Source organism: Orcinus orca, chromosome 20 (genome assembly GCF_937001465.1).
Source record: "Orcinus orca chromosome 20, mOrcOrc1.1, whole genome shotgun sequence".
NCBI lineage: Eukaryota > Metazoa > Chordata > Mammalia > Artiodactyla > Delphinidae > Orcinus > Orcinus orca.
In genome coordinates this window covers 14,895,917-14,968,005 of record NC_064578.1, presented here as the reverse complement: position 1 = coordinate 14,968,005, position 72,089 = coordinate 14,895,917, and the positions used below count along the sequence as shown (strand labels likewise).

Below are 72,089 nucleotides of genomic sequence, written 5' to 3'. Positions count from 1 at the left end.
TATCATCCCTGCTGAGGAAAGCAAACAGCAGGTAACTGTAGAACACACCTGTCTATAGCAGCTGTTTGATGTTAGCAGGCTTTGATTGTCAACTGAGCAATTTGCTTAGGATTTGGAAACAAAGGAAGGCAGTTGTGGAGAGCCGGAGGAGCAGGCGACATGCAGCATGCCTACGGGCTCCCAGCAGTCAGGAGCAGAGCACAGGAGTGAGAGATTGACACCAGAGGTGGTGCACTTTGGGGGAGCGACAGCCTCCTACGGGGAAGTAATGGGATCGCTGCAACAAAGTGCCAACTCCCTATTCCAATAAAGCCTCAATGTCACTAAAGACCATGCTACCAGTGAACAATTCTAATGAGTGTCAGGGTGGGACCTAGGGGAGGAAACATGCATAGTTAGAGAAAAACATCAGTAAGGGCTCCAGAAGGATGCTAGCCAAAATGGTTTATAGTGACAGATTTATTACTTAAAAAAATGTCTAAACCTGCCTGTCTGTCCTTCAAGATCCAGCTCAAATCCCAAATCAGTTCATTCACTCACTCACTCATTCATTCATTCATTCATTCATTCATTCAAGGGTATCTATTCAACTTACAACACACCATGCTAATCAGGGTGTCCATAGGGAGATAAGTGAAAGAGACAATCTTCTTTAAAGCAACTTCTCTCTAATAGGGAGATAAGACATGAATAAATAACTCCAGTACAGGGCAACAGGTAAAATGAAGTGATGTGAACATTTGAGGATGAGACAGTTAACTTCACTTTGGTGAAGGGAAATGGGGAGAACGATCTGGGAGACCTTCCTGGAAGAAGCGGCCTCTGTGAAAGCCTTCATGAGCACCCCATCCTTGGGTGTTCAGTCCCTCCAAATAACCAGAGTACTTTGCCGCTTAGCCAGCACCTACCTTATAAAGTTAGTGGTCTGTCAGTATATCTAGTCTTCTAAGTTATAGCTGACCTAAATAATGAACTTTGAAAGTATTTTTTAATGAATTGAGATAATATATATAAAGAAGGGTGTTTATCCATATAGTTGATAATTAATAAATATTAGTCCTTTTCTGGGATGGAAATGGGCCCAGAGGGAAAGGTAAATGTTGTAGTTGAATATAAGCTGGAAACGCAGGACAAGCCCTAGACCAAGTGCAATGTTAAGGATTGGTATTGGCAGCTTTGGTTGAATTCTTTATTATTCCTTGTTTTAGAGCCAGTCCCTTCTGTATTCTGGAAAAGTGTTCACTATCATGTTAGGAAGAATTACTCTGAAAATCGCTGTTTGTTTCTAACTATGATATACAGAGGAGGCATACATGATTCTAACTGAATTAAAAACCAGATGTAATGTGGGAAGTGCTGAAGATCTTTCTAACAACTGCTGGGAATGAGGAGTATCTATAATGAAAATGTGGACATATTTCTTTTGACTTTTACACCTCTCAAACTCCAATTTAAATTTAAATCCAAATGCCTTGTTCTAAGAGTAATTGTTCAGCATAAAATTATGAACTCAGGGCTTCCCTGGTGGTGCAGTGGTTGAGAGTCTGCCTGCCGATGCAGGGGACACAGGTTCGTGCCCCGGTCCAGGAAGATCCCACATGCCGCGGAGCAGCTGGGCCTGTGAGCCATGGCCGCTGAGCCTGCGTGTCCGGAGCCTGTGCTCCGCAAGTGGAGAGGCCACAGCAGTGAGAGGCCCGCATACCGCAAAAAAAAAAAATTCATTACAACGCTTCTCTTCATTTCCTCTCTGGCTTCTTTTCTCTCGCAGCCTCCATGGATACATCTCGTCACCAAGCCCTCTGTGTAGAGTCAGCAACGACTACCGGCAGCTCATCCTAATTCCAAACTGCCATTGTCTCTCTTCTCAGTTTCTCTCCATGTTTCCTATCCCAGCGCAGCGTTAGAACAATGGCTTCGTACAAGCTGAGTAAGTGATTTGTGACTACGTTTCTGCCCTTATTAGAGGGACCTACCCTCTAAAGGGAGCTACTGCAGAAACTACCTTTTTTATCCCTCGAAAGACCTTTCCAATAATCTCCCTATATTTTTAAGTTTCCTGTTGCTTGACCTTTGATGTGGACTCTCTCAGAGCTGGGCTCTGCCTTGTCTTCATTTGGTTATTAAAGCAGGCTTTCTGTCTTTTTAAAAGAGACATTCCCAGGCTTCCCTGGTGGCGCAGTGGTTAAGAATCCACCTGCCAACGCAGGGGACACGGGTTCGAGCCCTGGTCCAGGAAGATCCCACGTACCGCTGAGCAACTAAGCCTGTACGCTACAACTACTGAGCCTGCGCTCTAGAGCCCTCAAGCCACAACTACTGAACCCACATGCCACAACTACTGAAGCCCGTGTGCCACAACTACTAAAGCCCACGTGCTTAGTGCTTCTCTGCAACAAGAGAAGCCACCGCAATGAGAAACCCAGACACCGCAATGAAGAGTAGCCCCCACTCGCCGCAACCAGAGAAAGCCTGTGCGCGGCAACGAAGACCCAACGCAGCCAAAAATAAAATAAATTTAAAAAATAAATTTATTTAAAAAAATAAATTAAATAAAAGAGACATTCCTAAAGAGGGAAGGTCATCAGAGGGCTAGGGCCACACGAAGACTGTCAGCCTGCAGAATGCTGCCTCCTGCCTCGGAACACAGGCAGGCTGCTGACAACACCTCAACGCAGGGAGAGGTGACCCTGGGTTGGAAAGCAAGGGCTAGGCCCTGGAAGCAGGCTCCTTAGCCCCTACAACAAGATAGCCACTCACCCTGGGAAGAGCAAAGATACAGAAAACAAAGGCTCATTTGGCATCTCTGATATATTTGGAAGTGAATAAGACAAATAACTTAAAAGGGGCAGGGGAGATGGATGATGCTGCTAACTTGAGACTGTCCATATGAGTCTCTGATTTATCAGCCTTCATAAGAGCGGATAAGCTCTCGAAACGAGTGCTCTGTGATCGGTGGCTGTACCTCCTGCTAATCTGTGTGGCTTTCCTGGCTGGGGGTGCATGTGTGGAGGCTGCAGGTGACTGTCACAGGGACTGAAAATACACACTTTGATTCCATTATTCACTGATCCACTGGTTTGCCTTCTTATGCTGGGGCTGTTCGTTGTGGCATTCCAAGGTACAACCCAAAGCTGGCAGGAATTGTGTTTCAGAACAGGTTTGGGGCGGGGAAAAAAGAAAACTATTGCTGAGAGTGGAGCACTGTCATTTTTTTTACCCCTATTATTATGAAAGCTGTGTTCCTTGTTTTAGCAGAATGGAGTCAGAGAAACCGTGCAGCCATTCGGAAAGGAGGAGGGGAGTTCTCCCCAAGGCAGGGGGATGTGCAGGACCCAGCAGGGGGAGGGAAGCTATTATTAAAAATAAGGATAAGAAAATAGAGCTGTAAAGTGGGCGAGTACCTGGACTGAATATTGGTGCTGAACAGTGTCTGGGCACTGTCCGGGGCTGCCTGAGTAAGATTAAAATCTGCAGGGAAATTTTGTTCCTTAGCACTGGCAGAAATTAGGAATAAATTCAATTGCATTCTGCACAATAGCTGGAAGCGATTGAGGTTAAGTGGCCTCGCTCTCTGATGTGTTAGTATTACTGAGCACTCTCTGCCCATGTGACTCCCTGCAATCTGCTCTTGGAACACGTCGCCATGGCAACTGATGATTTCTATTACAGTACATTCAAGTTCACATTCTAGGCCTGTCATATGCTTGGAAATTTCCAGTTAAAATATTTATTTATGAAAAAAGCAAAAAAGAAAAAAAAAAGCCACCCCCAGACTCTTTCACGGATAGAAAACAAAAAGATACCACAATGCAGCGTGATTTATCTACAGAAGAGAAGAGATTGTTGCATTTTCACTTAGCTGTTTGTTGCCACCAAACAAAAAATTCCCCATGGGGTGACCGACTTGAAATCTCACCTACTGTGGTTTGTGTGCAGGTGTAATGTTGGTCTGAGTGCAGAGTGACAGAAGTAGCCTGAAAAACCTGCAGATCAGAGTTTCCACTTGGCTCTTTGAGATGCATGGTTCCAATTTCAGCTTCCTACTAAGGTTCTGCATCTCTTTATCTTAGTCAACCCTCAGCTGGGAAAGAGCCGCACTCATTCCTCCGCCATGAGGAAGGGGAGGATCCCACCTCCCCTTCCAATGAGCAGGATCCCTCATTGGGTGGGTCAATATTCTGGGGTCCCCAGGTGTTCTCAAGCTGACCCAGGAGAGGAGGAGGGCAGCCGGGGACATAACAGGGCACACTGCTCTCTCATAGAAGCCATACCGTGTTCCATGATAAAGATCGATGTGGCTCTCTGTGTACACCTCCCAGGCACTGCCCGCAGGGCCCCAGGGACCCCCAGCTCTTTCAGGAAGACTTCTGTTTAGGCTTGATCATGCCCAGTGATTTCTCCCCAGAGAAAGACAATCAAGGGTTAACTAAACCTTTCCTGAGAAAGAAAACATTGTTTCTTAGCCAGGCACACCCAGGGAGGAGTTGCTAACAAGTCCTCCTCTACTTTTTCCCCTTAGTCAAGCACATTAAATATGTTAATAAAAGATTCCCCAATGCTTTCTCTATCAGGAGCTTCCAGGTGGCTGCGATGACCCTAGGTGCCCAATTACCTGGTGAGGGCATCCCACAACTCACAGATGGTTCTCTCCCTAGCTATTAAAATCTCCAGTATCTTGTGTGTGTGTGTGTGTGTGTGCGTGTGTGTGTGTGCGTGTGTGTGTGTTGTGGCTTCTGCTGTGTCTGATTGGAATCATATCCTTGTTCCTAGCTAGAACCCACTTTGTTTAGAGGGCCTGTGTTTTCTTAACTCGATCATAAGAGTCACTGGACTGCTTGTTTAAAATGCGTATTCCCAAGTGTACCTCAGACTTACTGAGTCAGAATCGCCAGGGAGAGGCCTGGGAATCTGTATCTTACAATCAAGCAAATTTGAGTAGCACTGCACTTGGATTGTGAACATACTGGCAATGTGAGGGCTATCTTTCGAAAATTATCTAGTGACATACTCCTGATGTCTATATATAAGGCAGTGGGCCAGAAGTCTTCTGGGAAATTCCTAACCATTATTGGTGTAAAATGTGACGAAAAAGATTGGGCAGTGTTAAAGAAATGTAAAGAATAGATGGATGGTTGTGGTTCTGGAGAGTCCCCAGTAGAAGCGTGAATGAATTCAGTCCTGTTGATACAAAAGTATTTTCTATGCAACAAAATACTCATTCCATGTATAAGAAAATAACTTCTTAAAACTCAGATTAACCAATGTGCCAACCCAGAAGCTCTAAAAAAGGAGTATTGTGCATGTATACCAGATAGGACTGTTTGAGAATGAAGTTTGAATTCTAGGGTTAAATTTCTAGTGCCACTCAGCAGCTTTGTCTATGAGGATTTACAGGACAGGTGTTATGTTTACAGATTGCTGACTGCACATGTAAGAATGTAGGCGAGGCAGCATAAAAGATGGCAACGCTAAAGCCAGAAACCTGACCTGGGAGATGCATGTTCTGTGTTCAGCAGAGAAGATACCAAGCGTAGAAGTAGCCCTTGCACGCTACACTCCGTGACTCTCTACACTCCTGACACAAGTGAGTGATGCCTGGACGTGCAACTGTGTTGAGAGGCTCTAGATAAAGACTTTGGTGTCGATACCACTCAAATTGATAGTTCTCCCATGTTGTTCTTTTGATCCAAAAGGGTAGGTGGTCATGTAAGGTGGCCTGAGGGACACTTGGAGAAATTACAGCAGACATGGTTAGTTTTTTAATCAATTCAGGAGTCCAGAGAAGAACTTCTTTACACACACACACACACACACACACACACACACACACACACACATTTCTGCAAGCTCTGAGAGAGAGAGAGAGAGAGAGATTTGACATGGTCTTCTAGAGCCTGGACTGATGGATCCAGAAATTACCTTTTCAGATTCTGGGGTAGATTACAGACCTGTAGGCCCTATCTAACCAAGGAAACAGCAGGACCCCCAGCCCAGAATGGCTCTGGCCAAGCCTAGCTCAGGCTGTCACCTTTATGTGGGGCAGCAGCGTCACCTAGTGATCCTGTGGTTTAAGTACAAGCTCTTTTCCTGGGAACTATCCAATTTGATCAAACTGTAATGAGATCGATTTTCCATATTAATGAGTGAGAGTAGTTGTGTGTGTAATCCCAGACTGGAGATGACCCCGAATTCTGTTTCTGTTTAGCTTGGAATGCATTTTATGACTGTGTGGCATTTGGATTTTCCATCAAGTAACATAAAAGAGAGCATGGCTGAGCTCATGCCAGGCAAGATGGGCAGGGGAGGCAGAGGGGTTGGCCAGGTTAACGGGGGGTTGGGTCCTTGTGTCAGTTCATTTCTCCAAGAAGCAGATGCTGAGATGGAGTTAGACGTGCAGGAGACTTAGTGAGTTTAACACCTGTGAAAGGAAAAGGGGAGAGGGATCACCATTCGGCAGGGAGAGCCTTCAGACGGCCGTGCAGATCTGACAGCTGTGAAAAGAAGATGGGATAAGAAGAGCCTCAGGCTGCAGTGCAGCACAGAGAAGGGGTTGGCCATCCCAACTGGGAAATCTGGTGCAAAGATCCAGAAAAGGAGGGCCCTGCTACCACTGCTATGACTGGTCATTGATCGGCCTCTGCCTTGGAGACTTTCAGAGCAGGAGGCGGCCAGTTACCTGCGCTCCGGGGGGCTGATCCCCTCTTGAAGGGAGACCTAAGCAGCAGGACGCTATGGCTACCACCGACTGGAAGGGAGACTGTGCCAGGATCACACACTCGCCAGCCAACCCGCACGTCCACACAGACACGATCAGAAACAGAGCATGCAGGAACACTGTGGTCTGATGCATTTAAGTTGAGTGTAAACCTAGTACTTGTTCTCATTCCATTAATTAAACCAGAAAGTGCAACTCCTGGGCAGTGTTTATTAATCCCACCTTTCTAAACAACAAGCTGCTGGCCATCCGTGGTGTGACACTGAAACCAAGTTCAACATCAACAACGTGGAACACCAACATCATCTTAGCTTCTTTGTTGAGGATGGATTTCAGTCTGAAAATGTCTATATCCTGCCCAAGGCATGAACAGTAACCTCACACCTGTGCTGATTCTCTTCTTCCTATAAACGGTCTTTGTTGCTGTTGACCATGAGACACAACTGCCCTGGTGATATGACCTGATCTCTGTATTTAAAAACATTAAGGAACTTGCTCTAGTTCAAAGATTGTCAGAAATCCAATTTGGGTGAATTAAGAAACCCAGATAGCACAACAGACAAGGGCACAAAGTTTTCAAATAATAGTTAAGCCACAAAGGCCCAGGATACCTTGAATAAAAAATACAATGAGCACTTGACAAAGAACCTTGGAAAGATCTAAAGGTAGAAGAAAGCCCACTGTGGAAATAGAGAAAAGATGAGGAAGAGCCACACACACACACAAAAAAATGAATGCACAATTCTTTCTAAGGCTTCTCAAGGAAAGAAAGATAATAGCAGTGGAGAAGGCAGAGTGAGTTAACACCACCAAAGAGGTTAGAGGCGAGGAAAATGGTCTGGGGAGGAGGAAGTCTGGGCAATAAAGCGGCTGGACTAATAAATGAGAAGGGGTGTAAAATTAATGATGACTCTGAGCGGCAGAGATACAGAGCTGCTCTTTTAAACAGATCTTTAACAAGAAAAATAAAGGAAGGGAGCATAGATAATTAGGAAGTAATGAAGACCTTTAAATATAGATGTTGAAATAAACCAGGTAAGGGAATACTTGAAAACATGGTACAATATGTAAATCAGCAGGTCTAGATAATGCACATTCCCCAACCTTAAGGGAATTAGTTAATGAACTTGCAGAACTACTGGCCATTGTTTTCAAAGGCTCCAAGAGACCAGGGATTATAAAATGAAAATATTTGACCAGTATTTTACCAAATAAAAAAAAAGTAGCCTTGATAATTACTATACCTGCCACTATACACTCTCCCCACCTCCTAGGGTTGTTGTCATGACAAACGGAATTAGAAATATTAGCTGGTGGTGGTGTGGATGATCCAGGCTGACAGACTGGAGCTGGGACATATGATCAGGGGTAATGCAGATATTTGACTTTTTGTTCAATGGAATGTATTTGGAGGTTGTAGAATTATATTTGCGGGGTTTTTGCGGGGGGCTGATACATTCCCAGAAAGCAAGGAAGAGAAAGTCTTCATTGTAGGTGCCAATCTATGATGTTAAATTTTCTGAAGTTAATCCACAGATAGATAAAGCAGTGTAGGCAGTATCAAAAATCTCCAAGTATTCTCTTTAATAAATAGACTGCAACAAGTTATTCTTTATTTTAATCAAGATAAGTAATGCATTATTTTTATAGAAAAAACAAAAAATACAGAAAAGCAATCATCATCATTATCATCACCTAACATCTTTCCACGCACTATAGCACATCCTTCCCTCCCTTTAAAATTGCTGCATAGTTATTTAACCAATAACTTTTGGACATTTAGATGATTTCTCCTTCTTTCTTCTTGCTACCAGTAACTCTGCAGCTAACATCTTTAAACAAACATCTTCATATACTTATTCTTCTCTTCCCTTAGGTTAAAGTCCTATAAAAGGAATTGCCAAGTCAATTGAAATTTTCTTAGAATTTTTGTTCCATATTGCTAAATTATTTTCAAGAAAGAAGGCAGTTACCACTCCACAAACAATAAATCAAAATTCCAGATTCTTCATGTTTACACCAATTAGATTTAATACATTTGTTTAATCTTCCAGTTCAATAACATGTTAAACATCCTAAAGCCATTGAATTTGGATCATTAAATAGAACAAAACACCTAAGGAAATATATGTATTTTCTATATTGGCCTTAAACTATTTGGGGATAATTCTCTTTTCTCTCTCTCTCTTTTCTCCCTCTTTCTCTCCACCTCTCTTCTTTTCTTTCTCTCCTTCCTTCCTTGCCTGTCTGCCTGCCTTTCTTTTTGAGTCATAGCTGTAGTGACATTTTTTTATTAAGGGGCAAGAAATTCAAATGGCACTGTTGAGAATAACAGTCTGGCTCTATCTTATAAAGTTTAACGTTTGCAAGCCTCTGAACCAGGCATACGTGTTGGAGAAACACTTGCAAAAGAGAGTGAGAATGCCCAAGAATGCACACAGCAGCCCTGTCTGGCATAGCTAAGGAACTACCAACAGCCCAGGTGTACATCCGCAGGAAAAGGGATGAGTAAATTGTGCCATATTCCCACAATGGACTGTCGTACAGCAGTGAAATGGATGAACCACGACTAAATGCAATCACATGCAGGAATCTTAGAAACAGCATTGAATGAAAATAGCAAGCTGCAGAAGATTAGGTACAGTACGATACAATTTTTATAAAGCTCAAAAGCAAGCAAACTTAAAAAGCTTATTGCTAGGGGTACATACATAGGTGATAAAAGCATTTTTTTCATCAGGTAAATAATGAACACAAAATCCAGGACAGTGGTTACCTCTTGGGGGAGACAGGGTCAGAGGAATGAAACAGAAGGAACTCTTAGATGCCACACCGGGAATGGTTCAGCTCCCAGAGGGATCACACTTATTCATTTTATTGTTCTGTTTTATATGTGTTATAAGCATCTGAGTGTATCAACCACAGAGAGGTGGTTATGTATTGCATCACTCGTTAGCAAATTTCATTTGCTAATACGTCAGATAGTGCTCTTATGTCCCCAAAGAGCATAAGCAGTTTTTCACTGCTAAAACCAGGCCCCCATACTTTGCCGGCTAGAGGCCTGCCACCGAGAATATAGAACAGAGCCTCTCTGCAGGATTCCGCAATTCCCCAGAGAAGTGGCTGTGCCCTTACACCTCAAGTGGAGAATTCCCTTCGCTCTGGAGAATCCAGAAGGGAGGAAAATGAGCTGGCATATACTATAGGCACAGCTTCTGGAGGAATTCCCTAAGGCTCAGGGCTATGACCTTACCCATTCTCCTCTACTTTTCTAAAAATAGATCTCCAATTCTGGTGAATGGTTAGAGGACAATAGCCTATTTTTAAAGAAGTCCTAAATAGCAAAATCATTTTGCTTAAGCAATGAGCCAAGTCACCTCTAATGAGGTTGTGGCATTACTGGAAATAAGAGATATATTTAAATAAATAGTCCATACATTACCCCAATAAATCACTTGAAAAATATTCTCGAATGTACTAAATGTATTTTTAGTGGCATGTGCCTGACCTTTCTGGAAGAAGAAAGATAATGCTGAAACATTTTGAGAATGAACACTTATCCAAATTAGTAGTCAAGACACTAGTGAAATTGTTTCACGTTTTCTTAACACCTTTAACTATATCCTGCGTTTCAGAAACAACTTATTTTTTCTACCTTTAGTAAAATACAGGATCTGTCTGTGAAGTAGCAGGAATATGAGAGGTGAAACTTTTTTGATGACCCAATGAGAAATCCTATAATGGTCCTATTACTTCAAGGCCTCAGGCAGGATGGATACAGGTATCTGCAACATTTCATAAAATGACTCGCAGTCCATAAAATGTTAGTTTTTTATGACTGTGTTTCCAAGTGTTTTATAAGCAGTGTCATATTCTTTCTTAATAATATTCACAATAAAAATGTAAATAAGACCCATCTATTCATTTAACAAACACATTCTGAGAACCTGCTCTCCACCTGACGCTCTGCTAGGGACACACAAGTCTTCTCTCAAAGTCCTCACAGCCCAGGATGTCTTATAAAGCCCCCTGTATTAAATCTGCATCTGAACCTCTTAATATTATTTTCCACTGCCTGAAAAAATAATAATAATATTGACCTTGTTCTGCAGAAAATGCTTCAGATTGAGGTTTGGCAGGAAGAGGTTCCACACCTCAATCTTACTCATCTCCAATGCTTCCTCCAACCCCACATCCCTCTCACTCCTCACCCTCTGCTTTTCCCCCTTCTCTGATCATTAGCCGAGGATCACTGTCTTCCCTTCCTTTTCCTTTCCTCTCTCTCTCCCCTCTTCCCTTTACTAGAAAACTCCCAGAAGAACATTCACACCACTCTCTTCTCCCAGGAACTCCTTGTCAACTACAGCGTTTATTTTAGTCCTCTGTTCTACCCACACTGTACTCACAAGGTCAGTGGTGGCCTCCTCATCTCTAAAATAATGGCCTGGTTTTCCTCATCTTACTTGAACTTCTGCTGCAGCTGACACTGTGGACCCTGCCATCATCTCTCTGCCTTCCCTTTGGAGAGGCCCTTCTGCTAGTTTTCCTTCTGTGGGCTCCTTCTCAGCCCTCCTCACCAGCTCCCCTTTCTCTGCCCATCCCACCAGGATTGGCACCCACACCCCAAACCGCACCCCCTCTTATCCTGCTACTGTGACCACGAGGGTTCTCCTTGTGTGCCACATGTAGTCACACGTCAGTGGCCCTGGGCAAACTTGTCCCTTTGCCTGGAATGCTGAGCCTGAAATTCTCATCTTACCCATTCCCCTTTCCTCCATCTGCCCAAATCCCGCTTATCTTCCAGGGACTGGTTTAAAGGGAAGGCAGCATGTAGTGGGTGGGGGCATGGACTTTGGAGCCAGACGATGGGGGTTCAAATCCTGATTCTGCATTGACAAGCTGTGTGACCTTGTCAGTTAATTTTAACTTCTCTGTGCCTTTATTTCCTCGACTATAGAATGAAGATAACAATAGCACCTGCCTCCAAAGATTGTTGTGAGAATTAATGAGTTAATATTTGTAAAGTCCTTAGAGTGGTGTCATTGTAAGTACCATGAATGTTTGTTTAAGGGGAAAAAAGTCAACTCTAGAAGTATTTTCCAAATGTCCGAGCTTTTAGTCACCTCTTATTAGCCCACTTATAATCATGTATTGTGTTGGGTTTTTTTTTTGTTTTTTTTTTTTTTTTTTTGGTGGTACGCGGGCCTCTCACCGCTGTGGCCTCTCCCGTTGCGGAGCACAGGCTCCACACGCGCAGGCTCAGCGGCCATGGCTCACGGGCCCAGCCGCTCCGCGGCATGTGGGATCTTCCCAGACCGGGGCATGAACCCGTGTCCCCTGCATCGGCAGGCGGACTCCCAACCACTGCGCCACCAGGGAAGCCCATGTATTGTGTTTTTACATAAGTATTTCCCCAGTACACTCTGTGCTCCCTTGGTCAGGGACCCTGTCACCTCTGTATTCCAACCTGGCATGAGGCAATTGTCAGGAAATATTTGTTAAATGAGTAAAATTCGTAAGGGATGGGTTTTCCAGGCTACTCGATCTTAATGGCAAATCAGAGGGTGTGAGCCTAGAATGTCCTCGGGAGGTATTTTGGCAGGAGCTGAGGTCAGGGTACTCTTACGTACTAGCACTTTCCATTCCCGCAATTTCTTCAGCCCAGTAAACTGATCAGGTGACAGGAGCCATAATAGTGCCAAGCCCAATTAATCTAAACCAGAATGGCACACACTATACCTTTCTGTATCACATCAGTTGAGTTTTATTTTCCATCCTTCATACCTGTTTCCTTCTCTGTGTGTAGCTAATGAGCTTTACATTTAAAACATGAAAAGCCCATAAAACATGTAAATCACAAATCAACAGTGCTTTGTTCAAGAATATCCTATTTAATCAAGAAACTTCCCAAGTAATGCACTCAATTCAGCCACCAGGTGCCAGGTGGCAATAGGCGCTGTAATGGGAGGGCTAGGAAGAATATAAGAGAAAAGCTGTGCCCCCTCCCCTTGGGTGTGAGGGCTCACAATGCCATAAATGATTAGAACACACCATCCTCCTCCTAGGCGAGCATCTTTAGAAATCAAAGCTATTCCCATAATAGCTTTACAGGTAATGCATCTGTACCTTTAATTAGCCCAATCGAGCATATAACTCGGTAAAAGTCTCTCACCTTTTTTGCTGCTTTCAACTAACTTCTGAACATTTCACTTTCTAGTAAGCTTTCGCTGCATAACAAGCAGTAATGAAATGACCGATATTAACCCATTGTTAGATTAAACAAAGTACATCATTGGCTGATAGCGTTCCATAGTATTGAGGCTTGAAATGGGTCCTATCCTATGATGAAAACATTTGGTATTTGTCTAATGAGACCATTCTTCTACCTACAAAGGAAAAAAGACATTGTATTAAAACATTTCATGTTAACGACGCTGTGTTCAGCACTTTCCGCTCCCAGCCACATCTGAGGGTGAGGCAGGTTTCTCGATATTAAATGCTGCAGTTGGGCCCATATTCTTAGCAAGATGTCTGATTGGCTACTCCCCAAATATAACTAAAATTGGCTTAAAATAGAACAATCACATGCTAACCTGTAGCATTAGCAACTCTATTAACAGCCAATTTCACATCCACACCAGAGGGAGTAAAAGGTAATTTGCTCATTACCAACACCCTCTGGCAGTGGAAGGAAATGACTGTTCATCAGAAAGTATTTTCCAGCGTAACAATAGCAGTGCCCATATGTAACCGCCTCACTCTCCCTTCCCTCCACAAATTGATCACTGGAGAACAGCTACAGGAAAGGACTTTGAAATATAAATGGGTTTGATATAAGTAGCCTACCTGCCCACCCCTTCCGAAATCAGCCCTACCTTCATCTCACCTCGACAACCCTTTAGGGCTACAAATGAAATGTAGCCCTGTAGTGGGATCTACCCCACTGCAACAGAAATTGTTTAGATCGAAAATGTTCCCAAGTCCCCCCTACTTGACTAGTACCTAGGAATACTTTGACCAACCAATTGAGTGTGGACAGATCTTGGAGCCCACTGTAACCAGATCTAATCTGTATACTCATCTAGTAATTGAAGAAAATGAACCATTTAGAAATACGGTATTGTCCCGATGGGGCAATTTTAAATCTCACCCACCACCAATATTTCTTCAGAAGTGAAGTTCATTTGTTTGCTTTTAATTAGTGTTCAGGAAACTTCAGCATGATGTGTTTATGTATTAGGATATAATATTGTACAAATATAGTGAAAAAGTAAAGAAACAGATTTCTTAACCATAATTCAAATAGAGACATGTTCATTGCAGCACTGTTTACAATAGCCAGGACATGGAAGCAACCTAAGTGTCCATCGACAGATGAATGGATAAAGAAGATGTGGCACATATATACAGTGGAATATTACTCAGCCATAAAAAGAAATGAAATTGAGTTATTCATAGTGATGTGGATGGACCTAGAGTCTGTCATACAGAGTGAAGTAAGTCAAAAAGGGAAAAACAAATACCATATGCTAATACATATATATGGAATCTAAAAAAAAAAGGTTCTCATGAACCTAGGGGCAGGACAGGAATAAAGAGGAAGATGTAGAGAATGGACTTGAGGATACGGGGGGGGGTGGGAAGGGTAAGCTGGGAGGAAGTGAGAGAGTAGCATTGACATATATACACTACCAGATGTAAAATAGATAGCTAGTGGGAAGCAGCTGCATAGCACAGGGAGATCAGCTCGGTGCTTTATGACCACCTAGAGGGGTGGGAGGGAGACGCAACAGGGAGGAGATATGGGGATATCAGTATACGTATAACTGATTCGCTTTGTTATACAGCAGAAACTAACACAGCAATTGTAAAGCAATTTTACTCCAATAAAGATGTTAAAAGAAAAGAAAGAAACAGATTTCTTACCTGTCACTCTGCTCAGCTAGCTAATTTTATTTGAAAATAGTCATCTCCTAATTCCAGTCTAGCTCTCTGGGCCTTCTCCTCTTCTTCCTACATCTGTCTACCCTGTCTCCTACACACAGAGTCCAGGCTAAACTGCCTGAAGCAACTCTTGAGGTGTCACTCCCCAGCTCAGAAACTTTCAATGGCTCCCTATTGCCTCTAGATAAATTCCAGATTCTGCATCTTAGCATCTAAAGCTTTTCACAAACCTGCCTCTCCTTCTCTTCTGGCTCTCACTGGAAATTCTCATTTCTCCCCAATATCCTAGAGTACAGCCCATCTTCCCTTAGAATCAAATGCAAGATCAAATGCAACCACCTCCATAGTCTTTCATGATTGTTCCAGTGGAAAGTGAACCACTGCACCTCTGAACTGCAGTAATCTTTTAGAATACTTTGCCACTTCATAGTGAATTACAGGGGGACTTACCCCAGAACTTGAAAATGAGACAAAGATTTTTCTGGGAGAGCTGAACCATATCTAGAGTCACCTTAGAGAGACAGAATAGCTTTCATATCTTCAAAATCAGACTGTACCAGAATAGCCTACTCAAGGAAAGAGATTATCAATCTTGAGATGCATAAATGGTGGGGGGAACATAGTCACAGAGGGGATGATGTCTGGACCCCTCCTAGTGATGTCCAGGAGACAGAAAGCCTTGGCCAACAGATGATAGTACAAGCTCCATTGGTGAGACCTTTGCAATCTGACATGGTTATGTGATGCTATCCTAGCCAGTTGCCATTCAATATTGGATTCTTTAGATATCCCTTAGTCCTAATTCTGTCACCCAAAACCCTTTTTGGTTTCTCATGTTGGTCTGCCTATATAGAAAGAGAGTGTGCTGGTCACATGGACTGAGAGTATTCCAGCTCCTGTGACAGTGATTTCTCACTGTATATTAGTTAGTTGGTTATTCATTCTTTCAATTAATATTACTGAGCATCTACTATGTGTCAGGCACTTATCTACTCATTTGAGATAAGATGGTGAACAAGAGAGTCCTTCAATCTACTGAGTTTACAGTCTAGAGGGAGATATAGACAAGTATGCCCACAATTCTAATAGAGTGTGATGACTGCCTTGTTAGGGGTGTTCACGGGATTAGGGTGGGAGCACATTCTTGAGAAAGAACCCAGGCTCGAAGAGCCAGATAAGGCTCTGTAGAGGAAATAATATTTACCTGAATCCTGAGGCATCAGCTGGAGTTAGCCTGAAGATGACAGGAGGAGGGAAATAGAATGATGCACATAGCACAGGCAGCATAAAAAAGATTCAGGGTATGTCAGAAACTGAACATAGTTCAATGGTGCTATAGTGGGGAATGTGAGTAAGGGCAGGCAGGAGGGTCAGGAGAGCTGCACACAGATCAAGGAGGGACATATACCATTTTAAGAGTCTGTACACTATCATGAGAGCAGTGCAGAATTATTGAAAGGTTTTAAGTAAGTGAATGACATGCTCATATCTCTGGTTGCTGGAGGAACGGGCAGTATCATTAGAGATGAAGAGAAGAGGGCCAATAGAAGATTTATTTAGAAGATACAATAGGCAGGACTTGGTGAGTAATGGGATAAAGGGACTGCGAGTGGAAGTAAGCAAGAGAGAGAGAAAGAGAGAAGAATCAAGATGGTGCTCGAATTTCTGGGCTTGAATAAATGGGGTGGGTGGTGGTGCCTTTCACTGAGGCAGTGTGTAATAGTGGTTAAGAGCACAAGCTCCAGAGCTGGGCTACCTGGGTTTGAATCCCTGCTTTACCACTGACTACTGTGTAGTTTTGAGCAAGTTACTTAACCTCTCTGTGCCTCGTTTTCTCATCTGTAATGAAGACAACCAGAGTCCCTATATCAGAGTTGTTATGTAGATTACGTGGGTTAATAGCGGCATGCTCAGAACAATGCCTGGCATATAACACATGTTATATGTGTTTGTTAAATAAACAAAATAGATGACAAAGGAGGAGTAGCACGTTTGGAGTAGAGGATTATGAGTTTCGCTCTGGAGATACTGAATTGCAGAAATCTGTGGAGCAGTCGGGACTAGCTCTCTAGATGGCAGTTGCATATATAGACCTGGAGCTCCAAATGGAGATCTGTGCTGGGGATTTTGTTCTGGGAACAATCCTCATATGAGTAGGAACTGAAATCAGTTACCTTCAAGCCTGGGCTCTTCCTCCAAGCATGAACCCCCATCCTGATCCCCTGAACATTCCTTACAAGGCAGTCATCACACTGTATTAGAATTGCGGGCATACTTGTCTATATATCCCTCCAGACGGTTCACCATCTTATCTCAAGTGAGTAGACAAGTCCCTGACACATAGTAGATGATCAGTAATATATACTGAAAGAATGAATAGCCAACTAATACGCAGTGAGAAATCACTGTCACGGGAGCTGGAATACTCTCAGTCCATATGACCAGCATAGGAAGACCCACATGAGAAACCAAAGAGGTTTTTGGGGGACAGAATAGATGCAACAGACCACAGAGGATGTAGGATGAGAAAGGGGAGGACAAGACAAGAGAGAACCTTTGAGACCATTTCAGGAATGGGCAGAAGGAGAAGTACTTGCCAAGGAAATTGAGGAGCAGTCAAAAAGCAAAAGGAAAACCAAGACCAGAAAGTGTTTCTAGAAGGAGGAAGTAGCCACTGGTGTCAAGTTTGTCGAATACAATAAGGACCAAAGAGAGCCCACTGGATCTGACAACAAAAGTTTGACTGCCGCCAATCAGAGTTGCTGCTGTCAGGGTGGGGGTGAGAGGAAGGTGGCAGAGGAAATATAAGGAGACAGCAAATGCAAACAATTCGTTCATGAAGATGCGTGAGTAGCAGGGAGGAGGGAGAGCAGACAGTAGATGGCGGTCAGGAGAGGCTTTTTTTGGTATAATAGAAGATACTTGAGTGTTTTTAACTGATGTTGATATGGGTTGAATTGTGCCCCCCAGAAATTCATACATTGAAGGCCTAACCCCCAGTACCTGAGAATGTGACCTATTTGGATATAGAGTCATTGCAGATGTAATTAGTTAAGATACGGTCATACTGGAGAAGGACAAGCCCCTAATCCAGCATGACTGGTGTCCTTATAAAAGGGAAATTTGGAGACTAATAGGCACACGAAGAGAAGGCCATGTGAGTACAAAGGCAGAGGTGGGAGGGATGGGGGCAAACTACCGGAAGCTAGGTGAGAGCATGGAACAGATCCTCCCTCACAGCCCTCAGAAGGAACCAACCCTGCCCACACCTTGATCTCAAACTTCTAGCCTCCAGAACTGTGAGACAATACATTTCTGTTGTTTAAGCCACCCAGTTTGTGGTACTATGTTATGCCAGCCCTAGCAAACCAATATGATCGCTAATGGGACTTTCCACCATTTATCATATTAATCAGGAAGTAGATGGCATGCTCCAGCTGAGTAAGTCATGGAATGGTTCATAAAGGGACTAGGCATAAAGGTGTGGGCAGGATGTAAGGAAGCTATAAGGTATGTACAGTGCCCAGGTAGAGTAAGAATGGGCCTTGACCATCCCCAGAACTCAAGGGCCATGGGAGGGAGCAGACCTACGTGAAAGGGGTGACAGAGCAACTGGGTGGAAGGGCCTGTGACAGAAGTGTGACTGGAGCCTCAGTCACTGCCGGGGACCTGCCAGGGCTGGATCTAAGGACACACGTTCAAATATGGCACAGTCCTGCCTCCTTATGATCTCCTGCAGATACTCCGTATCAGCCAAGCCATGAGGCCTGAGGGTCAGGGAGCTGGTTGATGCAGCGCCCACAGGTCCACCTCATGGGGCACAGAGCAGAGGAGAGAGGAGTAGAACGTAAGGGACAAACAGAAACCTGGCCCAATGCCTTTTCCCATTTTGGAGCCACTTGACTACATTACATATTCAAATGTTTAAACTTTTAACTTGCTAATAAAAAGAATCATAGAGAGGGAGAAACTATAGAACAAGGCTGCACACTGTGTGAGGCCCCTTACAGGAGGGAAGTGGACTATTTTGTGGCACCAGTATTCTCATAGTTATAGTTGTCATTTTTCATTTCTGCTTCACCAGACGCATACTGGGTTCTTGGCACTTTTTAATTGCTGAATAAATTTTTATATTTTCTATTTCTCTTGTTTCATCTTTGGAAATATCCATTGAGAGGGACTTTTTCTGCTATCACCTAACCTCTTGATTATTTAAAGTGACTGAGGTGTATCTCTCTTCTCCTAAAATACCTTTCAGATATGCCAGTGACTGTTAAGGAGAACAGGTCTGGTTTACAGTATGGGCACATAAGAGGCAGGAAATGACTCCAAGAAAAGCTTCTGTTTATAGCATAATCGGTAAGAATCATTTCTTTTATCTCTGACTACAAACATTTATTTAACTAAACTTACCACAAAAATTATATTATCTAAGCTAGTATATGTTGACATGCTATCATTTTTATATGTTTCTATATTAGATTTAGCCAGTGCTTTGTTTCAAATAGAATCTTAATTCATTACAGAAGTTAGCATGATAATCATTGATAAGAATAACAAGTCTTTTATAATAAAGGCCGACATTCACATGTTCATAGCAGTTCATCTTCGGGTTTTGCAACCTGAATAATTTTTTTTTTTTTTTTGCGGTACGCGGGCCTCTCACTTCTGTGGCCTCTCCCGTTGCGGAGCACAGGCTCCAGACGTGCAGGCTCAGCGGCCATGGCTCACGGGCCCAGCCGCTCCACGGCATGTGGGATCTTCCTGGACCGGGGCACGAACCTGTGTCCCCTGCATCGGCAGGCAGACCCTCAACCACTGCACCACCAGGGAAGCCCCTGAATAATTTTTTAATCCCACAAAGTAGCACCAGCTATGTGATAGTCTTTTGAGCCCTTGGGTTGGCTTTTCCAAGTGAAATTAAGGAACTGAGTTGTGACAATCCATCTCAGAAGTCTTCAGCTTCTCACACCATAATTAGGACTACAGTCCATCAGTTCCCTCCTTCTTGAAACAGAAAGACCAAATATGGAAGTCAGTCTAATGCCTAGACTATCCACGTAAATATCTGCACACTGTATTATTTATCTATGGCAGAAAAAAAAGGGATGTAATAAAATACAGAAATTTTTATAATGGGGGTAGAAGGTTGCTCCTGGGTAAATCATTTGAGGAAAATCAGAATTGAGCTTTGACACAATTTCTCCCTCATATGAATAGTGGGATTAAGGGGAGGAGAGAGAGCGGGCCACAGAGAACATCAGTGATGGCAATGAGGAACCCAGGTGAGTCAGAGAAATGAACATGAAGGCAACCCAGAAAAGCAGTATTCAGAATCTTCCTGGGGAAAAGATGTTTGAGAGCTGGACAGCACTGTGGGAAGGAAACTTGTGAAGCAATGAGGAAAAGCCATAGATAGCCAAAAACTTTAATTTTTAAAAAAATTAAAATTAAAAAAGCAAAGACAAAATGGAGAGGAAGTGTGGAGTACCCCACAGCCCAAGCTGTCTTCAAATAAAATGCACTTCCATGAATGGTCCTGACAATTCCTAATTTTTTTTAAAGTCACGCCTACATGCTGCAATGCACAGTAATCTTTTTATTTTTCCCTTCATCTGGGGGACAGAAATTCCCTTTGAAGCCTCTTTGTGATCGGAACTGAGGGAGCGCCGGGGTTCACAGGACCTGGCGGCTCTCCTCCCTCACTGCCACCTGTGCAGTTGATGCACCCTTAGTTACAAAGCCTTGGACTGCTGCTGCCTTCAGTCAATCCGTTTAGCCGAAGGCCTCTGATTTGTTCACATTCACTACAACCCATACAGAGGGCTGGAGGATTTTTTTTTTTTTTTTACTATTGATCTGGTGCTTTAAGAGGGGAAAAAATCTCCTTGGCTGTCTAAACACTATTGATCCCTGCTTGGGAGTCGCAGCAGAAGTGTAGAAAGGGCGTGGATGAATTGAAATTTCATTTCCGACAACTTGTTCCTGTTATTTTTACCCTTTTGGACGGGGAGAAACAAGTTGCTGCGGCTTCAGTCAATGTGGTCGATAGCTCCACTGAGAAACTCAACACGGCTTCTGCCAGAGGTTTGGCAATGAGACATGATGTTGGATTTAGAGTGTGTGAAGCTGAAGGATGCTGGTGAAAATCACGAGGTCTTAATGGCAACCAGAGGCAGAGCAACTGGCTTTGGGCTCGCTGAGACCCAGGGGCTTGTGACTTTGAAGAAAAGAAGGCTTACAGAGACTAATGACACCCCCGTTTGGGAAAGGCCCTGAGTAGTCACACGAGAAGCTTCACCGATTACAGGGTCCTCACTTCTGACTCTTGGATGGCTGTATGTTATAACCAAAGGAGAGGTACTCTCTAGCTGAAGCTAAATTTCAGGCTTCAAAGAAGAGCGTTAGGTTGAGCTATTCCAGGAGGTTGCCCACGACCTGTCCAGGAAAAGGACCAACGCAGAAACTGGAGCTGCAGGCCCGCAAGGAACTAGGGGATGATACTGGGTCTGCAAGGGCACACATCTGCAGCCAGCGGCCTCAGGAAGCCCGCCTAGCCTGGAGCACGCTGACTAGGTGTGGTTTGGTGCCAACAACACCAGCTTTGTTCTTACTTTTATTAGATGCTCAAAGAATACAGGAGAGAACCAGGCACCTTCTTCCTAATGGCAACATCTGGCTTTTATGCAGCCACGCACCTTTGATCCTTAAGGATCCCAAAGCCCTTTACAATCTGCTGTAGTGCTAATGGCCAGAGCAACGATCTCACAGTAAACGTGCCAAGTATTCCCCACACTGGCTCCCTTTTCTCAGTTTTTCAGTGTATAGAACAGTTCTCCACTCTGGGAGGGAAGAGTCCAGTTTGGATCCCAAACACTTCTTTTGTCACGTTTTTTGCAAAGTTTGTCCTCCCTTTTTTTAACTAAAAGTACTTCATCACCATTCTTAATAAACAGTACTTTATTTACATTTCCAATTATTTTACAGGCCTATTTCTGCCCCTATCCCCATCCCTCCCATTCCAGAAAAAGATGGAAATTTTCTCTCCTGGGAGCCAAGAATCTGCATTGCCGATGAGGTTGCAAATTCAGACGCAATAAACAGAATTAAGAAAAACTGAACTGGCATTTGACAGAAATTGTAAAATGACACTCAGAAATGTTGCTCTTGTGGAAATTACTGATATTAAAATATAAATCAGTGTCTGTGTTTCCCGAAGCACCAGGGGCTCTATTAGGTTATGCAGTTTGATTGCTGAGCTGAACCTAAGAGACTTGGCAGTTCACTGCTGAAGTTATCCCAAAGAATTTAACCCCTCTCCTGCTGGAGAGCAGGCACCCAGGCAAATGCCTATTGATCGTAGCATCTCCAAAAAGCCTTTGCTTTTCCACTGAACCCTTTGAAAACTGCAAGAAGGTGGAGGGGGCTAACATGGGGAGAGAAGGTAAAGGAATTTGGAAAATCCTTTCTCAAGATAACAGTCTTATTGCGTAGTATCAGGAAGAAGGCAGCAGAGGGTAACTCAAGAAGCAGATTCTATGAAATTTTTTATTAGTTATAACGGGGAAAATAGTAGACACCAGCATGACCAAGTGACCAAGGTCAATATCATTGGTAGTAAGACATACTGATAGTGTGTAAGATGCTAACACTGGGGAAGTTGAGGAAAGGGTATATAGGAGCTCTCTGTACTATGTTTGCAACTTCTCTGGAAATCTAGTATTATTTCAGAAAGGTCTGTATGTTCCTGTTTTTTCACCAGAGTCAACCATTGTTACCTTTGTAGAGACAAAGCAAATCACAAAAAACCATAATAAAGGCAGATTGTGTTTTTTAAAAGGTGAATAGATAAAGTGCCATAGGAGTCTGAGGGGTTACCTACCTGGCGAGGCTGCTGTGAGGATCATTGTTCTTTTATGTTTAGAACAGTACCTTACATATAGTAGCTGCCACACAAGTGTTAATTAGCACATGTGGTTGGAAGGAAGATGACAGAAATGGCTATTGAGTTGGGTCTTGAAAGTGTATGTTTTTTGGACAGAGAGACAGATACCTCATTTTTAAAAAAAGAAAGATACTGAGAAATCAGGTGGGAGGGTTCTCAGTATGTCGGTTGATCCTAATGGCAACCAAGATGAAATGGAGTGTGTACTTCAAAAGAAGAAATTTTACTAAATGGCATGGGAATAATGATGGTGGCAGTAGGAGGGCTAAGTATGTTGCTCCCTTCCCTACGCTGAATCTCGCTACTCCATACCTCAAGTGGAGAAAGAGAAGGAGTGAATGCAATGAGCTGATGTATCAAGAGAAAACGAAGTCAAATCGAGGCAGAGAAAGGAACATTTGAGAAAAATGTTTGTAGGATCAAAGAGTTGGTCCACAATGAAACAGGGGTTCCAGAACCTATAGTAGAAGCAGCTAGTGGAGGTCCTAGAAATGAAGAGTGAATTGTAAAGAGGTCTCTTGGAGAGGACTATAATTAAGGGTACTTTATCCCTTTGCATTAGATCTAGCTGCATAAAACAGAGAAAATCCAAAACAGTGACTTAAGATAGAAGTCACTTATGATAGAAATTGCTCTCTCTGGGGAATTCCCTGGCCATCCAGTGGTTAGAACTCCACAATTCCACTGCAGGGGGCACAGGTTCGATCCCTGGTGGGGGAATCCCTCATGCCACGTGGTGTGGAAGTAAATAAAAAAACAAACAAACAAATATGTAAGAAATTGCTCTCTCTCTCCAGGGCTGGCATGGTGGTTCCATACCATCAGAGACCTAGGTTCTACCTCTATGAGCACTACATCATGTTCCAAATGGTTGCTGGAGCACCAGCCACTAAATCAGCGTTCCAAACAATCGGGAAGGAGGAAAGAACAAAGAACGGCACATTACTCTTTAGCATTTCCAGGAAGTTCCCACAATATTTCCTCTTACATCTTACTGGCCAAAACTTAGACATATAGCCATACCTGGCTACCAGAGAGGCTGGGATAGGTAGTCTTTTGGATAAGTACATAGACACCCCAATAAAATTATGGTTCTGTTACATGAACGATTAAAAGTATGGATATTGGAACACGCAACTGAAAGCCTCTGTGAAAAGTACCAAAAGAGATAGCCATGGGGAGAGATTTTCACCTGCAGCAGTGAGTCTGATAAATCCTGGGACCCCTTCTCGTGTTCCTTCTAGACACTTATTTCTTCTGCCATTCCAAAGTCTCCTTTAGGAAGACCCAATGGGCCCTGCTTCCTCTCCAGAAAAGCCTCAGTCCTGGGGTTGAACTATGACCCAGTTAGTAACCCTGGCAAAACCATCCCCTTCTACCACCTCCCCCATCAGATATGCGCTACATGACCAGGGACTTCTTTCTTTTTGAACTGGATTTGGATCCAAAGAAGTAGACTGTTCATGCCAGGCCTTCACACAGTATGGCTCTGTCCATGCATTCTTGGCAGAAGTAATTTATTGTACAAGGAGCACCCTGTCAATTCATGGTGTTCACATATTTTTAAATGGAAGAAACATTGAACATCCTTTCATCATTTCAATAATTAAGACCCCTAGGACTCATCACCCTTTTCTCATTGGTAGGAGATGGAACATTGGAGAAAAATCTAAAACCTAGCAAAAGTAAAGAAAGACTCATGGCTAAGTGTAAGTAAACCTGTTATTTTGATTAATCCCCAAGGGTAGCTTTAACTTTAAACTAAATAGCATCTCTTTCTGTGAAAACATAGAAACATGTTTTAGATGAGAAAAATAGGTCCTTGATATTCTTCTGTCTAGGTCATGAAGGAAAAGGAACAGATGATGTGGCTTTAAGGCCAGTAGTCCCTCCATATACCCAAGCAGTTACCAGTTCCTTGGGGAGAGAGCTAGCATCAGTAATCTGTGGTGATGGCGTTTGTGTAACCTAATGAAGGTAGATGGTGTATGAAGTACTAACATGTGTTTCCCATCCTGCCCCTGTTCAACCTGTGTTTCACTGAACTGTTCACTTGTACTTTTTTCCTTCTTCCCCCACAAATAAACAAAGTCTCTCTGAGTTAAGAAAGGGGAGGGAGAGACTTCCCTGGTGGCACGATGGTTAAGAATCCGCCTGCCAATACGGGGGGCATGGGTTCAATCCCTTGTCGGGGAAGGTCTCACATGCCACAGAGCAACTAAGCCCGTGCTCCACAACTACTGAGCCTGCGCTCTACAGCCCGCGAACCACAACTCCTGAGCCTGCGTGCCACAGCTACTGAAGCCCGCACGCCTAGAGCCCATGCTCCGCAGCAAGAGAAGCCACCGCAGTGAGAAACCTGCACCACAACAAAGAGTAGCCACCACTCGCCGCAACTAGAGAAAGCCCACGTGCAGCAACGAAGACCCAACGCAGCCAAAAATAAAAATAAAAGAAAGAAAGGAAAATAAAGAGGAAGAAGAGAATTTGAACATAAATAAGAGAATTTGACCCTGGTGAAATCAATGAAATGAGCACAAATGGGGAAAACAATAGGACCCCAGGTAGGTTTAGCAATCCAGGGGCAGAAAGGGCTTTTGACAAATACCAGGAATGGGGGACAGAGAAGTAAACAGAATCTTAAGATCCTATCCCCTTCCTCTCAACACCTTTCTAGAGAATGGTGGAAATGATGGTAGGTACAATGATGATAGAGCAGGTCCAAGAGGAGAGGGCCTGAGACCAATCTCACGTGTGTGTGTGTGTGTCTCTCTCTCTCCTTCTGCATTAGGAGCTTCCTCAGGGGATGAAAAAGGGCCAGAAGACCCAAAGCCTACAGTAAGACAAAGATGTAATCTATGCAGCCTGATGACCAGGACACAGACATCTCAGCACACTTCAGCTGGGAGAGATGCCCATGACCATGGATCAGGAGCCACTCCTGATGCCAGGTTGCATCCTAGGACCTCACAAATGAGGCACACTCTGGAGAGACCTAAATAGGTGGAAGGAATCATGAACTGCTTCATTTTTAACCTAAAAATGATGGAGTTTTCTCAGAAATAACTAAGATTCTGTTTTCTGCCATTTGGGGGAAATGGGGTTTAACAAAGAGGTTGAGTAATAGAAAAATAGTTACCTTTTCTTTGCACACCTGAGTTCATACCTGCTACACTAGTCACCCACGTGAGATGCAGTGTTAGGTGTTTCTCGGGAATCTGTAAAGTGCTCTACGTGGGGGCTGAGGCCAACTTCAGGGGCACAAAACATCACTATGACACATGACATCACCCTGACCAAGTTTTTGTTTTCACTACAGTTTTTTTTTTTTTTTCCTGCTCACAACTGTCACCAAGAAAAAGCCTGCTAGAAAGGCAGATGGCAGAACTTTCGAATACAAAAAGAGTAGTTCCCTGGGCAGTTGCAACAGAATTGGAGATGCTGGTGGAGGAGATGAGGCACAAGGATGTGAAGGTCTCAACAGTGATGCAGGAGATAGCAGCACAGAAGATGTAGAATCAGTTTAAGAAGAGAGAAGACATTGAAGTCCTGGGCCCAGAGATCAGTATCCATTGATCAGGTAGGGGGCCCCTCCCTCTGTGATGAGTTCTCTCCTCTACAAAATATTTGTCCAGCCACACTCCTCAGAGGGCATTGTGAAGGTTCCCGTGTTCATTTTATGAAGCATTTGAGGCTCCCTCAAAGCACTCTTCCTTATCCATCTGGCAAACATTACTGTCAAATGCTTCAAAAATTTATCATATAACCCTTCCCTTTTTTTCGTCATAAACACTTCCAAATTGCCTACTGCTGCTGTTAATGACTCACAGGATTCCCATGTCTCCTTCATGGAACACAATTCAGCTCTCTATTTTTCCTCTGACTTATTTTACTTAGTAAGTATATTTTCATGCAAATATGAGAGCCTGTGCCTGCCACTTTTCCTCCCAAATGCTCTTGGCCCTTGCAACGATAGCTGTGTAACTCCATAGTAGATGAAACCAGCACAAGTTAGACAATCATTTTTCTGTCTTTGAGACAAAATTTCATTTGATTTAAGAATCATTTCCTGACTATCCAGTAAGTCTACCTCTAGAGGAATATTATTCTCAAGGATATGTTTACTCCATTCCAACTTTTGTGTGATGCTTGGGTTAAGTTCACGATTCCTATTAAAGAAGAATGTCCATCAAGGTAGAACCTGAACCAGTAAACTTTAGAGCTAAGAAAGAAAACAGTCATTTAGTACAGCTCCTCAGTTTACAGAGGGAGAAACAAAGGCTTGGAGAGGTGAGTGCCTTTCCAAAGGCTACTCCTTGACCTAGGTGCTGGGTCAGGATTAGCAGTTTACTGGCCGAGAGACCTATTCAGTGTTCTTTTAGGCCATGCTATTTTTAATCTTCTCATTTGCCTAACACTGTAGAGTAAATGTTTGCGTCCCCTCAAAATTCATGTGTTGAAATCCTAACTGCCAAGGTGATGGTGTTAGAAGGTCGGGTCTTTGGGAGGTGCTTAGGTCATGTGGATGAAGCCGTCATGAAAGAGATTAATGCCCTTATAAAAGAGACCCCAGAGTTCTCCCTTATCCCTTTCACCATGTGAATTTACAGCAAAAAAAGAAACAGCCATCTCTGAAGTGGGTCCTCACCAAACACCTAATCTGCTGGCACCTTAATCATGAACTTCTCAACCTCCAGAACTGTGAGACAAAATTTTTTCTGTTGTTTATAAGATATGCAGTCTGTGATATTTTGTTGCAGCAGCCCAACCAGCTAAGACACCTTGAATGGAAATGATTTGTAACATTCACCAATATTTCCTCTTGGGGGTAAAGGAAGAATGTAGGCGTAGCCATATGACTTGTTTTGGCCAATGAAATGTGAGCAGAAGTGAAGTGTGTCACTTCTACTTTAAGAACCTGTATGTGATTCACCTAGTTCCCTTCCTGCTGGGATGGCAACAGGCAACATGCTAGATGACAGAGGTTCTACTAGCTGAGGACAATAAAGAGCAGAGCCCCAGCTGACTCATAAACGACGTGCAGCACAAATGAAAAACAAACCTTCATGGTTTTAAGTCCCTGAGATTTGTGGATTGTTTGTCACTGCAACATCACCTAGCCTCTCCCTACTGGGTAAGCCCAAGCTACATCACCATTCCCATGATGCATCTCTCTGCATGAAGACATAAGAGGGTAAACAATGCAGCAGCTCAGAATACAACCCCATAAAACATTCCAAATTCTCACCAGCATTCTTGCTTCCTCTTGGCTTACATTAGGGATGTGGTTCACTACAAAGAATGAGTATTTTGATAGCTTCTCATTCTTGGAACTATTCTGCAGGTAAGTGCTTGGTGGAAATTTCCTCTGGTCTTAGAGTTTAAAACATAATGAATTAGATTGTTTTAATAAGTGCAGTGCATTATGACTTCAAATGCGTCATCCTATACTTACACACATACATGTGCACAAATCTTTGGTTTTCTTTGAGGCTTTCTATTTAGATAATTCTCAGCACTTTACAAGTTTCCTAACTTTACAAGCACCAACATTACAGGAACTTGATGCTGCAAAAAATCACATTATCATATATTTCCAAATTAATAGTTAGAAATTATGGAAGGGAAGCTCCCCATGGAGTAGTAAGAGAGCCTCCCTGGCCTTGGGTAAGTCACTTAGCCTCTCTGGGCTTCAGTTTCCTCCTCTGTAAAATGGGGACAGTAATAGTATCTACCTACCAGGGTTATCATGAGAATGAAGTTGGTGTGCACATCCCATTTGATTCATAATTAGTAGTTAACTATATTTGAGCCATTGAATACTTAGAAATCTAGAAAGTAAAATCATTTCAGCCCTTTTACTTTCCAAGAAAGATGTGTTCAGAAACTATTTAGCCTACCAAGTGGTGATTTTTCGGAAAAGATGTAAAACCACGGTGCTGTCTTCCTAGCAAAGGCTTTAACACACTTTTGAAAACACAAACAGATGGGTAGGCAAGTAGGTATTACTAACAGTTTGGAAATCTTTCCAAACTCCCTGCTCAGAGCACACATCCAGGTGGGAAAATCTTTAAAGGGCCAGACTCATTTATGCTTTTTCCATCTTAAATTCTTGGCCTTTTTCAGGTTTATAATAAAGCTCAGGAAATGCTAAAGCTTAAAGGAGAATTGAGAGGTACCCAGCAAATGAAAGATGAGGTAAGCATCCTCACTCCTCTATGTACGTAGAGTTGAAACTTTGCTACAAGGGACATCTTTTCCAGTTTAATGATTCAAAATTCCAATAACAACATCCCAAAATGTCACAGACAGAGGTGGACAGCAAAGCATAACATTTAAAAGCCCAGACTTGAGCTAGGTGAGTCTGGGTCCATATCTAATAGCAGTGTGATATTGGGCATGTTACTTACCCTCTCTGAGCTTCCTTTGCCTTACCTAGAAAATATGAATAATGAGCACCTATTTCAAAGGCTTGCTGTGAGGATTAAGTAAGATACTGCATGTAAAACACCAGTGCTTGGGGCTTAAGCACTTATTAAATATTGTTGCCGACATTTTCTCTTTATCTGGAATGATATGGAAACGGAGTGCTCTGATGACTCTATTATTTTGGTCAAACTGTGTTTATGTATTCCCTGACTTGTTCCAGAAAGGACTTAAAGGGGATGTTTTGGTTAGTATAGGGTTGTCCCACATGACATATGCTTTTTAACAGACCTCCTACCAAGAGGTCAGCAGCTTCTAAAAGAGGTGTTTCAGCTCCTTTCCTGCTGGATTACTAGTGGGAGCCATTGAGGATTCACTGAAAGTTCTGCAGGGAACGAGGATCTGGTATGGATTTTCTAGAAGGGCATTTCTTCATTCAGCTGATATCTCTGGGGCACCTTCGCTGTGCCAGGCATTGTTCTAGGGCCTGGGGATAAATCAGTGGACAAAATCGACAAAGATCCCTGTTCTTGTGGAGGTTACTTTCTAGTGAAATAATTTGTCCAAGGATATGATATGATGGAGAAAAGTATGTGGCAGTTGCCCAAGTACCAACAAGAATTGGCCCATCTTCCAAAGGTGGTGGACCACCTGCCATATGCCATGTGTATCCTAAGCCATATACTTTGTACAGTGTGCCAATTTTTAAAGAACTTAGAACACAATGAAATATACTCAGTCTTCACTATATGAACATAATTGGCTCCAAAATTTTTGCTCACAGGCAAAACCTCATGTAAGTGCCCATTAATTCCCATCACAAGTAAACAAAAACTGTAATTTTTTTTTTTTTTTTTTTGCGGTATGTGGGCCTCTCACTGTTGTGGCCTCTCCCGTTGCGGAGCACAGGCTCCGGATGCGCAGGCTCAGCGGCCATGGCTCACAGGCCCAGCCTCTCTGCGGCATGTGGGATCTTCCTGGACCAGGGCACGAACCCACGTCCCCTGCATTGGCAAGTGGACTCTCAACCACTGCGCCACCAGGGAAGCCCTGTAATGTTTTTATAGATGGAAAAGCAAGCTCAGGAATCAAGTTAGTAATATCAATAAGAATGTTTGAATTTACTATAGATAACTTTAACCTCTTATTACACAAGTAAACTGTAAAACTTCCTGTAGCAATGTTAATTTTTAAGATTTCCTGCTTTTAATGTAAAATAGATAGCTAGTGGGAAGCAGCCACATAGCACAGGGAGATCAGCTTGGTGCTTTGTGACCACCTAGAGGGGTGGGATAGGGAGGGTAGGAGGGAGGGAGACACAAGAGGGAAGAGATATGGGAACATATGTATATGTGTAACTGATTCACTTTGTTATACAGCAGAAACTAACACACCATTGTAAAGCAATTATACTCCAATAAAGATGTTAAAAATAAATAAATTTAAAAACTAAAATTGTTGGTAGAACAAACGATTTCCTGCTTTTTCTTTTTTTTAATTTATTTATTTATTTTGGGCTGCGTTGGGTCTTCGTTTCTGTGCATGGGCTTTCTCTAGTTGCGGCGAGAGGGGACTACTCTTCGTTTCAGTGCACGGGCTTCTCACTGTCGTGGCTTCTCTTGTTGCGGAGCACGGGCTGTAGGCACACAGGCTTCAGTAGTTGTGGCTCGCGGGCTCCAGAGCACAGGCTCAGTAGTTGGGGTGCTCGGGCTCAGCTGCTCCACGGCATGTGGGATCTTCCTGGACCACGGATAGAACCCGTGTCCCCTAGAAGTGGCAGGTGGATTCTTAACCACTGCACCACGAGGGAAGCCCAGATTTCCTGCTTTTTAAAACGTAAGTCTCACTAGAAACTGATATGTTTTGAATGGTAGTCGTGGCTAAAGGTGGTTTTCCATTGTTGATTGAAGATTTGTCCTTATCCTCACAAAGGTAATTTCCCAAAGATGATGAATTTTATGGTATTGTTGGTGGACTCCAGTATTACTCTCAAAAGCGCCACCAAGCTTTCTTGTTCAAGTGCCAAATCCTGGGAAATGCTGCCATCTTGAATCTTGGTAATGCTTCTAGGGCCTGAGAGTGCTGCTGAATCACAAGCTTCAGTTTAACCTCAGCTCCCCACAAGAAGAAGCATGAGACCATCTGTCAGTATTTTGAAGCCTAGAGCAAAATTTCTTCCTGGCTTTTGAAATACATGTTCAAGAAGGCATGCTCTTTGAAAAAAGACCCTTCAATCAATACAGAAGATTTGCTTCAGTAAGTAACCTATTTTCCAATCACTATCATGCGTCTGGTAGCAACTGTAGCCTCAGCACTCACCATTTTGCCTGTGGTTGGTAGCTGCTGCAGATGCCACGTGCCTTCAAATCAAGTGACCAGGTTCCACCCCCATATAAGCAAAACTGGATACAGGCACACATCGTTGTATTGAGCTTCACTTTATTGCACTCCACAAATATTACACTTTTTACAAATTGAAGGTTTGTGGCAACCCTATGTCGAGCAAGTCTATCGACACCATTTTCTTTTTTAACATCTTTATTGGAGTATAATTGCTTTACAATGGTGTGTTAGTTTCTGCTGTATAACAAAGCGAATCAGTTACACATATACATATGTTCCCATATCTCTTCCCTCTTGCGTCTCCCTCCCTCCCATCCTCCCTATCCCACCCCTCTAGGTGGTCACAGAGCACCCAGCTGATCTCCCTGTGCTATGCGGCTGCTTCCCACTAGCTATCTATTTTACGTTTGGTAGTGTATATATGTATCGACGCCATTTTCAATAGCATTTGCTCACTTTGTGTCTCTGTGTCACATTTTAGTAATTCTTGCACTATTTCAAACTTTTTCATTATTATATTTGTTATGGTGATCTTTGATCAGTGACCTTTTTAAAATTTTTATTGGAGTATAGTTGCTTTACAATGTTGTTAATCAGTGATCTTTGATGTTACTTTTGCAAAAAGATTGCGACTCACTAAAAGTTCAGATGATGGTTAGCATTTTTTAGCAATAAAGTATTTTTAAATTAAGGTATGTAATTTTTTAGCTATAATGCTTTTGCAAACTTAATAGACTACAATATAGTGAAAACATAACTTCTATATGCACTGGGAAACCAGAAAATTTGTGTGACTTGATTTACTATGATATTTGCTTTATCTCAGTGGTCTGGAAGCACACCCACAACATTGTCGAGGTAATGCCTGTATCTAAGTGCACAGCTTATGTAAGTGAAACTCACCTAGCAGTGGAGGCTTGTGATTTCGGCCGTTGTTGAAGACTTCAGATCTAGGACAGGATCAGATGGTGCCTGAGGGTCAGCATTAGACTCTCAGTTCTTCTCATGCCCCAGTACTGGTTACAGAGCTTTGAATGATGAAATGTCAGATTAAATCAATTCCTACTGCATATTGATACTCAAAAGGCATCTGCCTGGAATTTAGCGTTCATAAAGTACATAAGATTAGAAATAGTGTACAGTGACCTCTGTGCACAATATTAGCAAGAAATTAAGTTTACTGGAACCTCAGAAACACTTGCCTTTATGGAGTTCTGAGGTGAGCACAGCCTCTTCTTACAACTACCTACAGTAAAAGTAATACATGGTTCATGGAAATCACCTTATTACTCTCCCAGGGTTTTCATTCTGTTCTGATGAATAAAAACCCTTGTGTAATTTGGCCTTCAGGAGTGAATGGTTAGGTTCTGATTTCAAAAGCAAATTTCATTTGACATCCAGCAAAATACATTTGTTATTCAACTGGTTTAGGGCATCCTCAAAGAAAGGATTATTTATTCCAAACCTCAAAGAAATTGCCTCAGAGACTCTGAGTCAATGCTAATGTCCAAATTAGATGAGATCATCTACATTAAAGATCCAATTCTGAAACCCTAGTGGTGCAACAATATTGGGCTAGCAGGCCTACTGCTCAGGGGACATCTAAAACTAGAAGGAGTGTGCTTTCTTTTAATTGGCCTGAGAGAGAGGGCATTGAGCTTTTAACATAGAGAGGCTCAAGTTGTATATCACTGGTACTTTGTTAATAAGTCCTCAGTGTGCAACATATGCAACAATCTGGTGACATGGCCCTCACCTTAGGATGCATATATTCAGCATCAAGGCAAGAGTATAGGGCATTTGACACTTCCATAGAGTAGGCATTGTACTGTCACCTTATCTGCTCATAGATGCGAAAGACAGTCCTGTGGCAAGGGGGGAGGGGATCCCGAGGACCCCACTCCCGTGAGTCTCCACACTCTATTCCCAGTTTGGCAGTTATGAGAAAAGGGATTTAAAGCACTAGAATCAAACTGCTGCTCCTTGTCAGGTCAAGGATTTTGTTTTCTATTTAGAGAACAGTGTCGGTACACCATTTTTTAGCTGCTCTACACATATTCTCTTAAGAGAGTCCCTGGTAATTGTCTTAATGGTAATTACATGCTTGGGGCAGTTGACATGCACTGTTATTTTTCAGAAAGTGGGGAACAAGGGACAGGAGCAAGAGAGGAAGAGGGAGAGTTTTGAGATAATGAAATGCTTTTAATGACAGAGCCACACCGTTAACCTAATTAAACTGTAAAGTGGTTTTAAAAAAATCCAGGTACTAAATGGAAATGAAGGCATAAATCAGCTGAGACAGCGGCACTTCTGGGAAACCTTCTGAATTCCGAATACTCTGACATTGCCGTGTAGGATTCTCGTGGTTATTCTCTGTCCACCCCACCTCCCCGGCCTTGTGCAGAGGTCTCTTAAACTGACCTGTCCAGTAGGCTTGATTTATGATGTCCATATCAGGTCTCCGGCTCCCCCAGGAGTGTGCGTTATATAGCTCATATATTTAAGAAGCCAGTGCAGTCAGTGGGACATGGTGGCAGAGCACTGGCTGCAGGGTCAGGAGAGCAGAGCTCTCCTCATTCTGCTGCTAACCACCTATGGGACTTTGGACACTGTCACTTGGATCACTTTGCCATTTCTGTGCACTCATGGCTTCTGTGTGCTTTTGCACCTGCAACTCTCTTAGAAGAATTGCCCTTGGGCTTTTGGGTTCACTTTGCTCATAAGAGCAGAAAGCTGGAAGTCCTTGGGAGCTTACGTCCCATGAGGCAGCCCTTAGCCATTGACTGGCTGATGCTGAGGCTGACAGCCCAGCTTTCATTGCATCTAAGCAGGACAGACTCTGAGGTGTAACTTACACTCTAGAGTTTCCTGTGGAATTAGGCTGAAGCCACTCCCGCAAAACTTTGTCTGAAATCGTGCCCTTGCTCGGTTTCTTTCTCTTCCCTGTCCTGCTTCCCCCACCTCCTTGCTGATTTCTCTTGGGAGTGTTTCTTGAATAGATGCCATGAATCCTCACCAAAGAGGCTGCTCTGGGTAATTTAACATAAGCAAGCACCTACTATAAAAGCACCAGCCACAGTTCCAATATCTAAAACTTGGAGGTGGTAGTGCTTGCCCTCAAGAGTGTTACAAAAGGTTTGCACAGTGATAGGACTCAAGCGCTGGACAGGTTCACAGAGGGCTTCTTGCTAATTTCTTTTTACACCGTTGTCACCCACAACACTGGGAGTGGAAGGTGGCGTCCTCTATGACAGGGCACCCACCCTCTTCCCACAGCTGTACACCCCCAACCCCACCCAAGCTGCTATGCTCCCCATTCTCTATTTTGATCTTGATCACTAATTTCCATCTGACCTAGCAGTAATTAACAAATCTTTTTCTCTCATAATCAAAGACAGGGATCTTGTGCAATCAGCCCAGGGATTTTACTTTTATTCCCATTGGTGTACGTCTCCAAAGAAAAGCACTAGGTTTATAGATGAGGGAGGTCTTCGGTTTAGTGGGTAGAAGGGAAAGTTAAGAGACTTTTCAGAAGCCACATCAACTCCATCACTGATTCACAGTAGTCTTGACAAGTCCATTTGACATCCCACTATGTTCATCTCATCAGTGATAGACCCATTAATATTTATAGACAGTCCACTAGGTACCTGAAATTATTCTAGGCACTGACTTTCTCTTGAAAAGCAGGGGAAGCGTCTATGATGCACCCACAGTAGTGGGTGAAGATTAATTAATGTAAATAAGTAATTGTCTGAATAATGCAGAGCACCCGGACACCTCACAAATGGATACTGTGTAAACATTACGCTGGATGAGTAACGACAGCTAAGGGTTGATGGACAAATTTCCAGCAAATTTAAAGTCTCTGTCAACCAGTGAATGAAAGGAAGCATTTTCTTGATAGTTCATAATTGATGCTTTTGTTTTTCTGACTGCTGAGGCGGGGGAGAGAGACAGAGAAGTGAGCAGCCTGAACAGCAAGCTCTTGAGCCTGCAAGCTGACATCAAGAATCTACACGATGTCTGCAAGAGACAGGGGAAGACCCTGCAGGAGACTCAGCTCTGTGTAGAGGAGGAGATGATGGACAGCGGCCACGTAAGGGCTTCAACATCCGTTTCCCACCTCTGCCCCCTCCGCTTCCACCTCTGCCCCCTTGGGCAGGACCAATAATAGAAAGTTCTTCCACTGGTCATTCAAGAGCATTTATTGAACAAGCAATGAGAAAGAATTAAACACACACACCCTAACACACACACACACACACACACACACACACACACAAATGCCATCCCTGCCCTCAGGATTTTTCCATCTAGCTATCTCCAACGTCATCTACATCTGAGCCTCTGTCTTTTCCTTATCTGGCCTTTCACACCTGGCTTTGCAGCATCCGAGGCCCATTGCCCTGAAAAGACCAGATCATAGTTATATAAAGAGAGTAGCATCTCTTAATGGATTTTAGACAAACTTCTAAATCACCCATGAAAATAACAACCATCCCACTTGCTCCAAGATGTCACTTCCTATCAGTGCAGCAGGAGCTCTTTATTGCCACATCTGCAGCTCTTTGCCTACAAGCTTTTCTTCTGGAAGCAAGAACCCAATCATAGGACAAGCTGAAGTACAGAAGAGTTAATACCCCTAGAAGCAGCCCTCAACCAATGACTGATGAGGAGTTGGTTGATTAAATAACCTATCTCCCTTGCCCTATCTCACTGGAGATAACTCCAGGCATGCTCTTTGCTCTGTCCCAGAGTTCCTCAGTGGGGCCCAGCATCAGTTGCCCAACAGTGCTAACTAGGTTGGTAACACACCCTTTCACAGTTTCCTTCCCTGCCTTGTTCATTTCCCCGCTCCCCCTACCTGAGTTTCCTAAAATCACCTTCCACATAAGCTGCTACTTGACGTCTGGTTCCTTGCCATAGGACTTGCTTCCAGAGGTGCCCAAGCCAAGATAGTCAGTAACACCTGTCCTGAACAGGAGGACCTCCTGGCATGATCATCTTTCTTGAGACTGTGATTTTGAACTAATACTTATCCATAGCCTAGGCAGTTCATCAGCTGAGGCAACTTCATTTCACCCTGAGGTTTTCTCCCTTGGAAACTCTAGCTCTAAACTCTTTAAGCCAGCCTCTAAATTTTTCCACACAAGCTGGGGAACCAGCTGGGAGATATTTTCCCATAGCTCTGTAAACACTTTGGGTTGCCAAGAACTCCTAACTTGCAGTCTTCATTTCTGCTTAGGGACTTGAGTCCTTGGCAAACATAAGGCAGGTACTTGTTGCACAGACCTGTTGTTAGACCTCCAAGTTAGCATCTTAGGTGCTGTGTAAACCATCACCATCATCTTCAACATTTGCAGTCAAGGACCTGGTCTCTCTTAATTGTGTCTGTTAGAGTTCTCCCGGGACTTACCACCTCCCTGTAAGAACCACAAATTGTTCCTCTGCAATGCCCTAAAAATGCTAACAACAAAGTAATTCTACCTTGTCTTACTGAGCACTACTGTCCTTTCTGTAGGAAGTCACAAATATAGAAAAATCCATTGGTTTTCCTAAATGGATCCCAGGAAGAATATTACCATAATTTATTTTCTTCCAACATTTTAAGATATTTTCACCATTGCTGTTGCAAGTTTATTTATTCCCCCAGTCAGGGAAAGCCATGTGGCAAATAAATGTACCTGGCAACTTGGAGGGAGAAAGGTATTGTCACATTTTTATTCTAATTGCCCAGAAGAAGGTCGAACAGCTTGAAGCAAGCTTTAAAACATGCTCTTTTTTCCCCAGCACTTAGTGCAGAATTTAAATTGCAGACTACGAATACAAATACACAATTAGATGTAGATTTAACACTCATCTACTCAGAAAATCATGCAAGATCTGCCTTCCACAAGGAAATATAATATGGGAACAAAGGGGGAACCCAAGACTTTCTGAAATTTTGACTAATATCTGACAAGGAGCTGGAGAAATAAGCAGGAGGCCATAGTTCAGGACACAGTTGTGTGAAAAAAATCAAAATATTACATCAGATGTTATGTGTGACTAAAGGAGTGGCAGGCAGAGGGTAGGTGACCTTGTAAATCAAGAATACGTTGTGCTCCAAATCCCACGAACAGAGAGAGCAGTGCCTAGGGAAAACCAAGTGAGGTGCCTAGGGTACAAAAAGTGCCAGCCCTGTACTTGCTCAGCCCTGAGACTGAATGCCTCCTTTAAATTTGCACATCACTTGCCTCACTCTAGTCCCAACCCTGCTCATGTATCAAAAGTGCCTCCATTAAAGTGAAAGGAGAAAAGGACAACAGAGATATCATAGTAAAACGATGATGAAACCAGAAAAAGAGCAGTTTCCCAGGCTCCTTTGGCCCCGGTGGGGGCATGGAGAGAATACCCTGATATTCAGTAGAGTTTGGATTGCCAAACTCATCTTTGCAGTGGACTGAGGAATTATTTTTAACAGAAAACTGTAAGAAATTTGATTTCTGCAGATAAAAGTAATTCATTGAATATATAAAGATTTAATACACTCGATGGAAATTATCACACAAAGATATCATTTTGAATGATTGGGAATAAAAAAACTTTAAGAGAAATTGCTAAATGCAATGTGGGATCTAGGATTGGCTCCTGGAACAGAAAAAAAAATAGTAGAAGAACTGATAAAATCCAAATAAACTATGTAGTATAGGTAATAGCAATTTACCAATGTTAACTTCCTAGTTGGACAAATGTACCATGGTTATGTAAAATGTTAACATTAGGGGAAGGTGAGTGAAGAGTATATGGGAACATTCTGTACTACTTTTGGAATTTTTCTGTAAATCTAAAATTATTCCAAAATAAAGAGGGTTTTTTTTTTTTTAAGTGAATCTCTGGTAAATAGAGATCACTGACAAGAAAAATGTCTAAACCATGAAGATGTGTCCAGAAGAAATGGATGTCACTGAAACACACAGTTCTACACTCTACCAATATAAGAAAGTACAAGAAATGCAATTTGTAGAAGATATAAAAAGTAATAGGTGAACCTATCTAGTGATATAAGGCTAAACCAGGCTTACATGGGAAATATCTCACTTCCTACCTCAAAAATAGGGAAAGAAGTTCTGACAATGACTGGGAAAAGATGGGGCTTTTCCTCTTAAATGAAGAAAAATAAAAATTATCAGGGATTCAGTTTTCAGAGCAATGCTAACCTGAACAGAAGAGTCAGCGCAAACTAGGAGAGAGAATAAAATGGTTTAAAAGTATTTTGAAAAGCCGGCTTTAGGTAAAGCAGCAGGGCCTTATGACATACTTCGAAGAGAAGCAGCCGCACAGCACAGGGAGATCAGCTAGGTGGTTTGTGACCACCTAGAGGGGTGGGATAGGGAGGGTGGGAGGGAGGGAGACGCAAGAGGGAAGAGATATGGGAACATATGTATATGTATAACTGATTCACTTTGTTATACAGCAGAAACTAACACACCATTGTAAAGCAATTATACTCCAATAAAGATGTTAAAAAAAAAAATAAGACCCAACGCAGCCAAAATAAATAAATAAAGAGTACTTAAGGAATTGGCCGGTGTTATTACATAGCTGCTAGCGATTATTTTTGAGAACTCAAGGGGATAAAGAAAGTCCCTGTAGACTGAAAAAGGGTAAATGCAGTGCTCATCTTTTTAAAAAGGGAAAAAGGACAATCCCGGTAATTATAGACCTGTCAGCTTAACTTCAATATCAGGGAAAATATAGAACTTAACATCAATCAATTAGCATCAACTTGAAAAGCACAAAGTATTGGGTGGAAACCAACATGAGTTTTCAAAAGATGAATCGTGCCAGGCCAATTAATTTTCTTCTGTGATCAAGTGGCCACACAGGCAAGGAGGGAGCAGTAGCTATAATCTCTTTGACCATAAGTAGGGCTGAAAAGTAGTCTAAATATGGCAACAGTTCCTACAGGTGGCCAAGTCTCTATCTTTTAAGACAACTGAGGCCTGGACAGAAAGCTATCTGAGAAACACTGGTAGACCAGATGGCCTCCGGAATCACGTCCAACCCTGGATGGCCATTTTAGGAACTAATCTTACTTCCATGAGATTATTTCCAACTTGCTCATTTTCTCCAGATCTCAGTTTAAAGGTCAAAGCAGAATCTAGTAAAATATCTATGTCTTCACTCTAAAGAAAACTTTTTTAAAAAAGAAGACAAAGAAGCAGTAGAAAATGCACTGATGCCTTTGTGACACTGCTTTTTGGTACAAATGTAAGTGAAATTCAGGCTTAATCCATAGTGTGTCATTTTCTATTCATGTAGAATTAAGAAAATAATCTTTTGAATACTTAAGGATAAATAAGTAGAAATTTAATAGGTCTCAGATAAGTCTAGGCATTTCTCCAAGTCTTTGAAATTTGATTCCTAAGCCCATAGGTATCTACAGTGTGCAAATGTTTAATTCTCATCCAAGAAAACTCTAGTTTCTCTGCGGGTATGAGCAGTTCTTGGATCTTTATAAGCAGGCAAATTAGATCAGGTGCTACCTTTGCCCTGTACTGAAAGATTTTAGCGAACTCTCATCATCTGGTTGGTCTCTTATATTACCTCAAACCAAAATTAAACCCAGAAGTTTTAACATGTCCTCTGAGGAAGAGATGATTAGCAGTTCCCCAGTATCACTGCCAGGTTACTAAGCTTTATACTAGGAAAGGACATTCTTTACCCACAGGAGGCTTTAAAGTCAAAGAACAATTATGAACACACCAAAGTATAGATGATGTACTTGGAGGGGAAGCCCTAAGGAAAGAGTTTGGCTTCTTTAAAAGAAGAGCATTTCTCTTATTCTTTTGGGTAATGAAATAAGGGGAAGCAGAGAAAGAATATAATGAGGAGACTAGTCAGTTTTCAACTGGGTCATACACATCCAGCAGTGGAGAGGCAGGTCCAAATCAATACTTGCACACAAGCACTAGAAGGACCAGGAATCCTGTTTCTTAATTTTCAGAGATCAAGTCACTGTCAACAAAGCCAAGAGAAACAGGATTGGAGCAAAATTTGGTAAGGATTTTATTGGGTATTAGCTTTACTAAAATAAGCCCTTCTGCAGTAACCATACACCAGATGTTCACTCCTTTGCTTTAGTTCTACCCACATTAAGTATTTATTCGCGACAATGTCTTTTTCCAATTAGCTCCCCACCCCACAGTTTACCTGTATAGACAGAGGACTTGGGCTCTTGAGAACCTCCCCCATATATGTTTCTGTGCATGCACACCTGAGCACACACACACACACACACACACACACACACACCCCGCTCCCAAGTCCCTTCTCTCTGAACCTCATTCACAGATGAGTTGTAAGAATAGCACAATTCTTATCTTGAAAAGAATGAAAGCACTTAACTAAAAACATTTATTATAAACGTTGGCAATTGTAGCTACACAGAGTAAATACAAAATTCAGCTTTGTTTGGCCTAGGAAAGAATTCTCTCAGGCCAAGGGTTCAGCTTGTCTTTGCCTGGGATTTTTTTTGCCTGGTGACCATTGTGGTGCATTTTCTGTCTTCTCTTTCAGATTGAACTGACACAGTCAGCTGTTGTCTTTCTGGCTCTGAACTGGGCTGATCAGCCTCTCTGATCTTATCTGTGCTGTCTCCACCCACTCTCACTACAGAAGATTTTCTCTCTTTTGGGTCCCAGCTCTTACTGAATTAATCTCTTTAACACTCCATCTCTCCAGTTACTCAGAGCAAAACCATGGAGTTATCCTGCCTTGTATGACCATTATCTCCCACCATCCCACATCTAACGCAGAAGCAAATCCTGTGGAGTCTACTTTCAAATATACATCTAAAATCCAGCCATCTCTCCCAACTCCTCCCTTGGTCCATGCCGCCGTCACTTCTCACCTGGATTCTTGCAGTAGCCTCCACGCTGGTCTCCCTGCTTCTATCTTTGGCTCCCTACAGTTCATTTTCAATCTAACAGCCAATGTGTCCTTTGTGACATCTACAGGAGATCACATCACTTCTCTGCTCAATACACTCCACTGGCCTTTCACCTCCCTAAAAGGAAAAGTTAAAATTTTCAGAAAGGCCTACATGGTCCTAGAGGACCTCACCTCCCTTTCCTTTCTCACCTCATCTGGTACCGTTCTCCCGCTTACTGTCTCTGCTCCAGCCAGAACAAAGTGGCTTCTCAAACACCGCCAGGCACCTCCCACCTCCAGGCCTTAGCGCCTGCTGTTACCTCTCACTGGAGTGTTCCTGTTGTAGATTCCCACCAGGCTCCTTCCCTGCCTCCTCCAAGTTTGGACTCAGATGTCACCTTCTCAAAGCGATCTTCCATGAAAACAAAATTAATTCAAAATTACAACTTCCTCCATCCTGGCATTCCTCATCTCCCTCCCCTGCTTTACTCTCCTCCACAGCACTTTTTCCTCTTAATAAACTACATAACTTACTTCTGTAATTGGCTACCTCTCTCTCTCTCTCTCTCTCTCTCTCATTCCCTCTCTCTGTCTCTCTCTTCCTCCACACATTCCCCCCAGTAGATGCAAAATTCTTGAAGGCAGAGATTCTGTTTTATATACTTCTGTATCCCCATTGCCTAGTCGAGTGCTTGGCACATAGCTGGTATTCCCTTAATATTTGCTAAACAAATTAACTAAATGAAAATATATTCACACAATAGCTACCATGTTAATGTTCATAGCAGCATTACTCATAATAGAAACCGAAGCAATCCAGCTATCTATTAACTGGTGAACAGATAAACAAAATATGGTATATTCATACTATTCAGCAGTAAAAATCAGTATTCAGAACAGAATCCTGATTCTTGCTACAGCCTGGATGAACCTCGAAAACATTATGCTAAGTGAAAGAAGCCAGACGCAAAATATGACATATTATACAATTCCACTTATATGAAATGTCTGGAAAGGGCAAATTCATAGAGGCAGAAAACAGATTAGTGGTTGCTTGGAGCTGGGGTAGCAGTGGGAGTGACAAATGGGCATGAGGGAATTTTCAAGGCGATGGAAACATTCCAAAACTGGATTGCAATCATGGTTGCCCAACTCTATAAACTTGCTACAAATCATTGAATTGTACACTTACAGTAGTTGAATTTTATGATATATAGAGAATACTTCAATAAAACGATTAAAAAAAGTTTATTTTAAAAAACTTTGAAATTACTCTGTTAATGAGGCCAAGGCCACAAGCTCAAATTCTTGGGAGCCAATGAGATTGCTTATTCTCTATTTTGTTTCTTTCTTTCCTACAATACCTAGCTGTGTATGAATCTATAATCTAGGCCCTATAGGAGGAGACATAACCCCTGCCCTTTGGGAATTTATAATCTAATTAAAAGATAAGATGCACAGAGATCATTACAATGCAAGGCAGAATATGAAATGCCACATTAAGGACATGCCAGGAAAGTGTTAAGTAGGAAGACAATAAGCAGAGAAGGGCGCTAAGGAGGGCCTACAGGCCACCCTCTTCACCCCCCTCTCTTCCACATGTCACCATGTTACTGAAAGTGGGATCCGACTGCTCGCTACTCTAAAGCCAGTACTCGAGACGCAAGGTTGGTAAAAGGAAACTTTGCTTTATTTCAAGGCTGGCAACTGGGGAGGAGGGCAGACTCACATCTAAAGGCTGACTCCCTCCACTGACAATCAGTGGGCAAGAGCTTTTAAAGCGGAGTTTCGGGGGTGTATATGTGGAGGGAGGGGGCTGCATGCAGAAACAGCACAGTCAGCCCCGACAGTCATCATGAAATTGGTCATCGGTGGGTCTGATCAGCGTCATCTTGATTGTTTTAAGTACAGTTAATATTCAGTTCCAGGGTGGGTTTGTTCCCATTTCTTTGGGCCCATTTCTCAGAATTGCGGCAGCTTATGTCATGGCCACAGTCTGGTCATCATGTAATTAACTTTTTTCACCTGGGGGTTTCAGTATCTACAAGACAGCTCAAGGGATATGGCTCAGAATATTACCTATAGCCCTTGAGGAGGAACTAAATGTCCTTGACTTTGTTTAATGACTAAACTATTATTAGTTGGTCTTGTTTGACTGCTTTACTTTGCTTCTGCATTTTCTCACTTCTCTGATTAAACTTATTCTTTGGCTAAAGTTTTTCTACAGACAAAAGGCAGGCAGAGCACATGGAGGGGAGGACCATAGGGTCCTGCTCCATTTCAACCAGGAATATTGGGCAAGAAAATATAGAAGCATCAGTGCAAAGATCTCAATCGTACTAGAATAAACAACTCAGGGATGTGTCCTATTAGCAGAATACCTGATACAGTGTAGGTGTTCAACATATGCTTATTGAATGAATGAATGAAAATGTAGGTGGGGTGTGGCAGCATTTCAGGTTGATTGTAGACTGGCAGGGAGAGATCTCACACACACACATACACACGCGCACACACACACACACACACACACACACACACACACTCAGCATCTGCAAGGTCACATCTGCCTTCAGAAGGAGACAGAGTCAGTGCCCAGATGTGCCTGAACAATATCTCTGCCTCCCGTTTCCCAGCATTCCAGAAAGCTATTTCCCCAAGAGTTTGTCCTTTTATCTGGGCATTTTTAATAATCAAGTTTAGTCCAAGAACCATAACCAGAAATTCATTCCCTTCCAGGTCAATTGTGTTATCTTTATACGTGAAGACAAAACATAAGCATATTATCGAGTGTATCTTTATACTACTCTCTAGGTTCTTTATGTGAATGTTTTCTCTTCTGACCTACATAATAGGAATGGTAGATCTAAATAGTAGGAAGAAACTATGGTTTTTTCCTTCTTTTAAATCCTTCCCATAGAGTGGAAGTGCAAAGTGATGTTTAATTGTGAATAGAGTGAAATGTTTAATAAGTGCTCTGGAGATGAAAAGATAAATGGATGGATAGATGGATGTGAATGGTTGAACAAATGAAAAAAATCAAAGAATGAATGCCTGCTTGGTGACAATCTAAAGCCTTTCTGTATATTTGATCTCAATTACAGGATAAGAAGCAAGTGTCAGCATTTGAGGAGTCACACATGGAGTTTGAGCCCAATAAACAGTGTCATCTGAGACAACTCCAACAGCTCAAGAAAAAGTTGCTGGCCCTTCAGCAAGAACTGGAGTTTCGCACCGAGGAGCTGCAGACTTCTTACTGTTCCCTCCTGCAGTATCAGTCCATCCTGGAGAAGGAGACTTCTGACCTGGTCATTCTCCACCATCACTGCAAGATGAAAGAAGATGAGGTATAGATAAAGTAACTATGGAAATGTCCCATATGCCCATGTACCTACAGAAATCAGGCCAAAGCTACTAGAAAGCAAGCGTTGGACTTAGAGAAGAGCTTCACAACATCTTGAGCAGGTTTTATCAACTTTCCCTCTTTAAGTCTTGATTTTTTTTGAAGCTGAACAGAGGGAACTAAACAGAATGGCATAATTGGATGAAAGCTCCAGTATTAATGCACATGGGGTATGTGGTATGTGTGTACACGTGTGGGAGGTGTGTGTGTGCACGCACATATATGTGTATGGTGTGCATGTAGGTTTATCATCTCCATTCTATTACCATGGCAATTTAAATGCAAAAGACTCTGGTTCTCTGAGGGTTATGAAGGAGGTATAAGGTCTATTAAGTCAATCATTTTTAGAAAAATCAGGTTTTGGTCATATATACATTCCTGGCACTTGCACAGTTGATAAGATAACAAGACAATGAGTCTGAGTCAATCGCTGACAGTACCAGATCAGTCATTTTTTTCAGACTGGAGTTTTAGATCACGTAGACTTCGCTTAAGTACATTCTGGACATTCATTTCTATTCATGTCCGAGGATAGTATTTTTTTTTAAACCAGAGAGTATCATCCTTGTAGAATCCCAAGTAAATTCCAAAGACCAAAACCATAGAACTAAAATCAGTTGGGAAGTGATAGCACTGGCAGTAGTAAAACCATGGGTTCAAAGGAATGGGACAGGGACTTCCCTCGTGGTGCAATGGTTAAGAATTCACCTGCCAACGCAGGGGACACAGGTTCGAGCTCTGGTCCGGGAAGATCCCACATGCCGTGGAGCACCTAAGCCCGTGCGCAACTATTGAGCCTGCGCACTAGAGCCCGCGAGCCACAACTACTGAGCCTTCATGCCACAACTACTGAAGCCCGTGCACCTAGAGCCTGTGCTCCACCAACAAGAGAAGCCACTGCAATGAGAAGCCCTCGCACCGCAACAAAGAGCAGCCCCTGCTTGCCGCAACTAGAGAAAGCCCGTGCGCAGCAACGAAGACCCAATGCAGCCATAAATAAATAAATACATTTATTAAAAAAAAAAAAAAAAGGGAATGGGACAGGCAGCCTCCTCTGGCATTTTCTTCCTCTGCCCTTAAAGATAAAATTCCAAGGGCTATCTTGAATGGTGCTGTTTTAAGAACTAACTCCAGGGGTTTTATGGAGGGCCTTAAAGAACATGGAATTTTTTTTAAAGGAAATATTATGGCCAATAAGAATTTGCTGAAAAGGACTGGGAGGGAAAGGAACAAAGAAAGGTTATCCTACATAATATAATCTGGGACAAAGCCTGTGAGCATAAACCATGGTTTAATAAAGCTAATGCAGGGCTGTGTTAAAACTGTCTGGTTCATCTTAACTTAAACAAGAGTCCAGCCTAGATAAAGTCACCCTGAATTAGTTGGGATTCTATTTGGCTGCATATAACAGAAAACCCCATAGTAATAGTATCTTAAATAAGATAGTTTATTTCTATGATATATAAAAGAAGGTCAGAGAGAGGTAGTCTAGGACTGTTACAGTAACTACATGTGTCATCAGATACATAGGGTTCTGTCTTTCAGCACCACCATCATCAGCCCAAGGCTTCCATTTTCTAGTTCACCTAAGACAGCTGCTGGAGCTCCAACCATCACATCTTCATTCCAAATAATCGGGTGGGAGGTGGGGTGGGGAGAGAAAGGCACACTCCTCCCTTTTAAGGACACTTTCCAGGAGCCGCACAAAACACTTTCACTTATATACCATTGGCGAGAATTAGTCACATGGCTACAGCTAGTTCTTAGGAAGGCAAGGAAATGCAGTGTTTTAGTGAGGCTCACTATTGTCCCAAATAAAGTCAAGGTGTGGGATTCGGCAGGCAGCAGTCACAAAATTGGAAATCTTTGGAAAAATTACTTTAGGCGTTCTGCCAAGTTCCCCCAATATTTTGTTCACAGAAGTATCAAACTTCTGTCTAATGTTGGGTTTCCCAACAACAGATCTTAAGGAGATGAATATAAGTACTAGTCAATTCAGGAGGTGATCCCAGGAAGCATGGTGGGAGAATAGGGAAGTGAGTCAAACAAAGGCGGGAAGCCCATAAAGAAAATCAAGAAGATCACTGCTCTGGGAAACTGGGGTTCAACCCCTCTGGAGAATTCTGGGAGATAATGTAGAACACCCCTCAGATTGATCCCAGCCAACCACCCCAGTCATTAGTTGAGAGTTGCCCCTGAGGGTATTAAACTCCCCAGGGCTTGTCACTTGCCTTGTCTTGCTCCTCTGCTTGAGTGGACTCCTGGGGCCAGAGCAACGCTCAGGCAAAGAGTTGAAGATGCTTGTGGTTGGAGTGGGGTTAGCATGCAAAGGGATGGTGGGTGTCATGGGGATATGAGCTTCCGTTATAAACGTTTGAATATAAAATACTCCTTTCCTCTTTTCTTTACCAAATAAACACCTCAAACTAAATGATCTTCTCCCAAGACGAATCTCAAATGACAGGCAGCAAATATATTAGCTTAGACCAATAAAATGTGTTCTGTCTGAATTCTACTGAACTATTTGAACCCAAATGAAGCCTTCCTGATGACCCTCCTGCTCTTAACTTTTTCAACACATATAATTCAAGCTATATAATTTAGCTCACTCAACAGTTGTTTGCTAATTTTAAATCGTATCTCTCCCCGATTTGTAAGAGTTTGTAAATTCTTTGAGGGAGGAGCCTATGTTATATAGGTATACATACCCCTAAGCACCCAAAACAGTGTTCATGAGCATTCAATAAATATCTGTCAGTTGGTTGACTAATTAATTGATTAGGAAGAAAAAGAACCTAAATAAGGATGCTGCAAATCCCAGAGGATCTTCGGGTCATGTTCCCCCACTATCTCTAGGGAACTTTGCTGACATGGGCCTGTGTGCACGAGGGGCTCCACATGTTCTAAATTAGACCTCTAGAGAATACATAGGAAAGAAAGAATACTGGCATTTTAAGCCCTTAAAAAATGGAGCTATACATTCATTCTTATTAATCAACTAACAAGTCTTTATTGAATTAACTACATACCAGACAGAATGAGAAATAGATATGGTCCCTGCCTTTAAGAAGCTTACCATCTAAACAGGACAAACTTAAAAAAAAAAATTTCTAATCATTAACATTCTGATTTTATGTATTGTAGTTTTTAGATCTGAGCTGGGCCTGTTCTTTGCATCTGGGTTTCTAGTTAAGATATGAGACTCCTCTGCATGTGGTCTTATAGCAATATCCTTTCCTCGTTAGATGCTTCTATGGGTTCAGTGTTGTTGTTTTTTCCTACACCAACAGGTGATTCTCTGTGAGGAGGAAACAGGAAATCATAATGAGAACACAGGGGAGAAGCTCCATTTGGCCCAGGAGCAACTCGCCTTGGCCAGGGACAAAATCCTCTCCCTAGAAAGGAGCTTAAACCTCTACAGGGATAAATACCAGACTTCCCTGAGCAGCATCGAGTTACTGGAGTGCCGAGTGAAGATATTGGAGGGGGAGCTCAGCAGGATCGTCGGTCAGGTAGGACTTAAACCAGACCACTCAGACCAGGAGCTCCCAGGTGGTCCCTGTAACAGTCCCAGCCTCTCTGCCAGAAACCCAAACCTTCAACCAGTTGTCATTCCTTCCCTTGAATTTTGTAGCCCTCAGTTTTGCACTTCCAGCCTTCACATCTCCTGTAAGATTGCTCCTTAGGAATTTTAAGACTCCTTAATTAATTTAAGGAGCCACAACTTCACATAAGGCAGAAAGTGAATTACCAAATGAGCTCTCAAATCTTCCATGTTGCCATGGGGGTCCGGCAGGGGGCTATTCCAGGTCACAGGACTCATGGAAACCATAGCGTCAGGATTAAATAGGAGGAGAAAGCCAAAAAACATAGCAAAGAAGTGACTGAACTTGTTTCTTTTTTCTTTCAATTGCTTTTTAAAATTACACAAGTAATACAACAATCTAGGCTCTCTAGACAGAATTATGGATATTAAATGTAAAAGCCCACCTTCAGCCTTCTCCGCCCCACTCTTCTCCCGCTAGGCAATCACCCGAAATGTTCTGGCAATCTTCCCCATCCTATTGCTATGTAAAAAGTTAGAGTTTTCTTTTTACATAAATGAGTCATTTTATAAATATGGTTCTACACTTTGCTTTTTAAATGTATATCTTGATGATTTCTTCTAGTTACTACCTTGTATTCTGTAGTATGACTGTACCCTGTACCATCTACTGACCTGTTTGTCTACTACAAACAAGCTGTAAATGAACATCTTTATCTCTACGGGGTTAATTCCTGAAGTGGGATTTTGCTGGGTTAAAGGAAATGCTTATTTTTAATGTTTAAAGATACTTCTAAATTGAACACCAAAAAGGTTCTACCAGTTTACACTTTTACCGACAATAATTTCCCTACACTCACAGGGTATGTTTTCAGTCTTTTTAAGTTGTGCTAAACTGATGGATGGGGAAAAAAATAGATTTTCTCAATTTTTATTTCCTTTAGTTCTAATAGCTGTGGGTTGGGTTCCCCAGGAAGCAGACTCTGAGACAGACTGGTATGCAGGACGTTTTTAGAGAAAGCTCTTGGCATCAACACCTAGGAAGGGGAAGGAAGCAGGGTTGGGCAGATGGAGAAGCTGGGCTCTGATGGTCCCAGCAAAGGCCTCAGCCAACCTCACGGAGAGCTCTGGGGCTGGAAGGACCTTTAGAGCTATTCTAAATTCGGGAGAAGGGAGCTGGCCTTTATAGCTCCATGTTGATCAGTGATTGGATGTAAGCTGTCTTCCTAGGGAGAGACATGACCTTGGGCAAAAGTTTTCTTCAGCCCAGGCAATCCCTAAGAGGGCTGACAGCTGAGGCTATCTTAGGGCATCACCCCCAGCAGCTGGAGGAGTAAGTCCTTCACTGCTGAAGGGGATCTGTGAGGCCCATCACAGCTCCCACCTTGTGAATGAAGTAGTGAGCCTGTTCATAAGTGTATCGGTCCTGTGGATTTCTCTTTTACGAATTGCTTTTAAATCCTTAACCAATTTTTTATTGGGTTGTTAGTCTTTTTTGTGTTGACTTATAGGAGGTTCTTAATATATTACAGGTAATAATGCTTCATTATATAAGTTATAAATATTTTCTCCCAGTTTGTAACTTTTCATTTTCTCTTATTAATGGTATTTTTCAACATACAAAACTTTTGAATTTTTATGAAGTTAAATCTCTTAGCTCTTCTTTATAGATTCTAGGTTTTATGTCTTGTTTAGGAAGGCCTTCACTACCCTCAAAATTGCAAAAGTTTATCTTATATTGTCTTTTAGCACTTCTTAAAAATTTATTTATTTTATTTATTTATTTTTAGCTGTGTTGGGTCTTCGTTGCTGTGCGTGGGCTTTTCTCTAGTTGCGGTGAGCGGGGGCTACTCTTCCTTGTGGTGCGCGGGCTTCTCATTGCGGTGGCTTCCCTTGTGGCGGAGCACGGGCTCTAGGTGCACGGGCCTCAGTAGTTGTGGCACGTGGGCTCAGTAGTTGTGGCTCGCAGGCTCAGTAGTTGTGGCACGTGGGCTTAGTTGATCCACAGCATGTGGGATCTTCCTGGACCAGGGCTCGAACCCGTGTCCCCTGCGTTGGTAGGCGGATTCTTAATCACTGCACAACCAGGGAAGCCCTAGCACTTTTATAATTTTGTATTTTTATGTTTTTAGCTTTAGTCCACCTGGAATATACACATACATATATATATATAATGCACATACACATATATATATATTTTATATATACATAATGAGAGTATCATCTTACTGTTTCTTAACTTTTTTATTGTTTTCCATTCCTTTTTCCACATAGACACTGAATTATTTATACACTCATGGGCAGCTTTCATGCTCAGTGAACATGAACTATTTCTAACTTTGCCTGAAAAAGCCCAGTTAGGGAGACAGTTTAATGGAGAAAGTATCTACCATCCAAACCAGGACTTTTTGCTCTTTTTTGCCTGTCTGCGTCAGTTCACCCCATTATTAGTGCAGACCAGTGAACAGGTAGTAACCTTCATGCATGATTTCAGATGATCTAGAGAAAGACATTTTTTAAAAAAACGCACTTCTAGGAAAAGAGCCATATTCATGGTGATGAGAGTGTCAATTGGTATGTTTTCTTTGAAGGACAATTGTGCAATATCAAAGTTTTAAATAGATCCAATTTAAATAGATTACTACTTCTACAAATTTAATCTATACATAAACTAGAATAGGTACTCAAAGATTTATGTGCAAAAATATTCATTTCAGCTTCGTTTTAGAAAAAACTTGGAAGCAACATATATTCCCATCAATAGAAGACTGGATAAACATATTTAAAAGCAATTTAAAAGAGCAAGATAAAAGCACATGTACTAACATGGATAAATTTCTAAGGCATCTTGTTGAGAAAAAAAATGTTTCAAAAAGACAAAATAATATATGTATACTACAATATTCATTTATATGTATGTAAATGTATAGAAAGTTCTAGAAGGATATGCACAAATTGTCATCTCTGGAGAATGCAGCAAGTATGGGATTAGAGGTGGTGGTCAAAGAGAAATTTAGACTTGCCTGTAATATTACAGTGTTTTAGAAAGATTACATATATATGTGTGTGTGTATTACTCGTGCAGTTTGAAATTAATTTTAAAAGAAGAGTAAGATAGATCCACAAACAGCAATATGGAAAATATCCTAAATAAGTGGCCAAGTGAAAACACAATGTTTAGAATAGTATGCAGAAGGCTTTCATTTGGTAGGGGAAGAGTAGGGGGTTATATACTTATACATATACGCATATATAAATATGCATAAATTATCCCCAGAAGGATATACAAAAAACTGGGAACACAGACCGTCATGGAAAAGGGGACCTGTGTCATGGAGGGTCAAGACTGACTTTTCAGTGTATTCTCTTGTGAACGCTTTGAACTTTTTACCGTGTGTGCACTTAATTTTTTTCTTTTGTTAAGGAAGCTCTGATTCACATATATGAATATAAACTTTTAGAATACAGGTCTAGAGATCTTCCATGTTCATGGCATATTGAAATTGACTCGAAAATTATGAACAAAATCAACCTATTATTTTTAAATATCCCAGGAGCCCAAGAGTAATGGTGATCATTCAAAGGTGCATATATACACTTCTCCCTGCATGATTCAAGAGCATCAGGAGACCCTGAAACGACTATCTGAAGTCTGGCAGAAGGTCTCTGAGCAGGATGATCTAATAAAGGAACTTCGAAATAAGCTAGCCTGCAGTAACGCTTTGGTAAGTGTCTCCTTCTAGAACATTTTCCCAAGAGACCCAAAATAAAGCCATGAGGAAAGAGAGGAGGGGAAAAGAGTCACCTAAAGTAATCTCTTTTCCAGTACTCCTCAAATGTCTTACATATTCATGTCCCTGCCTCTTGTTCATATTCTCCATGGTATGCATCCCCCAACCCACACTAAGATTCTAAAGAGACTTAAAATCTCACGCAGCAACCAGGGTGTCCATCAGTAGGGAAATAGTTAAAGAGATTAAGAGAAATGATTAAAGAGCTATCCATATTATGGAATAATACACAGCCAAGGAAAAAGATTAAGCAGATCTGTAAGGGCTGCATGGAAGATATTTGCGATACACTGTTGAGAAAAAGTTGCAGAATCTTATGTATAGTTCAGTCCCACTTTTGTTTTTTAAAGTCTTTGATCGTAATATGGAAGTATATACTGTAAATTGCCAATAGTGCCCCCTCCCCCTTAGTAGAAGTGAGAGAGGGGACAATAAGTGGATAGGAGAGTCTCACTTCTTATTTTCAATGCTTGGGTTCTATGTGAATTATTTTCAACAAACAAGAACAAAAGTTTCATATTTTTTTAATTTTAAAAAACACGTACACATTCACCCACTCCAAAAGAAACTTCCTTCTTTATTTCTTGAACTTTGAATCCTATCTTCTGAGAGATTCAGTACGTCTTTCCGTCACAGCCTCCAAAGAATCTTCTTCTGCCTCATAAACTGGACTGCACAGAGGATCAAGAGGGAGTCCAAAATGTGGCCATTGACGGACTTGAGACAAATCACTGTCTATGCCTTAGTGAACCTTGATATAAGATTGAGAACATAATTCCTTCTCCTTAGTTTATATAATATGAATTATATAATGCTGCAACAAACTTGGGCTGAGAAAGGAACACCCTGCAAAAATAGCACTAGTAATAAGCCAGTTGCATTGATCATCCAGCATAACTGACTTGTGCTGGGTTGCAGGTTCTGGAGCGTGAAGAGGCTTTGATAAAATTACAAGCAGACTTTGCTTCCTATACAGCCACCCACCGACATCCCTCTAGCTCCTCAGAAGATTGTGAAGACATCAAAAAGGTGGGAGAACTTTTGCTTATGTGTGCCTGGTAGGATTGGGCCGAGTTGGGTTTGATTCTGGGTTCTCCTACTTGTTAAAATATTTATACTACATTTTATATTTTATTTTATATTTGTGTCACTTTGATTAGCCCTGCCACAAGGATCGTGTATATAATGTATGCCACGCCCCCAAGGAGTGCGTCTGGCATGATTAGATTTTGGAATTGAATTTTGGAATTGCACCTGTCTCTTAACTCACATCCAATGGTACATCTAAACAAGACAGAGGCTCCTTTTGGCTTGCTAGCTTCAAAAGAACCATCCAGCCTTCTAGTTTCTGGCTGGAGTTGAAAAGCAACAAATTTAAGGAAGATTATTAATTCAAATCCACTCCCTTTAAAAAAAAACTCTTATGTTTTCAAAATTCAAAGCCATCTCAAAAGTTGATTCTAATAATGAATAAGCATTTAAACCATGGAAACAAATCACACGATTTGACCAACAAATATGACAGTGAAAACTAGGTTAGGGTCCCTTCTAGGAGGTCTGAAGTCAGTCATGCCTGAACTCGAGGTACAAGGCAAAGCCAGCCACACGAGGCCATGCTGATGCTGAAATAGTGGCAAAGCGGAGTGGCAGAGAGAGTCAACACATCAGCTCTCCAAGGGATCCTCTAGCTGGGGAGTGGAGATGCTTCTTTTTCCAGGACTTTCTGGTCCCACAAGGTTTGGATGAACTTTGGAGCTCTTCCTTGTACATCTGTCAATATTTATTTTAAAAGTCAGTCCCATGTTATTCACATCCTGACCTACAGCAAGATCTCATACACTCCATGTTTGTTTTCTTTTTATCTGAGAAATGTCTTTATTTCTCCCTCACTTTTTAATTTTTTATAGTGGCAAAAAACACATAACATTAAATTGACCATCTTAACCATTTTTAAGTGTACAGTTAGTTGTGTTAAGTATATTCTCATTGTTGTGCAATAAATCTCTAGAACTTTTTCATCTTGCGAAACTGAAACTGTATCTACTAAACACAAATTCTTCTTTAATACTCCATTTTCTAAAATGATACAGACTTCCTCAAGAAACAGAATCCACTTTCACCCACCATTTTGTATATCCTACCCAAAGCCTTCACATTATTTGAACATTCTATTCAGGCTAGAACTACCCACATCACAGTTAGTGCCAGCCGTCCTCTCCTCCCTCAGCTGGCCTGGCACACACTGGGCCTTTGAGTCGCTGTAGGGCCCACACCCAGGTCAGACGGTGATTGCCCTGCATTTCTCCAGCTGTCCCCCTCTGTCTTCTTGCTGCAACCCTCCTTCATTGTCAACTGTGAAATCACATAACTATCTCCCCAGCATCCCCTGATGCCCAGACAACTAATTGTTCCTTCTTGGCCACGTGTACATGTTCCTTCCTGGTTTCTCTGGTTACAGCCCTTTCCCCTCTCCTTCAGGGTAGAAGCCAAAGTTCTTGCTGAGGGACTAAGAGCCCTCTGTGATGTGACTACCCCCTAACTTCCTCACCTCCTCTCCTCCTCCTTCTCTCTCCATCACTCACTCCACTCTAACCACATGGCCTCCTGCATGTTCTGCCCCCAGGGCCTTGTCATCAGCTAGCACTGCCTGCTCCCCCAACTGCAGAGCTCGTCCCTCAGATACCTCAACATGGCTCACGCCCTCACCTCCAGCAAGTGCCTGCTCAGAGGCCACCTTCTCAGTGAGGCCAACCCATCTATCCTATTTAAAACTGTAACCCACAGCCTCGCCCCTGCCTGCCCCATACATCTCCATTCCCCTTTTGCTGTTCTGTTTCTTCCATAGCACTTATCAACTTTTGTTTTCTGTAAGTCACTACTTTACGCTCTTTGTCTGTCTCATCCCACCAGAAGGTCAGCTCCCTGGGGTTAAGAATTGGTGTCTGTGTCGTTTGCAGCACCTACAGTGCACACAGTGCCTGGCACACAGTAGGTGTCTTATCAATGACACTGAGTGTTACAGGGAGGAAGAGGGGGCTCCTTTTGTGCACATTCCATTCCGTGTGGGCATGAGAAGAAGTCTGCCATGTCCTTTCTTTTTTAACTCTCTTTTTACTTTTTAAATTGAGATATAATTGACATACCAGAAAACTCACCATTTAAAGTGTGCAATCAGAATGGACTTGAGGACATGGGGAGGGGGAAGGGTAAGCTGGGACGAAGTGAGAGAGTGGCATGGACATATATACACTACCAAACGTAAAATAGATAGCTAGTGGGAAGCAGCCACATAGCACAGGGAGATCAGCTTGGTGCTTTGTGACCACCTAGAGGGGTGGGATAGGGAGGATGGGAGGGAGGAAGATGCAAAAGGGAGGAAATATGGGGACATATGTATATGTATAGCTGATTCACTTTGTTATAAAGCAGAAACTAACACACCATTGTAAAGCAATTTTACTCCAATAAAGATGTTTAAAAAAATAAAATAAAATAAAAATAAAGTGTACAATCATTGGTTTTTAGTGTATTCACAAAGTTAGGCAATAGCACCACTAATTCCAGAACATTTTCATCACTCCAAAAAGAAACCCATATCCACGAGCAGTCACCCCCCCATCCCCCCTCCCGCAAACCCTGGCAACCACTATTCTGCTTTCCGTCCCTACGGATTTGCCTGTTCTGGACACTCAGAATTCTATAAAGCTTTCTTCCCCCATGTCCTCACCCTGCCCTGCTCTTCCATCTGCCCAGATACTGAAGCACCTGCAGGAGCAGAAAGACAGCCAGTGCTCGCACGTGGAGGAGTACCAGAACCTCGTGAAGGATTTGCGCACGGAGCTAGAAGCCGTGTCAGAAGAGAAGAAAAGCATCATGGAGGGTAAACCGTGGGCCAGCGGGCTGCAGCAGAGGGTAGGCAGCCAAGGAAGCCGGAGCCCCGCTCTGAGCAAGAAGCGCTCTGTCTTGTCCCGCTGCAGACATGTTGAAGCTGGAGCTGGACCTGCACAGGCTGCGGGAAGAGACATCTGCCCGCTTGGAGAGGAAGGACAAGGAGGTCGTCATCCTGCAACGGCGACTGCAGGAGCTGCAGGTGCAGTTCACTGAGACCCAGAAGCTCGGTTTGAAGAAAGACAAGGTAAGGCGAGGAGCTCCGTGGTTGGAACTGCCAGCAGGGCCCTGTGAGGCCAGGCCTCGGCAGAGGCGGGCTCTGTGGCCCCACACTCGCTGTGATTGCTTGGGGAGCACCCATACATGCGCAGTGAGACTGCGGTGCTTCAGGCCCAGGGGCAATTCTGAGCTCTTCCTTGGAATTTCTCATGGCACGTAATAAATAAATAAAACATCAGGAGCCTTAATAGAGATGTGGACTCTGTGTAAGAAAGGGGTTCTTCCCCAGCCCTGCAATAGTGAGTTTGGGACACGCTCGTATTATTCCCTTATGCTTTTGTTTATGCCTAAGAGTAGAAAGAAATGCTATAAAATAATGTGTAGCCTTATTCACAATTTCATGTGAATTTCAATTCTTTAATTACAAATAACTTACAAATATGCAAACCAGGCAGTTTGAAAATATTAGTGGAAATATGCCCTAGAAGGTCTGTAGTTACCAACGTAAATCAAGCTCCTAGAAAAGCGTAAGACTGGAACCAAGGGCAGAAAGACTGAAACCAGCGCAAGTTTTTGTAGTCAGTACTGTTTCAACTCTGAACTTTTATCAGAGCTAGTAGAAATAATCCAATTGATTTGAGTGGCTGGTCATTCAAACTTCCTATTTCAAGGTCTGGAGGTGATTCACCAGTCAAAATGGAGGTATTTGGAGAGATGTTGAAGAAGCAGCAAGGAGTCTGGATAAGCAGCTTCGAGTCACTCATATATTCATTCAACAGATACTTTTGAGATCCTATTATATGCCAAGCACTCTTCTAGGCATAAGAATATAATAAAACATGTGCCATCCCTACTTTCATGGAGCTTACATTCCAGTCTTTAGAGACAAACAAATAAAACTAATATACAATAAAATGTTAGGTACTAATGAATTCCTAAAACAGCTTGGTGGCTGTTTTCCCCAGAGTGGTCGGGGGAGGCCTCTTTGATAAGGTGACATTTGGGCAGACATTTGAATGAAGTAAGGGGCCCACCCAGGCCAAAGTCTTGAAGAATATTCCAGGCAGAGGCAACATCAAGGGCGAGTGCCCTCAGGTGGGAGTCAGCTCGGAAGCAGAGAGGGTGGGGCGGCAAGAGGTGAGGTCAGACAGGTAGCCAAGAACCAGATCATGAGCGTCCCGGGATGTCGTTGTAAGGACTTTGGTCTTTTTCTGAGATGGACCCAGTAGAGGTTTTGAACAGAGACATAACAAGATCTGACTCGCATTTGTAAAAGCCCAACTCTGACTGCTACAGGGAGGCAGGGAGCCCAGGTGGAGGCTATTGCAACATCCAGGCAAGAGAAGACGGTGGCTGGAAGAGGGCTCAAGACAGTCTCTAACTGACTTCGCCCTGCCGCTGCTCAGGCCTCTATCAGCATTAACACTTTGCTTTCCTCAGCTCCTCCAGGAGAAAGATGAGATGCTGCAGGAGCTAGAGAAGGACCTGGCGCAGGTTAAGAACACCCTCGTAAAAAAGGAGATGGAGTTGGAGAAGCAGCAATGCATGACAAGAGAACTCGAAGTTGCCATCCAGGAGGAGAGACGGGATAAGTGCAAGGCCGAGTATGGGCACCTGGGAGCTGAGATCAAGAAGCTGAAGGACTGTCTCGAAGATGCCAAACAGCAGCACAGGCTGGCTGGTGAGGCCCCCGGGCAAGCACTGTCCCCACACACTCCAACCCATGGGGCCAGAGCAGCCCCCTCCTTTCCCCAAATGGCTGTGTCCCTCTCCCTCACCGCTTTCTCACTCCGATCTCCTCATGATCTCATCTCATCTCACAGCAGTTAGGACCGCCCTCTAAGCTCCTTCCTTCACCCCAACCTTACCTTTTCTCTGAAGCCCCCATCACACAGCAGGTGCTCGGGTTGGGAAGGCAGACCACTGCTCTCACACGCCCACCGTTTTCTCTGCAGCCTCAGCTGAAGGTCCTCTCCTTTCCTCACCACGGAGAGCACAGGGCTCTGTACCTTGCTTCTTTGTACCACATTCCTCTCCACCTTCTCTGGGACCTTTGTCACACCATTCATTTCTTCCTTCCCTGGTTTTTAACACTCTCCTTTTTTGGTCTACACACACATTTGCTTGCAGTGTGGGTTGTGTCCTTGCTCCTTTGCCCAAAGTGCTTTCTCAGAAGTCACCAGTAACTTCTTGCCTTGGAAATGGGGTTGCCTTTGAGTGATAAAAATGTCCTGGAATTAGATGTTGATGGTTGCACAACTTTGTGAGGCTACTAGAAACCACTGTACTGTACACTTTAAAAGGATAAATTTTATGTTATGTGAGTGATGTATCAATTTGGGGGAAAAAAAGAAGGTCCAAAGCACGTCTTCCTTCCTCGCCCTCCTCTAACTCTCTGGGTGTCCACACTGTTGGTCCCCCGCACCTCAACGGTTGTTTATTAGCTTTGGAGACACAACAGTTCCCTTGTTCTTCCATAAATCTCACCACTGTTTCCTCTTTTTCCTCCTGCCCTGACAGTGGTCACCCATCTCTAAGATTCTGCCCTCTCCTCTCCTCTCTACACTCATTCCTTGGTGAGCGCCTCTGCTCCTTGTAGCTGCATTTCTCTGCAGGTGACTCCAATGCCTAGAGCCCCAGCCCTGACTTGGCACCTGGTCAGTCTTGTCTTTAGAGACTAGCTCCACCTGACCAACCCACCTTCCCCACTAACCCAACATTCCCAAAGCTGAACCTACTCTCTTCCCTATTAAAAAAAATCCTCCTCCCTTCTTCCGGGTGTATAATTATCTCCGTAGTGACACCATCTTTCTTCCAGTATCCCAGGCTTAAAAAAACGGAGAGAAAAGTGATATTTAAGTAGAAATGGTAGGAGAAACTACCGGAAGTGGGGAGATATTTGGTGTAGAGAAACCCCAGTAAGCACCTTACTCCTTCATACCCAGTGGAGGCAAGGACGTGGGCTAAAAGGATATTGTCAGAAGTCTTTCTCCATTCTAATCCATTCCAATTTTCCTAAAGCACTCTTTCCTTTATGGCAGGTCCCTACTCAAGAACCCACTAAATCATGTCTAAACATTTCTCTCAGGCTTTCAGAGAAAGCCTCCAAAACCCCCTCTAGTCCATCCACTTCCTCAATTCTGTCTCTCACCATTCCTTCCCACTTTCGTTTCCAGTTAAGCTGATATCTTCCCATCATCTTCCCACATGCCCTCCCCATTCCCTTCACTGTGCCCCCCACCCCGAGAATTCCCTTTCTTCTCCTTCTTCTAAGGCCCAGCTCAGCCTCTGTTCCTCCATAAGTCCATCTCCAACTGTACTTCCCCGCTTTGGTCCTCCTTCCTGAGTTCACAGTCAGTGTGAGTTTAACATTACTGTGTTCTCTATGTCAGCTCCCTCACTAGACTCTAAACTCTATGAGGGTCAGGATTTGTCTTCAATGACAGGATGAGTCGCAGAAGAGATACCAAGCAATTTCAACCAATTTATTTAATTTTATTCAAGAAGGAGTTCACGGCTGGTGGGTAGTTGAAGACAGATAATTCATCAGAGCTCCTTAGGAGTGATAATGAGATAGAGAGAGATGAGGACAGATTGGAAATTGAAGTAAGTCACAGAATGAAGGAACAGACTTTTGTTTTTTTTGGCTACATTGGGTCTTCGTTGCTTCACACAGGCTTTCTCTGGTTGCAGTGAGCAGGGGCTTCTCTTCATTGTGGTGTGCAGGCTTCTCATTGCAGTGGCTTCTCGTTGTGGAGCACGGACTCTAGGTGCACAGCCTTCAGTAGGTTGTGGCACATGGGCTCAGTAGTTGTGGCATGCAGGCTCAGTAGTTGTGGCTCGCAGGCTCTAGAGCTCGGGCTCAGTAGTTGTGGCACACGGGCTTAGTTGCTCCACAGCATGTGGGATCTTCCCAGGCTCAAACCCGTGTCCCCTACATTGGCAGGCAGATTCTTAACCACTGCACCACCAGGGAAGCCCCAAGGAACAGACTTTTTAACTGGTCTCATTTGAGAGTCTGATCTTCACACATACTCCCTTCACACATGGACATGCCCCGGGCTATCTCCTGTCTTCTGCAGCTCAGCAAGCAGCCCAATATAAAGAAGAAGCCATTCTGGCAAAGGGTAACCTGGAGGATTGCCATAGGAAACTGCAAAGCTGCATTTGCCTGGAGAAGCAGAAGGCAGAGACCATCCAGGAGCTCCGGAGAGAACTTCAGAAGCTGCAGAAGGATTCCCTAATGGCAGAGGAGGAACTCGCGCCCAGCAGGTACCACAGGTTCCCCTTCAGACAGAGTCTCTGTCCCTCGTAAGCCAGTTGGGACCCTGTGGGATGCTGCCCAGGAGTTGGGTAGCAAGCCCCGGGCAGCCAGCCCACAGTCCACCGACGTGGACCCTGAAGTCCATCCACCTGTTTTTGCCATTTTGCTTTAGGAAACGGATAGAGGAGCTGACATCAGAATTATCTGAGTTCTCCAGAAAGCTTGAAATTTCAGAGAAGGAAAAGAGGCAGCTTCAGAAGACAGTGACTGAGCAGGATGTAAAACTGAATGACCTGCTAGATCGTATAAATCACATTCAACACCAGGTGTGGAGGGCAAGTAGGCAGCCAGCTCAAGCATTTGCTCTGTTTCAGATTAAATGCATTGCTCTTGGGAATTCCCTGGCTGTCCAGTGGTTAGGACTCCGAGCTCTCACTGCAAAGGGTCTGGGTCAATCCCTGGTCGGGAAACTAAGATCCCACAAGCTGAGCGGTGTGGCCAAAAAAAAAAAAAAAATTGCATTGCTCTTTATTTGGGAAGATGCCACCACCAATCCATTGCAAACTACTTGTCCAGAATTTGTTTTAGAATGCTAAGCCAGCCAGGCAGCTCCAGTTCCCACAACCAATAATAAGCATTTTCAGGGGCCAAGCTTAAAAACAGTCAAACGACAATATTATTTCTTTTTCTAGGACTCAAAAGCTATCCTCTCAGTTGATTTAAAGTTTTTTAACTTTGAATTATTCCTTTTGTGCTTTTCTAAGATTTTTAAAAATTTATTCAGAGTATTTTATGTGGAAAGACTTGGTAAGTAAGTGGGACCTGGATCTATAAATAAAATAAGTTGGTATTTCTAATTGAACAAAGAAAAACTGTTGCTGAACCTAAGAGGAAACTTTTTTATTAAACACGCTAAATAACCAAGGAGTTGTCCTCATTTTTTTTTTTTTTTTTTTTTGCGGTACATGGGCCTCTCACTGTTGTGGCCTCTCCCGTTGCAGAGCACAGGCTCCGGACGCCACAGGCTCAGCGGCCATGGCTCACGGGCCCAGCCGCTCCACGGCATGTGGGATGTGGGATCTTCCCGGACCGGGGCACGAACCCGTGTCCCCTGCATCGGCAGGCGGACTCTCAACCACTGTACCACCAGGGAAGCCCTGTCCTCATATTTATTTCAGCCATCCCTGTGCACAGTTGTCTGGGCTGGGGGTTTTCTCCGCAAAAATATGGTGCCTGACTTGCAGCCCCGTGTTTGTTTTCTCAGAACAGGAAGCAAGCCTCCTCCAAATGCAGTCTAGAAGAACAGCTTCAGGAGGAAACCAGGTTGCTGGAGGAGAAAAAGGAGCAGCTGAAAAAGAGTAAAGAGCAGGAGAAGCTACTGCAGCAAGAGCTCGAGATATTCCGACAGGAAGGAAAAAAGAAAGAAAAGATGGTGAGGAGAATCTGGGAAGCCTTGGGATTAAGAATCCAAGGCCAGACCTGAGCCCAGCTGGGCCTGGTGGGATACAGAGGCTGAGGGTGCTCAGACTTCAGGAGAGAAGGGAGGGAGGGTGAGAAAGACAAGTGAGGAGGGCAGAGAAGGCCTGAGATACATGGGGTGCAAGGTGGAGCTGTGTGTGAGGGCAGAAGGAGGGGCTTCTGCAGGAGTCTAAGATAACACCTCCATCTGGGCTTTGTTTCCTTAATTGGGGAGCAGTCAAAGGAGAATTTGAGAAAGTTGGAGGAGGAAAATGATAATCTCAAATCACAGTTAAAGCAATGTTCTGCGCAACTGGATTCCTCTCTCTGCAAACAAAACAGCACCCAGCAAATCAACCAGGAGCTGACTCGTAAGGTGAGTAGACAGAAACCCCAAGGGGGTGAGAAATTTGAACCCTATGACCCTTGACCTGAAGTTGGCACCTAGCTCTCCTCCATCACAGAAATGCCACTAACTGCCCAGCCCATGTACATTCTGGGGCACCGGAGCCCCCACTTCCCTCCTGAAGTGTCACCCACTTGCTGGCCAAGAAGTATTTCTTCCACATGTAGAAGGTCTTATTTAATATCTGGTGGAGCCCCAAACCATCTGGGCTTTGGCATCAAGGCTTCCAGAGTTGCATTTTAGACCAGAGTTGAGTGAGCCCATTGTTCGGGGCTATTTGCTAGGGAACACTTCCAAAAATAGTCCCAAAGCACAAAAATGGGATGAAAGGGGACATGGTTATATTTCATTACACGAATAAAGACAAAAGGAGTAAATGGCATCTAATGTACGTGAGGCACTGTGCTCACATTCAGTCATCATTTACTGACCGTCTACTTAAGTCCTTGGCATGCCTTCCATCTGCTGGTTTACAGAGGAGAGAAAGGCTGAGGCTCAGACTGACTAATTGGTAAGTGATGGGATGGAGCAATATTTGAACTTGGATCATCTGGCTCTGCCACCTGACCTCTTTCCCTTCATCCTGAATGGCAATACTTGCCCCAAATGAGCCCATTCCATATTTCTGGACAAGAAAAAAATACAGCATCTTGATTAGGTAGTCTCTTGAATTATAAATGAGAGACCAAGCAGCTCTGAGTCCTTCATAATAAAGAGTTCATCTTAAAATACTATGACCATTCTAAGTGTACGAATAGCACTACGCAATAGAACTCTCTGTGATGATGGAAAAGTTCTAGATTAGAGTTACCTGATACTATATGCACTAGCCACATATGGCTATTGACTGCTCGAAATATGGCTTAGTATGACTAAGGAACTGAATTTATAAGTTTAATTTTAGTTTTATTGAAATGTAAATAGTCTCATGTGGCTAGTGGCTGCCATATTAAACAGCAGAGGTCTGAGGCACTGATGTTTCTGGAGTTTTGTCACTCAGAGATATAAATCTCTCCTCTAGTGGGATCCAGAGTTGAGGCCTGAATCACTCAAATCCCCAAGGAACTGCTTTCAATATAAGGAATACTGCCTAAGTATTTAATATAGGCCTGTTATCACATTTGCCAAAAGAAAGGGAGTTATGTAAATGTGCAACTAGAAGCACTAATTTCAGAATTCCTTTGATGGGAATCCAGAGGCTGGAGGAGTTTATGTGTGTGTAAGCATGTTCAATTTTTTAAAAGCATGCCCCACATATAACAGGCTTTTTGAATCAATGGAAACAGCCATTAGAAAGAGGCTTAGTTTTGCATTCTAAACTGCATTTCCTTTCATCGGTAGTCCATATTTCAATTTTAAACACACTCTGTCGGAACTATATGTCCAATTCATCCCTAGTATTGCCCAATGCACTATTTCATTCAGTCCAAATAAATCATTTAGTATATTTAGTGAGCACCTATTATATGCCATGCTCTGAGCTACAGGTAGTGGGGATACAGCGATGAAGAAAGCACACACAGTCCTGCTTTCATGGTGCATCAAGTCTAGTGGATTATGTCAGGAGTTGAGGCATAATGCATACCACTGAAATGTTGCATCATATTTCCTAACCTAGAATTGGATTCCAGGTTAACACTAATCCTAACCGTAACCCTAACCTTGAGACAGTTAACTATTAACAGAAACCATCCAGTTACAAATGTAGGACCCATGCTTGGCTGGCACACGTCAAAGGCTGCGGAGTCTGTGAAAGGGACTTTTCGTGTATTTAACACATCATGGCCCAGTACTTCCAGTACTCCTTGTATTGGGAAGACATGCTATCTAGAAAGGAAGTGTGGGAGAGGGGTGCAGAAGAACCTGGAAAGGCAGCTCTTCCTCTTCCAACAGTGAGGGGAAGTGGGCATTATCACAGTCTGCTGGGCAGGTAGTTAGTGCAGGGAGGAGAGAGCCCTGTGCCTGTCCATCTGTGGACACAGAGGATGCCTCCACGGCCATGAACCTTGACAGTTATGTTCCCCCTCCCTAAAGATAATCCTTCAGAAGGAGACCATGGCGAGTCTGCAGATTCAGCTGGACAAGGCTGCGGCGAAAGAGAAGCAATACCTCCAGACCACGGTCAGTAAAGATGTCTATGAGGAGGTATGCCGGAAGTCAGCCTCCTGCCAAGACGACCTAACACAGGCCCTGGATAAGGTGGGCTACACCCTCTCATCTCCGGGGCTGTTTAATATCCAAGTTATCCCAGCAGCATGAAAGGTGAAGGAGTCAATTTCCTGCATAACTGGCTGTCACCAAGGCCATCTGCAAACCCTTGCATTGGCTGGGATGTCTGTCCAGAGAAGGCCTGCTTCTCCCTAGTGAGGCTTTGGGGAAGAGGGGGATAGAGGCCAAATCTAACAAGTCTTTCTGCCCATGGGTGACCCAGGGGCAAGGTTTTCCCAAGACCTGGATTTTTCAGGGAAATTCATGCCGCATCCCTGTGCTAATCATGCCTGGCTGATGAGCTCATAGAGTTGGAAAGAGAGGAAACGGGAGAGGGGCAGGGGAGATGCAGAAGACTGACCGTTGTCACTTCTCACCCCTCCCTGGGACTCTAGGCGAGGTGACCAGGACCAGGTGTGTCTGTGCCACCCTGGGCAGAAGAGAGTAGGGGCTGTGGGACTGGTGGAACCCTTCTCCATTCAGGACTCAGCACAGAGGCCCAAGCGCAATGACAGCCGTTCTCCCCCCAACCCTTTGTCTTTACCAAAGCTCAGTCATTCGACCTCAGAGACAAAGAGTCTTCACCAAATTCTGACACAGGCCCAAGACAGGAAGATTCAGCTGGAAGAGGAAGTCATTGCTTACGAGGAGAGGATGAAAAAGCTGAATGTGGAGTTAAAAAAACTGCAGGGCTTCCAGCAGCAGAGTGAGCTAGAGGTGAGGAGCGGCCAGGGGCCCCGGCTGCCGTCCTGCCCAGGGCCCCAAGGCCTCTTCTTGCCCCACAGCTGTGTACTTCGCACTGAGCCGGTCCCTTCGGCTAACAGGTGCCCTCCCTTTTGCTGGGCTCTGGGAGCTTCAAGAAGGCGGCAACTATCAGAGCAGGGGCGCCCTCTGCTGGCCGCTGGAAATAAAACACTCCCTCATGAACCTCCCAGAGAAAGCTCCCTCCCGCCTTGTCGTGGGTCCTCCAGGGTCAGGGTGGCAAGCTGGGGTCTCCCTCCTCACTGTGCGCTACCGAGCAGGTGCAGGCCTTCGACAAAAAGCTGGAGGACATGAGCAACCAGGTGCTGCAGTGGCAGAAGCAGCACCAAAGGGACCTCGAGGTGCTGGCCGCTAAAGAGGAGCAGCTCAGGGCGTTCCGGGAGGAAATGCGCGCCCTGAAAGAGAGCCTCCTCGCGGACGGGACGGAGGTGGGCACTCCTCAACTCCCAGCCGCTTCCTCCCACTGCCCCAGAACATCCCACGACCGCCTGCGTGACAGACACCCTTTGGTGGGGGTGGGGGTGCCTGGGAGCAAGGAAAGGACACCCCCTCTATTCAGTACAAAGCGGAGTCTGGGTGTTCCAGGCCCACAACGGCTGTCTCGACCCAACCATCTTCCCGTGACTTTGTTGATAGAGATATTGAACAGAGCAAAGGTCCCAATCCAGAGGAGAGAGAATGCCATCTCCATGTCAGGTACACCAGCAGCCCCGACTTAGATAATCCACGGCTCAGTCACCCTCCAGAGCCCCTCCTGACACTTTCAATTACCCTGCAGTAGAATCGGCTAAGAGCTCTTTGTGCACGTCCAGCTCTCTGAGCAGTGAAGTTTGTAGCAGGAGGCTCCCGGATATCCTTGGGGTGGCCACAGGGCCTTTGCCCAAATTAGAAAAAAAGTCCTCCCTTTCCACCAGATATTTTTTCTTTCATCTGTTTTTAAAAAGGCTTAATGTATTGCTGTTTTAGAATAGGTCACTTTGCTACCTTTGGCCTGAAAATCATTATTATAAATGTACAAACCTACTTTGTCTCTACTATAAGTGGTGTCTGCTCACAGATGTCACCTTTGTGATAATTCACTGCTGGAGGTGGAGGCCTGCAATGGCAATTCCAACTCTGGCCTCAGGGTTGGACAGCAGAGTCAATGTTTCTTCTCCCAGGAAGAGAGGAGACCTGATCTGGGAGAAGGGAGGTGACAGGCCTGTGCTCCCACCCCCTTACTATCTCATTTACTTCTTGTACCGAAGTCCTGTTGCCTGTCCCAGCTGTCTGCGCCTAAAGACACCTGCAGGCTGCACCGAGAGAACGATCAGATTATGTCCAGCATGGAGCAATGGGCAAAAGAGCAGAAGTAAGTGCGGAAGAAAACAGTAAGGCAGGCTTCCAAGGGCTGGAATCACACCTGTGCCAGAGAATAGTGTCATACACACACACACAGCCCTCCAGGGAAACTGATCCAGTCTCAGCCCACACCCAGATGCTGGGAATAAGATGAAGGGGCCGCAACCCTTCAGGCGGGTTCAGAAAGCCCCGCCCACTTGGAAATGGAGCAGCTTCCAGACGGAAGGGATGCTCCTGTGGGTCAGATTTCCTCTTCCCAGCCTGGTGTCGGGCTTCACTGCCTGGATCCCCTGAACTCACTTGGGATCACAGTGATTTTGCTTGGGAGTGTAGAGGGTCCTCTTAATTGCCAGCTGCTAGGAGGGCTCTAGCTCCGGGGACGGGGGGATGAGCGGGGGGTCTGGGCCCCGAAGAGGCCTCGCCAAGAACACCCAATGTCCTTTTCAGCCAGCTCATGCTCTTACCCACAGGGGTCTGGGGAACTCTTTTCTTCCGTGAATTTTATTACAGGATCGCCAATGAGAAACTAGGAAACAAACTCCGTGAACAGGTCAAATATATCACCAAGCTGACTGGTGAAAAGGAGTAAGTCATCCCACGCCCCCCTGGCTGGAGCTTGGGCCCCAGGGAGAGGAGTCAGCCAGGAACCAGGGCTGGCTTTTTCACTGGATATGTGGAGAAAGACCCCAAGTCCCAAATCTGCATCCATGTGACCTTGGGCAATACCACTTGACCTCTTTGGGCCTTAGTCCCCTCACCAACAATAAAAAAAGGGGTTAATCATCTCTATGTCCCTCTCCACTGTCACCTTCCACAGTTCTCAGAAGTCAGAATGCTGAGAAGGAAACAGGAACTGAAAAGCAGACTGTATTAGTTAGGGTAGTGGCTAAGCTGTGGTAACGGAGAGCTCTCCAAACAAAGGGACATAGAACATAGAAGGAACACCTCTATGAGGTGAGCAGTCAAGGTTGGTGGGGTCCTTCTGTCCCATGTGGTCATTTGGGTCCATCTACTTGCAGCCTTGGTTCACCCTCATGGTCAAAGCTGGGTCAGCATAGAGTGTGGTACGGGAGGAGTGTTGGAAGTTTGGGAACAGAGGCAAAAGTATGGATGTCTAAAACTGAGATTTCAGAGGTGGCATAGTAACAGGTAATGACAAGTTCCAGGGCAGTGTTTCCCAACCTTTTGTCAGGGAACACTTAGAAAATGAACACCTTTGTTTGACACACTGAGAGGGTCTTGGATGGGGTTGCTTATGGTAAAGGTGACCAACCAGCAGCTGTGCCAAACCCTGCTCCAAGGGCTGAGGTATCGTAGCACACCTGGGACCCATTCATGCAGCCCCAGTTAGAAAGCTGTGTCCTGAGCTTGGACCATAGGAAAGCGTCTGGGTTGAAGGAGAAGAAAAGATCACTGGAATAAGGAGGTCAAGGAACTGAAGGGCCAGGGCTTGGATGAAAAGTACAGGATGCTGAAAGCATCAGGGATGCTGACAGGAGTGGACCAGAGAGAGTGGCAGAGAGCCAGGGAATGAGGGCATTCGAGGACCCTACCTCCAGGCCCAGTGGCACAAGGAGCATGGCAACAACATGAAGAGCTACAAGGGAAGGGGTGTCTTCACTGCCAGCCAGATTTATACAGAGCAAGAGGGCAGAGAATACGCCCAGAGAAGCAGTTGAGGATGAATTCTCTACTTGATTTCCTCTAGAAAATATCATAAAATATTTCACTAGGACAGAAACACTTTCTGAAAGGATTTAACTAAAGGAGAAATTGTCAGAATCTGAAGGTAGCCGGGCACCAGGCTTTTTCTTATATTGTGCCAAGTTCTGGCAAGTTTTTTGGGTTTTTTGTTTGTTTGTCTCACAAAGAACTCATTCTTGAGTTTGCTTGACCCTATTTGAAGGAACACCATCTTTTAGTCATAATAACAAGAGCTCAACTAATATTTATTGCTTACTCATGAGGAGCACTGTTCCAAGTGCTTTACATGTGTTAACTTATTTAATCTTCATAATACCTCACACGTTCAGTGCACGTATAATCCCCATTTAAGGATGAAGAAAGGGAGAAACTCAGGCTACATAATTTTCCCATGGTCTCTTGACCAGTAAGTGGCAGAGTCAGAATCCCAACTTGGGAAGCCTGGTTCCAGAGCCCACTGTCACTCACTTCTCTCAACACTGGTTTGGAGAAATAAGGCTGTTAGTATTAACAGTTGCCATTTATTGAGCCACAGGAGGTATGCTCAGTTACCTTTCCCCTCACCTACACTGGAGGTGCCATTTCTTCCATAAAATGGGGACAAGTAACTTGCCCAAGCTCTCGACAGAGCTGGGATCCCCTGTGTTCTCAACCTTTCAGCAAAGGGAGGCAAAAGAACTTGGGCTTTGGCATCAGAACTGGATGTGAGTGTTTCCTAGGCCTGGCTGTGAGAAACTGAGGACATGTGATCAGAGTTGTTCTGGCTCTTTGAATCCAATTTCTATCATTTGTCAAACTGGATTTTTATATGAACCCCAGAAGGCAGATCAGACTCAATGGTCCCCATCTAACAGATAAGAAAACTAGCCCAGAGCTGACATGACACAGTGGGTCAGGAGTGCTGATTCTGGGTCCACCCCAACCCCAGGCCAGGGCTTCTTCCTGGGGATGCACATAGGCCTCCATTTCCACAGAACATGCGTGAGAGCACGAGCTCTGGAAGGAACTGGGCGTCCACGGAACTGGAACAGACCAAACACCCACCTGTCCTTCCCTCTCCTTCCCCAGCCACCTCCACAATGTAATGGTCCATCTGCAAAAGGAAAACAAGAAACTAAAGAATGAAATAGAGGAGAAGAAGCTGAAAGCTGGGCCCTCAAGGGTATGTACCAAAGCCCTATGGCCAAGCAAAACAGACCCCACATCAAGGGGGAAAGTGTATGGCACCTTGGACTGGAGGGGGATAACCCAAGATGTGAGCCAAAGAATGGACATCACCAAGTCTGTCGGGATGCCCCACTGCTCAGGTATGTCCACCATGCGGCTTTTGCTACTTACTATGGTGCTGTCTTTCTTAGTCCATTGGGTCAAAAAAGAAAAAAAAACGTATTTTGAAGAGATCACTGGATTGGAAATTCAAATAGGGGAAAAAAACAAATCTTTTGCTTAGCTATTCTGGACCAGAGATCATTGTTTTCTCCTCTGTAAAGGGGGAGGCAAATGAATTAAGGCTCATCCTGATTTAAGAATCTTTGATGTTACCCAAGTGCCTCCTATCTCAGACCTATCCCTTCCCCTGACCCAGTCCCTTTTGGGAGGTGTGAGGATAAGAAGGGAACAGGCAGAATAGGCATTTTTCTCCTCTAACGTGTTTTGGAAGCCTCACAAGAATGCCCTGGTCTCCTGTTCGGCCTGAGTCCAAGGCTACCTTTTCTGCCACCTGTAGACTCCATGGTACCCCCAAGGTAAGAAGTCACCTGCAACAGAGCTGCCTGGCCACGAGACTAGTCCTTGAGAAATCACTTCATTAATTTCTCCTCAAATCAAGATTGTCATTTCCTCCCTGTTCCCTCAGGTTCCTCATATTGCTAGAATCAGCGCCTTGCCCTGAGCATCATTTCCATGCATGTTTTTCAGAGGACAGTGAGTTCCTATTCCTCTCTTGACTTGGATCAGCTCTAACCGGAATATGTCAAGGTCCAAGCCTATTCTGCAAGATGCTAACGTTTTATTGAGTTTTGTCTACTTCCTGCGGCAGAGTGAGCCTTGGAACCCTACTACCATCTCCAGGCCCAAACTCTAAAATAAAGACATGAGCACAGCAGCCTCAGTGAGCTCGTGGTGTCTTGCAGACAATTCTGCCCCCTCAGGTCCCCAGCAATGTGTTCATCCCTATTTTCCCTAAATTCTAAAACATATAGTTCTCTTTGACATACATAGGGGAGCTGTAATTCCCAAAGCAAGCTTCTGGATTATCTGGATTCGTTTTTAAACCAACAAGAGATAATTAGTTCCTTTTTTATTCCTTCCATCTCTGTCTGGAATTTAAGAAGAAAAAGAAATATCTAAAAACCTCCGAAAGGAAAGTAATCCTGAGACCCAAAAGAGAGGAAGAGAAATAAATGATGCATTTTCCAAAGGCAGGAGGGAGAGATAGCCATCTGCTTTCTCCCTGGCTGCCATATTCCTTCTTTTAACAATTTTATTTTTCTCCCCAGCCAGCTCAGTACAAGAAAAATTCCATTATAACAAACTCCAAGGACAGCTAAACTATTTTATTGTGGCTGGATTTTGTTAAACTAAGTACATGTCTAGAATTTCTATTTCTAGTCTATAGAAAATTGAAATAGCTAAAGGTAAAGTAAGAGAAAGAAATGAAAGGGCTTGCATTTCTGGAAGAAGGGAAAGGAAAAGTGAAGGAAGAAACCCACTAGTTGATAGCAATTCTTAAATATCTTGCCTCCCTCCCCAGCCAAACAAAAGCCAAGAAAATTTTCTGCTAATAGCAGCAATGTGTTATATAGGATGCCCCTGCTAGGCCTTGGGAAGGGCAAGTTCTGGAAATGCAGTGTGAGGCAGGAGTGATGGGCACATCTGGTGGTTTCTATTGTGATGGTCATTGTCTGGTTTTTAATGCTCTTTTGACTGTGTTCCTTCATTTGGTTTAGAATAAGGATACGTGTTCTAGAGAAAACAAAGACTGAAGGGTCTGGTACTAATGAAATGGCTTCTAGTTCTAGCCTGTGGCCCATTTATTCAAGTAAAAGTTCAATGTCACTAAAATCCCCAGTACAGTCTACTAAAAAGGCATTTTGTCTCTTTAATTTACAAAAAGTTTTCATATATGTTGGCCAAAGGGACAATATCTGGGTACTTTGAATGTTGTACTTTTTCCAAAGTTGTCTTTCACTTCCTATAGTGTGATTACACCAGAGGAAAGCAGGTAGCACGCTATGGGGAGCAAAGGGGCAGGAGAGCCAGAACCATGTCAGTACATCACCCAGCCGTGTGGCCTTGCAAGCCCAGCCAGGTAGGAGACCCAACTGAGTGGAGGGGCTGGGCTTGGAGAAATGAAGAAAGGCAGGAGAAAGGGCAGGGAGCCCGAATGTTGCCTGCCTCTAATGCTTTAAGAAATAACCAAAGAAGTGAGTTCTTTAAAAGTTGACATTAAAAAGACATGGTCTCTGCATGAAACTATAATGGTGGATGCATTTGTCCTAACCCATAGAATGTGCAGACACCAAGGGTGACCCCTAATGTAAACTACGGACTTTAGGGGGTAATGATGTGTCAGCGCAGGCTCGTCAGTTGTAACAATCGAACCACTGCGGTGGGCGATGCTGATAGTGGGGAGGCTGTGCAGGTTTGGGGGCAGGGGAAGCAGATATAGGAGAAATCTCTGTACCTCCTGCTCAATTTTGCTGTGCACCTAAAGCCACGTTAAAAAAAAAAAACAAAGAAGAAACGATTATAAAGCTAGGACTTAGCGGAGGGGATTACAAATAAAGCGCTTCAGCCACCCAGTCGGAG

The 72,089-nt window shown here is 43.5% G+C and overlaps 1 protein-coding gene across 1 annotated transcript; it reads left to right on the top strand.

The window, feature by feature from the left end:
• Positions 1-27,890: 27,890 nt before the first annotated feature.
• PMFBP1 (polyamine modulated factor 1 binding protein 1) lies at positions 27,891-70,425 on the top strand. The gene is made up of 21 exons (XM_049703554.1): positions 27,891-27,948; positions 28,731-28,802; positions 35,317-35,472; positions 44,396-44,638; positions 47,985-48,206; positions 51,793-51,963; positions 52,948-53,058; positions 55,783-55,909; positions 56,007-56,164; positions 57,577-57,817; positions 60,219-60,408; positions 60,573-60,726; positions 61,665-61,832; positions 62,097-62,234; positions 64,299-64,463; positions 65,022-65,189; positions 65,495-65,662; positions 66,482-66,585; positions 67,086-67,160; positions 69,348-69,586; positions 70,197-70,425. The coding sequence occupies exons 2-21, from the start codon at positions 28,752-28,754 to the stop codon at positions 70,223-70,225; spliced, it is 3,078 nt and encodes a 1,025-aa protein (XP_049559511.1). The 5' UTR covers positions 27,891-27,948; positions 28,731-28,751; the 3' UTR covers positions 70,226-70,425.
• The last annotated feature ends 1,664 nt before the right edge of the window (positions 70,426-72,089 follow it).

What these genes read in the sequence shown, in the direction of transcription:
- PMFBP1 (XM_049703554.1), top strand. Translation starts at nt 28,752, where the DNA reads ATGCTAAAGCTTAAAGGAGAATTGAGAGGTACCCAGCAAATGAAAGAT. An exon ending in CCCAGCAAATGAAAGATGAG is followed by an intron (nt 28,803 to 35,316) that starts GTAAGCATCCTC and finishes CTGACTGCTGAG; the next exon opens with GCGGGGGAGAGAGACAGAGA. An exon ending in TCAGCAGGATCGTCGGTCAG is followed by an intron (nt 48,207 to 51,792) that starts GTAGGACTTAAA and finishes TAAATATCCCAG; the next exon opens with GAGCCCAAGAGTAATGGTGA.